Consider the following 72,089-nt stretch of genomic DNA (forward strand, 5'->3'; position numbering starts at 1 on the left):
ACACTTCTGAGTAAGCCTTGGACATGCTTATAAGACAACTCCTTGCTAAATGTGGCTTGGTTTTGAGCTGGAAGAGAGTACAAGGTGAATCTGGAAAACTTCAAGCCTTCAGATTCTGTGAGTATAAGGAGCCTGAATCTATCCCTATGGCATTCAGGTTATGGCATGATCTGCAGATTGGATTGTAGAAGCTACTTGTTAAAGTAGATGCAAAGACAAAGGCACAACTGGATGAGTGGAAAACAAAGAAGAAAGCTTCTGATGAAAATGCCAGGCCAGAAACTCACTAACGATAAGAAGCCTCAGATGAAGAAGCAAAGAGATCAAATGGGCCTTTGGGCCTTTGAACTTTTAATACTGAATACTCCAGTGAACTAAATGCCCCCCTCACAAGAATTTGACTCTCACCCCATGAAGAAGAAAAGAAGCACATTTTCCTCAGACTTCCAGCAGCTCCACTAATCCCTTACCCACTCACCACTAAGGAGGATATAAATGCTATAGAAATGTTAGAAGACAAGAGACCTGAGATCAGTAAATTCAGACACACACACAAGAAACTGGGAGAAAGGAAAAAAGGAAATGGAGAGACAGGAAATTGACAAAGGACAGAGAGAAGGAGAGAAGGAATGTGAAGGGGAGCAAGAAAGGTGAGAGTGGGCATGAAAAAGGGAGAGAATGTGAATGAGGAGAGGAGAAGGCATGGGCGAACAGGATAGGGACTGTGACTATGATTGGGAGAGGAGCTCACATAGGAATAAGCATTGGAGTTGATCAGGAGAAAAGAGCAGAGATTCTGAAAGGGAATGGGGAGAAAGAATGTAGAGAGAGAAAGGAAGTGGGAGTGCAGGGGGAGAAGACAAGAAGCAGGACTGTGAAGAGGGTGAAGATGCAGATGAATGAAGAAAACCTGAAAACTTTGAGAGAAAGAAGCTTCTTACCAAGAGTCCCTTAAGAAATGGGAATGCAGAGACTGGAAGAAAACCCAGGAGTATGAGAAAGAGGCTGAAAGAGAAGAGAGAAGAGAAATGGCAAAAGAAATTGAATGCCTAACGGAATTCTTGGAAGATTATGATGGTAAAGATGACCGAGTATTACAGAGGAGCTTCCTTCAGAAAAGGGTGCATGATAGGGAAAAGGAAATGGAAGCAGATGAACGGGATTGAGGAGAGAGAAGGAAGAACTAGAGGAAATCAGGCAGGGCCTTCTGGCTGAAGGGCGCCAGGATCCAGATGCAGAGCTCCAGAGGACGCAATGAGACGGTGAGAGGGCGCAGACAAGCACAAGAAAAGCAAGAACCAGAACCAGAGGAAGGAGAAAAGCAAGAAAAAGAAGAAAAATGAGAAGAACCCATGAAAGAGGAAGAGCCAGAGCAAAAGCCTGGTCTCAAACTCACTCTGAGGCCATCAGTTCTGCCCCATCTGTTCCCTCTGCCAGTGGCAATGCAACCCCCAAAAGTCTTGGGGATGAGTTTCCCTGTGATATTATTATTGCTCATGAAGACTCCCCAGATCAACAACAACCTGAAGAACATAGGCCAAACAATAGGGCTAAGTCTTTTTTTTTTTTAATATTAATGTTTACTTACTTTTTGGGGGGGGGAGGGGCAGAGAGAGAGGGAGACACAGAATCGAAAGCAGGTTCCAGGCTCTGAGCGGCCAGTACAGAGCCCCACACGGGGCTCAAACTCACAAACCATGAGATAATGAAATGAGCTGAAGTCGGATGCCTACCCAACTGAGCCAGACAGGTACCCATGAGTAGGGCTAAGTCTCAAATGGGGTACTTCCAACAGTCTGGTCAGTCTAATTCTGGTCAGTGAAGGGAGAGAAACTCCCTTCACTGACTCAGTCTGGTCAGTGAAGGGAGAGAAACTCCCCATAGATGGTGTCTCAAACAAATTTGAGGATGAAGTCAGTGATGATATACTATGAAAAAGGAAACTTGGATTACCGTGAGGATGACAAAATGCTGCCCAAAGGCACGGTAAACACTGAAGAAAAGCACAAACGTGTAAGAGTCTCACTGAGAAGATCCTTACAACCAAACCTGAGCTCTCTGCGTATCTCCCAGGTTGGTCTATTGTGGATTCTCTATTGACAGAAGGACAGATTAGACCATTGATTAATAAGAAAATCATAGAAGGGGCACCTGGGTGGTTCACTCAGTTGAGTGTCTGGCTCTTGGTTTCGCCCCAGGTCATGATCCCAGTGTTGTAAGATCGAGTCCCGTGTTGGGCTCCTTGCTGAGCATGGAGCCTGCTTAAGATTCTCTCTCTCCCTCTGCCTCTCTCCCCTGATCACTCTTTCTCTCTTAAAAATAAATAAATAAATAAATGAAAATCATAGAATACATAGGTGAAAAAGGAGCTACATGAGTTGTTTTTGTCTGTTCCAACGTTATGGCTCACAGTTTACCTCTAAGTATTTTCGATGATGTTGCCATGGCACTTGATAAAGAAACAGGAAGTTTTTATATCAAAACGTGGAGATTACTGATATATGAAACAAAAAAATTGGTCCCGTGAAGTGAGACTCTTTTTCACATTAGAAAAAAAAATACCACTGCTCTTTTATCATACATGTACACACACACACTTAAACTTATGGCATGTTTCTCTTCTCCAATGTAAATAAATAAATTCTCTGACCAACTGGATGGTTTGAAACTCTTGTTATCATTTTAAAAGAAATTACCGAAATTATTTCAAATTAATCCTCATATGAATATTTTACTATAAAATAAAACAACTAAATACAGAATAAAGCTATTTATTATTTATAGGCAGGATTTATTATTTACTTATTATTCTAGGCAGGATAAGGATCTGAGAGTATAATACAGCTCAAGGAAAGTAGCTACCTAGCTTGACAAAAAATAGGTAATTGCTAAAGTAGAAAATGAGAAATATTGAAAACAAATAGGCAAAACATCTTGAAAGTTTTATAGACTTTAAATTTTAAAATTATAACTTATCAGAAACTATACTTTTCTTATGCATTGTTACTAAAATAGTTGCATTTTGGCTTAAATTATTTATCCATCAGTATACAAACATAATATTCTTTCTACATTTTAGATTACAGATTGTACAACTGCCAACAACAATGTGAGCTCATATATATATTTCTGACATTGGGGAATTATGTTATGGAATGCCAAACATGAGCAATGTATCTAGGATATAGAATAGGTATGAAACAATAAAAAAGAAAAAAATTTTCAAATTAATGATTTAGTAAATTTGCACATTTGAATATAAAAAAAATGCCATCATTATGACCAATGGTTTCTCAATCAAATCCCCTTGTTTCTCATATAATTACACACAGATAAAATTTTAGGGAGTAAAAACTTTTTATTCAAAAATAAAGTAAGTAAGGTCTGTATACATTGTCAATACAAAAATGTAAGCATCTGCCACTATGAGTTCCGTTGCAATGCTAGACCTACTAGAGTAAGTTTTACAGGTAAGCAAATGTGTCACGGCTAGGAAAAGGATTTTAATGGCCGATCCTTCTTCTTACTTGAATCAGGTGACTGGAATGGATTCAGCTTAAGACTAAGCAATCACAACCTTGTGTCATACATTTGAATGATATCTTAGACACATGCAAAAAAGAGCTTATGGTAGATTGGAAAGCCCCCAAAATTTCTTGATGGTGCTGGGAACTGATAGTTTTTAGGTAACTGACTTCCTGAATGGGCTGCTATTGTAGGGTTTCTCAAGTCTCAGTGATGTAAAGGAGAAGCCTAACAGATCACCTGTTGGTTCAATTATGCTTTATTTCTCTTTCATGCACTCCTGTAGTAAATAATGTATTAACCTAATCCTACCAAAAAATCAACAGGCTGCCTGAGAAAATATCTTACTTGATGTTCACTTGATGGAATTTTAGGCACTGAAGGCTAGAAAGTACTTGGAAAAAATCTAACAATGATCTATCTGTATTAGGATTTTTCCTTGTGATTTTAGGTGCATCAAAAAAAATTTTTTTTATATATAAATGGATTATTTGTTAAAATAGCAAACTAAGTAACTTTTGATATCTAAATCAACAAAAGAAGAAATAAGTTAAAACTAGTAATACATATTTATCATTATTATGCATATCACTGTGAGTTGTTGAGGTAAGGTCAGATATAGGCAGTGTTTTCATTTACAGCATACCAGTACTCCTAAAAATCCTTCAGTGAGCCACTGATCACATGGTTTCTGCCATGTATAAATTATGATTTTTGGCAACAATAGATTTGACCGGAGGAGATGATGTATACACCCCTCAGTGACCTCTCTACACTGGCTGGCTTTATCCCCTTTAAATATTATACGTGAGGAATATTTAGCTAAATGTATTAGCAGTGACTAATACTGCAGTTGCTAATGAATGGCTATATGTTTGTATAAAACGTCATAATTAAACTTCCATTTAACAGGAGATAGGTTAGCAAAGAATTTGGATGAACTGCTATCTTATTTACTAAGTAAAATGCCCATATATCGAAAAGAAATAACTCCAAAATTATTGGACACATTATCTTCTCAAGTCCATTTGGTCTTTGAAAATCTGTGCTGTATAGCCATTAAATGAAATTTCCTGTCTTTTTCCAAAGGGCATGATACTGCTATGTACCTTTACCTAAATATGATGATGATTAGTGGAGATTGCTCTCACGGATACATTTGTTTAAACACAAAAAGTTTGCATTCTTAATGTTTACCACAAACCCAACGAAGCTGATGTTCAGTCTGAAGGTCAGTCAGTTCTTCAATAGTTCTCCAGCTGCACTGGCAGGCATATGCCCGTGTTCCTTTCTTCTTTACCAACTTTGTTCTTAATTTGTGGAATTCTGGCATGTTGTTCCTATTAATAAAAAATGAAGATTTTAGCATAGTGGCTTTGTCTTATCAGAGATGACATGATATGAGAAGAGAGTAGGAGGGATGGTGGTTCATCTCCTACCTCAAATACTCACCTATACCATATTTTTAAAAGCCTGCAATATGGTCAGTGGAAGGCACATAAGAGGCATAAAGACAATAGGCTTCTGATGGGTTAACTATAGCAATTTCTCATTAATAGAGAAAAAGTGCCTGCTTTTTCTATTTGTTGAACTAATACTGTATCTTTCATTTATCAGAAAGATATACTATTGGCAACAGAATAAATGTCTATGCTGCATTAATGTTTATTCATTTTTGAGAGAGGCAGAGAGATAGAGCATGAGCTGGGGGAGGAGCAGAGAGAGAGGGAGACACAGAACCTGAAGCAGGCTCCAGGCTCTGAGCTGTCAGCACAGAGCCTGACATGGGGCTCGAACTCACAAATTGTGAGATCATGACCTGAGCCAAAGTCGCATGCTTAACTGACTGAGCCATCCAGGAGCCCCTGTCAGTAATGTTAAAACAATTAAATCAATGGGCAGGACCATTATAAAAAGTGATAACTATCTGACTTGATGCTACTATAAAAAAAAAAAAGAAGTTAATTTAAGTTTAATTAACTGAAAATCAATTATGGTTTTCATGATAATCAATGTATCAAATTTATGTAACAGAAAAAAAGGAAAAATTCAAAATGAAGTGATGAAAAAGTACAAAGCAAAATTATGAAACACAGTATAAATATTAAAAAAAGAGACAAAAAGTGCTATTACCTTTGAGGTCACTGCAATGGAAGGCAGGCTACAAAGTGCCCTCTGGTGGCCAGTGGGCACCATACTCAGTACTGTATTGTACTAAACCCAGGCATAATTTAGGTTTGAACCTAACAAAATCTCAGAGATTTTCCTGGCCAACTTTGTTTTCAGGAAACTGACACTTTGACTAGGTAACTGTTACAGCAAACTAGGGGAAAAAATGAATAATCTAAGTTTTATCAGAAGGGAAAAAACTCCACAAAACTGTGTTTAATGAAAACTAAGTGGTTAAATGAAGAAAAAAAAGTTCTTTATTCAAGCTGTAATATATTGTGACAAATTTAACATTTGATACTTGACTGAATCCTTAACTGGAGATTTTATGAGCAGGAATCATGAATAGCCAGGAAACTAATTAATGTATTCCGAATTTTTTTTAAGGAAGCACATATCTTAAAAGCTTAGAGGGATCCCTGTTGGGGGGGCTCAGTCAGTTATAAGCATTCAACTTTGGCTCAGGTCATGATCTTATGGTTTGAGCCCTACGTTGGGCTCTCTGCTGTCAGCACAGAGCCTGCTTTGGATCCTCTGTCTCCTTCTCTCTCTGCTCCTCCTCCACTTGTTCTCTCTCTCTCTTTCTCAAAATAAAGAAATAAAAAAAAGCTTAGAAATATAATTTTCTGTAAAGAAAATGATTTAGTAGAAAAACACAAGCATTTTATTTAGCTATTATGGCAGGATGATCAAGTAGAGCTTATACTTCTCTTTGAAAATTCCAGAACTTGTCAAAGCTAGAATACACTATTTCTCTCATCTATAAAATAAGGACAATAAAACAAACCAAGGTACAGACTGACACCACTATAAATGGTTCCCTGTGTTGTCAGGCAATTAACGGCATCCTGCAAACGTTTTAACTTGCCTTCTTTGGTGACCACCTACTTGTGCTTTTCTTCAGCTGTGATTCCTTACCCTCCTCAAATGTTTCATCTTCCCTCCAGTCCTTTACTTTCTGTAGATCACATCCCCATTCAGACAGCTAGGCCATCAAATGTGAAAAATCTTCCATTTCCTAGCTTTCCCCCTGAATACATCACTATTTTACCTCCCTCTACTCAGTCACAGAGGGCTCATCCCAGCATTGATACTACATGCATTCTATTATTCTACACTAGTTTTATAAAAGTTTATGGTTTATACTGGTGACATATGGGGGTTACTGACCACTCATTACATTAACCGGAAATTAGTATAGAGCAGAGGATTGAGAAAAGTCAGAAATGGCAAAACGGATCTGAAATCACAAGCTAAGTTTTCCAACTCTAGAATTAACAAGTGGGCTAACCTGATCTGGGATTTGGGGACTTCACTAGGCTTTATTTGGGTTGGGAAATGTGAAACCTCTCAAACTGTAATTTTTCCATGTACTTGTATATTTGAAGTTTTGTGAAGCGGATTCAAAGTTTTCATAAGATTTTGAAAGCGGTTTGATGTGAGACAGTTTAAAAATAATTCAAGTAGAGAAGATTCCTATGGATTTACATGAGAATGGCTGCCAAAAGAGGTGCAGAAGAAACTCTCACCTTTTTCCTTCTCTTCACTACTGGAGACAGCTGCAATATATTCTGATTACTTGTATCAGAAAATACAATTCTTATTCAGGCCCAGGTTTGGGCGGGGGAGAGGGGGTGCAAAATGCATGCCTTATGCGCTTTTATTAGTTTTTAGCTCTTAATTTTTATTTGAAAATGTGAAGTACAATTCAGATACATTTTTATAACTTACATCATCTTAAAAATGTTAGGTATGGTGTAAGTATTCAAGAATTTACACACTGTGGGGCACCTGGGTGGCTCAGTCGGTTAAGGGTTTGACTTGATTTCAGCTCAGGTCATGATTTCACGGTTCATGAGTTTGAGCCCCGTATCGGGCTCTGTGCTGACAGCGAGGAGCCTGCTTGGGATTCTCTCTCTCTGCCCTTCTGCCACTCACACCAGTGCACTCTCTCTCTCTCTGAAAAGAGTTTGCCACTCGCACCAGTGCACTCTCTCTCTCAAAAGTAAATAAACATTAAAAAAAAAAAAAGAATGTGCAAACTGCAAAATATGAGTAAGACACTATCCTGAGCACAAGGAGGAAGGCAGACGTATACCAACTAAGATTTTCAATCTTCTATTCCAGTGAGTGCTATGATAGGTACAAAGTGCTGTGGAGACACAGGAAAAAACGAAATTACTTCCAAGTTGACAGGAGTGGTGAGGGAATCATGGAAGACACGCAATGAACTGTACCCTGAGGGGCAGTTCAGGTTTAAGTAGATAAATGGTGGGATGGTGGGAAGGTGTCCCAGGACGGGAAGAGCTTGCACTGTCCGAAGAAATAGCAGTACTGAGTACTCTGACGCAGCAAAAATCTTGTGAAGGTGAGAAGTAAACTGGGGAAGGACAAGGTGGATGACAGACAGATGGGGGCTGGCTTGTGAAGGGTCTTGCTCTGTACTAAGGAACCTGGACATGCTTCCATAAGCAGAAGACTTTTGGGCAAGAGAATGGCACCCTCAGAGTTATGCTTTAATTCTCAGCAAGGAAAGGGTGGTCAGAAAGAAGAGAAGGTAGGCAGAAAAATCAGTGAGGAGGCTCTTTCTACACTCCTGCCAGAAGTAACAAATCGTCACATAGCCTGACAGCAGATGGAGAGATGAAATGGTCAAGAGGTGGAGGCTACATGATCTTGCCAAGTCCACCAAGAGACATTAGAGCAAAATAAGAAATAAAAAGGTATACTGGTACGTTTTTTCACAGAGGGAAGTTCTCTGGAAACATACCTGAAAAACAGATAATCGCATGATTTGTCCCACATAAAGTCGTCGTAGCTTACTACCCAGAAATCACATGCTACACAACGCAGATGGTCACAAGCTCTGTTCAGAGAAAAAGAACAGTACGTTGAAGATTACTGGTAAAATTAAATAGGGAATTCTGGTGATTTATTAATAGGATACACCACATATTAGAGACGACTGAGTAAACAACAGAAAAGTAAAGATTAATGTGATTACATCTTATTTTTTAACTAAAGGACTGATTATTTTTCAGGTAAAAATTTTCAGGTTAAATTTCTGCACAAACTTGCAGGTTTGATTTATGTACAAACCTACATATTTTACTAAGATCTTACATACTGATACACACACACACATGCATACTGTACAGATATAAGACAGACAAAAGGGATGTGCAGATCTTTTAGTTCAGTGGTTTTCAAATTGTGTCTGAGGGAGATCTTCACTTAGGATTAACTTCTTTAAGTTGCTTCCCTTCCTATTGAAAATTCCAGGGGCGCCCCTATCACAGAATTTGCCACATCATATGGAAATGAATCTATCACCCCATAAGCTACTTAAATGCTGGGACAGTATCTTACTTGCTTCAGTTGCCCCACTATTTGGCATTAATGTATTCATTCAGTCACTTAAAAGATATTTACCCAAAGAACACTATGTGCTGGTAACACTCTGTCTTCATGGAGCTTAGATTCTAATGAGAGAAGAAATAAACAATACTCATAATAACTAAATAATATAGTATGTTAGAAGGTGAAAAGTGCTTCCAGTTTTTGAAATGATAAGTAGAGTAAATAAAATTGGGAGTATCAGGAGGGAGTGGATTGCAATTTTAAGTAGTCTGCACAGGCCTCACTGAGAAGTACATCTGAGCAGGTTCTTTAAAGGGAGTGAGAGGTGGTTAAGAAAACGGGTTAAGAGAAGGTTATATTTAAGAAGCCAGGAAAAAAAGCGTATTTTTATGTTGATGGTAAAGATGCAGAGAAAAGAGAAACACTGATGATACAGGAGAAAGAGGGTAGAATGACTGGAATGACACTTAACAGGTACTAGGTACTTACTGAAAATGTGAGGAATTGAAATGTCACATGTTTCTCAAAACTCATACTACACAGTAAGTTTAGGAGTAAAATGACAATATGTGGAAATACTTATGAACTGCTGCTGCAAACAATTTGATTTGTATAGTGACTGTGATTTACTTTAAAAAAGAAGACATTTCCTCCACTGTTTGAAGTATTTAAAAACTAGAATCAATGTACGGGGTGCCTGTGTGGCTCAGTTGGTTAAGCGCCATACTTCAGCTCAGGGCATGATCTCACGCCTTTGTGGGTTCGAGCCCCGAGTCGGGCTCTGTGCTGACAGCTTGGAGCCTGGAGCCTGCTTTGGATTCTGTGTCTCCCTCTCTCTCTGCCCCTCCCCCGCTCATTCATTCTCTCTCTCTCTCTCTTAAAAATAAATAAACATTAAAAAAAAATTAAACAAACTAGAATCAATGTAGATACACATTTGATCATCTAAAAATTAAAAGGAAATAAAAAGAGGCTTTAAGATACCAAAAACAAAGTGAAAAGACCAGTGGTGACAGAGTGGAAGAAAATATTTTCAACACATTGCTGAATACTTAACGCTATAAAAGAGTGCTTACAAGTGACAACAACGACAACAAAAAACCCTTAAAAAAAATTCAATCTCTCTAATTCAGGCATCATAGTATAGACGTGGAGATAGACTGCCTAGCTTCAAATGTGATTCTACTATTTACTAGCTGTAGTCAAAAAACTTCATTGTGACTCAGTTTCCCATCTATAAAATGGGGGTAATAAGAATACTTCTATACCTCCTAGAATTATTATTGGGACCTAATGAGTTAATACCGGTAAAGTGCTAGTAACAGTGCCTGGCATAGTGTTTGTTAAATAGTTAAAAAATAACATAATTAAAATTTAAAGCAACCACAAATAAATGTTTTAATCTAGCACTTTCAGACATTCCTGGTGGGTATGTAAATTGCTATAACCTTTTCGGAAAAATCTTAGCACTATCTTAAAATCAAAATTACCGCTAGCTGTTGCACTAGCAATCCCATTTTTGGGCACCTATTACATATAAACAAAAACATCAGTATATAAGCATTTATCGGGAATCTGTACTGAACTGCAGCACTGCTGAAGTGGCAAAAACAGGATAGCACCTGGATACTTATTAAAAAGGGAAAAGACTGAACAACATGAAATATATTTATACTATGGAATATTAGGTAGCTGGATGATAAAGAGAATTAGATTTATCTATTGACCTAGAGGGATGTCTAAAGTAAGGTGCACAGTTAACATATATGGCATGATCCTATTTTTGTAAAAACAACTGAAAAAATTTCCTGTATAGGTGTTTGCAGGTTTGGAAGAACATGGAGAAAAGTGTGGAAGGTTATATACTATGTGACTAACACTGGCTGCCTCAGGGGTAGTGGGAATGGAGGGGAGAGAAGATTATTACCTTTCTCTTCATACATTTTTAAATTTCGTTTTTATTTTTTAAAATAAGCATTCAAGACATCTGCAATTAAAAAATAATAAAAAAAAACCCATCATTATATATATTTTTCACTTCTCTCTAAAATTCAGATATGGTAACTTCAAAATTGCGAATATTTTTTGTGCTGACAATTTCTTTGAAAATAAATGCTTTTATTTTAAAAATGATTACTCATAAAAAAATAAACACTCAAAATCTATACAAGTTTCATAAACAATTCTGTATTTTCTTTCAAACTGTTAACAATTTATAGGGTTGTATTTGTACATATGGAAATTTAACACAATTACATTCGTACGTATTTGAACTTGGAGTTTGAACGTACAAGTCAGGAAATGCAAAATGATGATTCCCAAAGCTGCCGTAACTTGCTTTCTTATGCATATGTAGTTTATTACATGATTGCACAGAGTGTTAACTTTAATGCCTTAATACATATGTGCAATTTGGCTAAATTATTGCTGTTGCGGGAACTATAATTTAGAATCTCCTGACATTTTGTATGTGTAAAATCTCAACCATAATGTTAAATATAGCTTTTTAATTTAATTTAAAATTTAGTAGTTTATTCAAATCTACTCACACTACCACATTTTCCTACAAACACTGCCCTGTGAGAAAAATAAAACTAACTTGCAGCTAAGAAATCATTCTGCTGCTACGATTCACTCTATTAGATCATAATTAGTAGCAGCCTATGAAATAATCCAGTCTTACAAGTAGTGTAAAAAATAGGAGAGTAAAATTCGATCTGGCTTGAAAATAACACTTTGGTTTTATCTATACTTTACTAATGCCACCATGCTTCCTGCTACTACTCTTTCTCCTTTCCACCAACTGGGTAAAAGACTCAAATCTTTACACTCTAAATTCATTCAGCATTACTCCCAAACCAGAGCTCCAGCTAGAAATCAGACAAATAAAACATATGGAAAATTAGACTCAATTTCCTTTATGCCCTTGGCATGTAAATAAGTGCTTATTTTTAGGGCTTAAATACATTTCTCTCTCATAACTATGTACATATTAGAGCACCTCTAAAAAAAAAAAAAGGCATGATTCTAATGAAAGATAAATTGTCAGGATTCTTCCTCCAAAATGTGGAGGGAACTCAAATACCAAGTTGTCACCATCAGCTTTGTCCTTTTGTCCAGCTAGTAAGTACAATCTTTACAATTTTAAAGATGTTCATGATGGGAATACCCAAAATACAGTCCAATATAGTCTTCTGCTTAGACGCTGGTTCTCAGTTAAATCCTGTCAGATATGCACAGTGGACTAGGAAGCCTTGATGTTTGGCAGTTGGAAAATGACAGTAGCAGCAATAGAAAAAACATCTAAGATTCATCCCTTTTGCATATATTACATGGTCTGCTGCAAACTGGTATACTAGAAAGCATCATAGGCCAAGAACACGTTACATATTTGAGTCCTCGATTTGTAATAATTTTTGTGACCTTGGCAAGGCGCATTACTTGGGGTGTCATTCTTGACAATGTTCTCTCTTAATTCCCATAGCCATTTAAACACTGAGTTCTGTCAGTTCTAGATTCTAAATAGCATAGACATGACACCTTTCCCTACAGCTACTGTCACCACTCAGGTTACAGCTACCATCACTGTCTCTTTCCTGGAGCACCATAACTACTACCTGCTGACTGGTCTCCCTGTGTCCTCACCAGTCTTGTCCCTCCAACTTCTTATCTATGTTCCATTCAGTAGCCAAAATGACTTCCTTTATCAATACAAGTATGATTGTCACTCCATCTGCTAAAAACAAAATCCAGTCCCCCCTTCCCCAAACAAACAAAACAACTAATGGCTTCCACTGCATATATCAATACATTTTCTAAAATCCTCCAGAGGGCTACAGGACCCCAAACAAAAATGTCCCTCAACTACCTTGCCAGCCCCATCAAGAGCCATTCTCTCCCCCACTCACTATGCTCCAGCTCACCTGGCTGTCCTGTGCTACTCCAAAACTCCTTCCCAGCTCAGGGATCATCTAACACCATGTGCCCTCTGGCTCTAATGGTCCTCTCTTTGCTAATTCATTTTTCATGCTGTAGTCTGGTTAAATGTTATTTGCTTAGGGAAGCATTCTCTAACCCTTCCTATTAACTGGGTGCTAATTATCTACGCTTATAGTACCCTGCACTTTCCCTTCAAATTATGTATTATATGGAAATTAAATACTTATTTGTGGAATTACCTATTTAAAGTCTCTCTCCTTATCTAGACTGATAACTCACTGAGAGCAGAGAAGTGTGCATTTATTTATCATTGACAACCTAGGACCTAGTAAACAGGTGGCTAATATGTGTTCAATGAATTTGACACCAGTGTCTCAATTTCCTTATTTATAAAATGGGGTTAAAAAATCTTGCTCTATTTGGATCCTGTTTTTTTTCCTGTGGAGTTGAACCAATAAGCATATTTAAAACAGTGCTCTGGACAGCATAAAGTACTTCACACATAAAATGTTTTACATGCATATGAACAGGTCTATCCTTCCCCTCCTGTGGGTATAGATCTGTGTTATGAAGAGGATGGTCTATGAGGGTATCTTTGTAATGGTAAGGAAGAAAAGATCCATGAATATAAACATTTATCTATGCATATATATGATAACAGTATGTGTTTTTTCCTTTTGTAGCTGTGCAGAAAGTAGGAAGGGGTTTGATGGATATTGGCATGCTCATGGGTCAATATTATCTAATAGGATCCCCCAGGTATAAAAATAGGCTGTTCTTTTGTCTACTTAAATTCCATCTGGAGCAAGACTCTTCTGTGCTAGAACCAAAGTACATGTAAAAAACACCATATAAAAGAAAATCTTCATGAAATATTTACTTTTTGGAAGTGAACCAGAATGTATTATCTTAGAGACCATTTGTAAAATCAGAAGACACCTGTAAGTAAACACTGATACATATTTCCTGAGATAAAATGGAAAAGTAGTAGGAGAATATAGGACTAGCAGCACTGCCATTTGAGAAAGACCCACAAATAATTGCAAACTATTACTCAAAGTATCTTAGCTATGTTTTGCACCATCGGCATACTCTAATGTACCATTGCATTTAATCCTCACGATATCTCCATGGAGTATGTTCAGTTTTTACAGGTGAGGAAAATGAAGTTTTAGAAGATAGATCCCTTCTCTCAAGGCTTCCCATCTCGCAAGTGGCACAGTGAAGGATCTGAACTCAGGCATTCTACCATCAGGGCCCTTTCTCTTCATGCTCTGCAGGGGTCATCATTTGCTTCTTTACCAGTTCCTCTCCTGGATAGGGTTGTATGTATGTATGTATGTATGTATGTATGTATGTATGTATGTATTTATTTATTATTTTTGGCATCTAGTATTTAGCATAAGGGCTGGGACATGCTGGGCATTTTAAGAATATCATATAAAGAAAAGAAAAAAGAAGCTCAAATAGAATGAGAATGAGAAAAAAATTTGTAGATAAGCAAAGACAGCAAGGACATACATTAGAAAGGACAGTCATTCTAGAAAAAGGAATAAATGTGAAAAACATTCAGAGGCAGAAAAATGTAAGTGGAAAGTAGAGGATAACAAATGTTCTGGTGGAAGTGAAGTATCCTAACCCGGCTTTCACTGGAGGTGAAGCCAGGAAGAACACGATCTGGCAAAGCAAATAATGACTCTAGAGTTAATGTGAGATGAATGGTAGCTTTCATTTTCCCTCTGAACAGGGGAGATGTGCTCAAAAGAATATGTTAGGGATATTATCCTTCATGTTATATATGGGCGAAGCTAGAGAAGAAGGAGTGGGTGGTAACGGGGAAACTACTGCAGTTCCTAGGTGATCTGAGAGAAGCTGGGGTTGGAGGGGGTGTGGTCTGGAAACATGGAGACAAGTCCCAGTGGCTCCACATGGGTAAGTAAGGACTGCCAGCAAGCAGACTGTACTCTTCTGTGAGGGCCAGCTTGTGTTTCTAATTCTTTGAATAGATGGCCCTCAACGCACAATGATTCAAGTGCTATTGTTATTTACAGCCCTTACAGCAGACAGCACCCTGGGGGACTTCTAGTAGCCCATCTGAGCCATTCTGCTGCCTGTTGTTTCCAATACAGGGTTCCCCACACTCCCAACCTCCCTTCAGTCCCATGGCCTTTCTTTCTAGGCTTCCTAGGATCTAGGCCAGCACCACTACAAACCCTCCTACAATGACGTTTTAGATCCCACTTCTATTATTCAATATAACCATTATTCCTCCTAAAATGTGGTCAACATGCAATTATATATCTCATTCTTTTCTTTCTTAAAAAATTAACAGAAAGTAGAAAAGTGTTTTAGAAACGACTAGACAAAATATAATAACCTAGACAAACAGGCCTCTGCAAAAACAGAATCAACAGTCTCAGGACAACAGAAAGATATGCTTAAATCAATTTGTTTCCCTACATTATGACAATGATAATGGACTATTCTAGCAGTAATGGGGTGGGTGGTATCAGGACCATAAGACTGTCCTGAAAGAAGTAATGAATGAGACAGTGGGTGTAAGGGGTGGGGAAGAGACAAAGAAAGGAGGGTTTCTGCTTTTTAGGCATGTAAAATCAAGTGACTATGTTTGAGAACTTTCTGGGTACTGAAGACCCAGCTTTCTTATGCTGTTTGGCCAAGACAGTGGGTAACACATCATGTAGCTGCACGGCCACATTTGCCTGTCTCATCCACTGGCTTCTACTGCCCAGAAGGCAAAAATGGCAAGGCAGAAGCTCTCTCTTGGTGTCCTGTGGAAAGCAGACTTGGATGGGAATGAACCAGGCACTTCACGTGGGGCTTAGAAATGGGCATCAACACAATGAACAGCACACACCCAACATCACAGCTTTCATCAGCTATCGCCCAGAATAACAAACATTTCAGTATAGTGTTCTTAACCTGGCTAATAAAATACACCTCTCATTACAAAACAGATGGATGCCAAGATGATAAGAGCTACATTTTAAGGACAGGGTATCAACTGGGAAAAACCTAGTTAAGAAAGATAATCTATTTCTGACCTCCTACCTCTGTGAAGTATTTGTTCCAATTCCACATGGAGCAGTGCTTCCACCAAGGTACACTGGGCTGCAGCTAGACGTGTTCAATAGATGGGAGAAAAAATTACAATAAAAAAACATGAGAAGTGAGTTTGGCCTCATTGACTCTATATACTTGTAATCAAACAGTATATTTTCCTGATCAGGCTAACTTTCAAAGAAGAGGTATTTATTCCAGGATCATTGTGTTATTGGATATAACCTGTACATTCCGGAACACTCAAGGAGTTAAAATGAGTCACAGAAAAATGTGTTTGCCAAATAATATAAGGGACAAAGTAAACACTGAAGAATATAACAGAACATTAATTTTGAGGAACTGTTCACACTTATTTTTTTTTCATGTGGCAGAAAATTATTTACAATGCAATAATCTTCCATTCAAGTTCTTTTACACTGTGGGGTCACAGACCGTAAGAACACCGAAGATATTGCTATTGGTCTTTCTCTTGAAAACCAACCAGTGCTTTGTTGTTCAATGTCACTGTTGTTTAAATGGTTACAAAATCTACTAGACTATGCTCATAGTGTTTGCTCACTAGTGTGTATAATTCACTAAAGCAATCTCAACTTACCTTTTACCAAGGCCTTGAATGGGAGCTCTGACAGATGTGTTACCTGAAGATTTAGATTTTAATTTCTGTTAAAAAAACAAAACAATAAAGGCCAAGGGTAACTTGAAGAATTCTAACATAAAATCTAATATTCTTTATTTTATAACAAGAATATTTTTTAAATGACTTAAATACAAATTTTGTATAATTTTAAAGTTACTGAAATAAAAACAATGATCAAAACCTTTTAAAGGCAAAAGGGAAGTAGACCTCCCTAAGGAATTTGTAAATTACTCAGCTTTTAGTCTAGGAAACTGATATACTGCCATTATTAGCATGCTAAGATTTAGAGTCACTTTATAACTCTTCAGTTAATACTAAGTTCAATGATTTAATATGAAGGACCTGCTATTTAAAACTTCATCCTGGAAAAATTCAATTGAGGAGGAAAAAAAACCTCAGACTCATTTTTAAAGGCTGTAAATGGTACTCACCTGAACTGAAAATAAACTAACCAAACTCCTGGGTAACTTCAGAAATATTAATTTTGATCAAATGGAATGGTACCAACCAATAGACATTCAAGGAAATTGTAGAACTACCTAGTTACAACCATACAGTAGTTCCTATATGGTTACATAACATCATCATTATTAGCAAGCATTTATTAAGTGTTAACTGGTATATGGTACCAAACAACATAAACCAACCACATACCAGGACCACCGCCAAGGAAAGGAAGTAAGATGGAGAAAATGCAATTTAAACTATGCAGAGACATGCCTTTATTTTACCTAGTAGGTGAGGAAATTTAACGGAGGCAGAAGTATTTTGTTTCACTATTTTTTTTATTTGATGTTAAACAGAACTGGAAAAATTTTTGATGCATGCCTAAAAGATAAAAACGTGGATGAGTCTTTTTTTTTTTTTATTTGGGGGAACATGTTTCATGTACCATCCAGGCTTGCACGCACAGTATTTGTTGTTCTTGGGCTTTCTTGTGTGGGTCTGAGAACAGTTCAGAAATTCAACAGGAGTGAGCAATGGGGGAGGAAGCAGTGCTCTCTTCTCTGGAAGATGAGCTGCTAAGATAAGAATAAGGTGGGGACAGATACCTCTTCAAAGACACCTCTCTTCCTCACCCAATCCATGTTTTACATAGATCTGCTCTCCTCCAGAAGTTTATTTAGATTGTTTTTTCCCCTCACGATCTGGAGAACTGAATACAATAACTAAAAAAAGGGAGTATCAGAAAAAATGCAAAGAAGTTCACCTACCCACAATTGTAGAAATTATTTCAATTTAGTGTATTTTAAAGCCAAAGCAGAGAAGTATTTCCGTCTCCTTCTGAACTGTCTTGAAATAAAGAGATAGTACCTCACACACAGATACATGCCCTATGGTACTTAGTAACAAATTGTTCAGATCCTTGAGTAACAAGAACATCATGCAGTTTTATCCTACTATTGATTAAATTAGCATTGCTATTTGGCATTTATGATGCATTCTTGTTTGCAGAGTACTCATCATTCTTACTATGTTGATATGTTAATCAACTGGGTCATCAGCCTATTAATTTACCATCTGCTTATGAACAGAAAATGTTAAATTTAGAGAAATAAAGATCTTAAGCTCTATACTAGTCATTTGATTTTTAGTCTGGCTACCAAAAATAAAAGTGGCTCTTATCTCTATCCTTACCACCACCACTGCCTAGTAATTTTCCCCTTTAAAAAAAACCCTCTTTGAGGGGCGCTTGGGTGGCTCAGTTGGTTGAGCGTCTGACTTTGACTTTGGCCTGGGTCATGATCTCACAGTTTGTGAGTTCGAGCTCTGCACTGACAGCTCAGCGCCTGGAGCTGCTTCAGATTCTGTCTCCCTTTCTCTTCCTTCCTCAGCTTGTGCTCTCTCAAAAATAAATAAACATTAAAAAAGCCCTCTATGATAATATATTTTTCTTTCTTTTTTTTATGTTTATTTTTTGAGAGCAAGCAAGCGAGCGTGAGCACACAAGCAAGGGAATGGCAGAGAGAGGGACAGAAGATCTGAAGTGGACTCTGTGACTGATAGCAGAGGGCCTGATGTGGGGCTCCAACTTATGAACCATGAGATCATGACCTGAGCTGAAATCAGGAGTCAGATGCTTAACTGAGCCACCCAAGCGCCCTGGTATTATATTTATCTCTTAGATTTTTTTTCCCTTCGTGGTCCCCGTAATTTAGACTTCCATCTGGCCTCCTTCTCTTAAATTTCACAAATGTATTTTCACCAAACCAGTAAAAATTAATGTATACAGACTCTCATCCACTGCTGGCCACAATAGAAATGGTATAGTCACTTCAGAAAACGTTTGGCAATGGGTAGAAAAGTTGAAGATAAGCACACCTTATGACCTAGCAATTCCTCCTCTAGGTTTGTGCACCCTAGAGAAACTCTCGTACGTGGATAAAAGAAGCCATGCAAAGAATATTTGAAGAAGCAATGTTCCTAAATGCAACAACTGGTCACAATCTAAAGGTCTATTACCAGGGAAGTGGGTAAACAAACTGTGGCAGAATTACATAATGGACTATTGTACATCAGTTAAAATGGTTTAGGATTATATAAGTATGTAACTAAAATATAAAAGTATAGATGGAAAGGATAGGTTACCTGTGGGAAGGAAGGCAGTAGAGTAGGATTTGGAGTTCTTAAACTATAATTTTTATTTCTTTAAAAATAAATCCAGAGAAGCGAATATGACAAAACATTAAGATATGTTCACTATGGGTGGTAAATATATAGCTGGCAGTTATATTATTTTATAAGCTTTTTATAAAGTTGATAGATACAAAAGCACTCAAACATTAAAATACAAACAATGTACTCATTGGTTCATGGGATAACAGCAATGTCATTGCATCTGAAACATTAAGCATATTTCTATAATTAAAGCTGTTTTCAATCTTTTATTTATTTTTATTTTGTTTTTAGAGAGACAGAGCACGGGTAGGGGAGAGGGGCAGGGAGACAGGGGTAGAGGGAGAGAGACAGACAATCTTAAGCGGGCTCCACATGGGGCTCAATCCCACAACCCCGGATCATGACCTGAGCAGAAATCAAGGATCTGATGCCCAGGTACCCGCTTTCAGTCTTTTAGAAAAGCATTCTTAGAGTATACAAATAAATGTAAGAAACCTATTTCATCTGTGAGCTGACTTCTGCTCTAACAGCTTTTCTAGTTTCATTCTTGCTGAGAAATGAACAGCAAAACACATACTGAGAGTTTTTAATATTTTATTTTTTCTATAACTCTGAGTAGAATAATTCCTTTAAAATAATTGTATTTCTCAGAATTCAAAGGACTACAGATACTTGTGCATTCTATACATTTACAGACTATTCTAAACATGTCTTGAAATAATGAAAGAATTACTGCACATTTATAATACTTGACTTACAAAAGGTTTTTTGTCAAAGTTGGGCTCTTCAAATATTTCACTAATAAGACTGTCAAGATCATCTTCTTTTGCAAATGTTTCTGTTGATCTGAAAACAAAACAGCTGAAGCTTAAGTGCAGATAAAGTCAGTCAGTATCAGAAGACTTTTGTCTAATTGGTTTATTATTAGAGTTGATAACAGGAGGATAAATGTGATGTTAATTATTTTCCTTCTATAGACATAGTTGAAGACTGTTGACACAAAGATGCAGTTTATCAGGTACAAATTCATATATGTACTTTACTATTTCACACTTAAAATAAAACATTTAAAGCTATATTCAAGAGAAAGCTGGGCATTACCTTTCTAAATTACATCAACCACTTATTTAAAGAACACAAGATACGTACAATTATAAGTAGAACCTGAGAATTATAAACAAAGATAATTTTAATTAGTCTTTCTAATTGTTTCCCTAAGAGTTCCATTGTAAGTCAATAACCGTATCTCTTAACTACAGGAGCTGAATGTTATATAATCAAATGATCTATCTATCTATCTATCTATCTATCTATCTATCTATCTATCTATCTAACAAGAGCATTCACTTGACAGAATATCTCAACTACCTTTCTACTTTGTGCAGGGAAAGCCATCACAGGACTATTGATATGAACTGTTACTGCACAAAACTCTTTAATAGCTAACTAACATTTACTGAATACATACTATATAGATGAAGAAGCAGGGACTGAGAGATTCAGAAACTCACCCAATATCATACAACTAGTGGGAAGAGAGGTTTGGAATTCAATCTAGGGCAGTCCACACACCTAATGCTAAACAAGAGGAACTCTTTTTAGAGTTTGTTATAGATGCTTTATATCAACTCCATAACTTAATTAGACCATTAAAGTGTATATTTTAGGAGATAAGTTTAGTCAGACTGATTTCAGAAATGTATCTACTCTGAAAATTCTTTTATTTATTTATTTATTTATTTATTTATTTATTTATTTATTTATTTAAGAGAGAGAATCTTCAGCAGGTTTCACACTCAGCACAGAGCCTGATGTGGGGCTTGATCACATGACCTTGGGATCATGACCTGAGCTGAAATCAGGAGTTGGACGCTCAAGCAACTGAGCTACCCAAGTGCTCCTGAAAATTCTTAACTTCAGGATTATAATCCTTCTTTGTTATTGCCTGGAGTAATTAACCCAATGTAAGAAAATCCAGACACTGAATGTCTGATTCCATCTATCTCCAGGCTTTGCCTCTTCAGTTGTTCCCTCTATAACTTTTACCCTTAAATTCTTCCACTCTATACTGGCTCGTTCCCTTGACTTACAAGTATATACAGGACTCCAAAAATTCTCTTGAGCTGCCACCCTCTCACTCACTCCTGAAGTCTATATCCATTATTTCTACTCTCTCACAAATATATGGGATGGTGATCTGGGTGAGGGTTTCTCAAACATAGAACTACTGACATTTGGGACCACATCATTCTTTGGTGTGTGTGTGTGTGTGTGTGTGTGTGTGTGTGTGGTGGTGGTGGTGGTGGTGGTGGTGGTAGAAGCAGGGCTGTTGTGCACTGCAGGATGTTTTACAGCATCCCTAACTTCTACTCAATAGATGCCAGTAGCATACCCCTCCCCAGTTGTGACAAATATGCCAAGACATTGCCAAATGCCCTTGAGTGGTAAAATCATCACTGGTTGAGAGCTACTGACCTAGTTTAAACTCTCTGAACCTCAGATATTTTACCTGTAAAAATGAGATCTAGATAACTATTTAAGACTTTTTCCAGGTTTAATACACTATCTCTGGCCTCTACATCCCTCAACTGTAGTGAAACTTTTCTCTCAAATGTCAACACTGCCTACATCACTAAATTTAATGGCTGCTTTCAGTTCCACCCCCCTTTAATCTTTCGAAAATGCCCAAGGCTGTGAGGCACCAATTCCTTCAATTTCTTTTATGACAGCAGGTTGCTAAGTTGTTCTCCTGAAATTCTCTCCTCCTTTAGTTTTTAGGATATTCACAATTTCAAGAATCAGATGCACTCAAACTTTATGAACCCAATAGAACTATTAGGGATCCACACTTACATAAGATTCTGGTCTGTTATACCATTTCATGATGCATACAATTGCCTATGCTTTATTATAGAAATGAAAAAAAGAAGAAAAGAATGCCATTATTTCAGTGAGAACTCATACAAATTTTAATGGATCCTATGATACTTTTTTTTGGTCTTTTGATGCTATAATACAGTAATCTTTTTTTTAGTTCATTTACTTATTTTTTTAGTAATCTCTACATCCAACATGGGGCTCGAATTCATGACCCCAAGATCAAGAGTTGCATGCTTTTCCAACTGAGCCACGAGGCATTCCTATAATACAATAATCTTAATCAAAGGTTAATAAACACTTATTGGTCCCCCCCAACTTGGCTTCTTATATTCTAATCTTGATTAAAGATACAGTTTTTGTCAAAAGTAAAAGGCATACTCTAAAATATATATACATATATATTTATATATATACTATATATATATAGTATATATATAAAGTATATATATATATATATATATATATACACACACACACACACACATATAAACAGTTGAGACCCAAATGAAATGTAAACGGTATATATAAAAGCTTAAATCTAGATCTACAATATCCTGGTAGGCCTGGAAATATGACCTTGGGCAAGTAACTTTTACTTAGTTTGGTCAGTGAAATGGGGATAATATTATTTACCTCACAGGGTTGTGGATATTAAATGATATGACACACACAAAGCACTTAGCATATAGAAATGACTCAATAAATGTTGGCTATTATTATAGCTATCATCTAGGAGGTTATGATATTATCTGTAAATATTCCCATCTGTATCATCCTGAACCACTTTAGTCCTATTGCAGTTCAACCCAGTTTTTTTTTTTAAACTAACCAGTCCTTCTCTTTATCATTTTGAATACTTCAACAAATTGTATAGGTTTTGACCTCTTACATAAGCAGTTGTTCCTGGTATCCAGATGTAGCATGGTCATTTATTATTTGTGGAGCTATCATTTTAAGAGATAATTTCAGTATTTTAACTCTTATAAGGGGAAGAGATACTGGCTACATTGCTATACAATTGACAGGTAGTCTGTTAACAAATTCATAAAAAAATAGGTTCCTAATTTTTTTTAAACATTTTAAAAACAATTTTATTTATTTTTGAGAGAGTGAGAGACAGAGTGAGAGCAGGAGAGGAACAGAGAGAGAGGGAGACACAGAATCTGAAGCAGGCTCCAGGCTCTGAGCGGTCAGCACAGAGCCTGACATGGGGCTCAAACTCACGGACTGTGAGATCATGACCTGAGCTGAAGTCGGGCACTCAATGAGTGAGCCATCCAGGTACCCCGGTTCCTAATTTTTAGTATCAGTTTTGGCTCATGATAAAATTTTAATGTTTGACCTCATATACCAGGTAGGGACTGTATTTGGTTTTAGGTTTAGGGCCTTTGCTGCTGTTTTTTGCATAATTTACCTTTACAAGTACATGGCCAAATGAAAAGTTTTAACACACAAATAACAGCAGTACTGGTTTGCTACAACTTTTATAAAAGTATTACTTAAAAATCTGATGTAGTAAGATGGGATGGGATGCTAGAAACATTATGGATGGATTTTAGTAGTGCAAGAACAGGCCATGGAGAGGCATAAAGGACCCGTTTTTAAAGAGGATCCACCTCAGCAGCCCTTTCTATTTTGAGCAGCATGCTCCAAGACATCCTATCCATCCGCATGCTAGCTCTCCTAAGATGAAGGCTTTGGAAAGCTCTTTGATAAATTCTCTCCATCCCCCAAAGGAATGAATAAAAAGAACCAAAGAAATTGTAAAATAACATTGCTGTGGAATGTGGACGGTGGGATGTACTGGGAATGAATACATAAGACCTCCAGCATACAAGGCAAAAATATATAAATTAATGAGTGATATTTGCATAACTGTTCAGTCAAATAAGTATTAGCTCCTTCAAAGTAGTCATTTTAGTTGGCTCTACATTTGTTTTTTCAGAATACTGCCCAGTACTTAACTAATTTTTAGAATTTGTTTCTGAACTTTAGAATCTTTTCAATGTTTTTTATCTTCTGAGGGTCAATTTTTATAAACAAATGTCACTAGAGGTTAGGTCGGGTAATTTGGGTACCAATGTTGGGTAAATACTTCTGGGAAATCATGCACCTGTACATCAAGGCCAAACAAAACCAAACTACAGACTCAGTCATAAATTGACAAGAATGACTTTCTTGAGTTGTTCCAAAGCTGCCTCTGTGTAATTACACAAACATTTCCAACATAGTCACTACAGAGATTCCCAGGTCATCACTTTGAAGGGCAATATTCATTCTGACACAAAAATTTTGACTTTTTGGGATTGAGGAAAAAGAAGTCTTATTATTTCATGATTATACAGAATCAAAAAGATGGACAAATTTGAAAGGTAGTTTTTAGGATCAAAACCCAGAATACTTAAGAAATCTCCTGAAATTTCAATTTGGATGCCTGAGATTCCCTGAGACCCTTACCTGGGGGCCACAGGGAGAAGATAGGTGGCTGTACTAACATTGTATTCACAATAATTAACTATTTATCCAAAATTTAATATTACTCACTTCTCTGAGTTTAAAAAAAATTAGCTAATGATGACACAGTATAGAACGGAATCGTTTTCTCGAACAACCGGCCCAAGGATTATTCTGCCTGGGGAATTGGGTCAGAGGCGATAGGCTGAGGTTCTTTGTGCGAACGAATCTTACAGTGGGATGAGGACTCACGCTAAGGCAAAGACCCTGGTCAGAGTGGTCCTCTAGGGCGGGTCTCAGGAGAGGACCCCAAAGCTGCACCTCGCACTCCCCCGCCCCATTTGAGCCCCCGGGACCTGTCTAGGTGAAAGAGACTGGCTGAGGGCTCTCACGGGGGGATCGCTGGTCCTTGCTAAGAAATGCCCAAATCCTCCCGGACAGGGAGTTGACGTGTATGCTGCCCTAGGAGTGGGAGCTCAGGATCTCGGCCCGACTAGGGAGAGGAGCTGGAGATCGTGGGCAGCGGGCGGCTTTAGGGCGTGTAGCAGGCTTTACCCAGGACAGCTCACCCCTCCCGCCTGTTAACCTGAGATTTTCTTTCGCTTCGGCTTGGTTCCGGTCGTTGCTGAGGATGCCGCCGACGCAGCCTCTGGGCCGCTCGACCATGCCCAGTCTGAGTGGGTCTGGTCTGCAAAACTTGGATTCGACCTCATCCAAGAGCTCGTCCAGGTCCTTCGCCATCTTGAATCGTTACGTCTTTCTCCCGTTCCCGTCGCGACAGCGCCGGGTGGTTTCCAGGGGCAACGCGAGGATATTACAGATCGCGCTCTCGCTCGCGGCCACTCCCGCGCATGCGCTTGTCGTCCCAAGGCAGCCCAGGCGTCCGAGACGCCCGGACGCTGACGTGCTCGCGCAAAAGGGCGCAGGGGGTCCGCGAGTCCTGGCGGAGCTGGCCAGCCCGCGGGGCCGGAGGTCGGAGCTGTCCCTTTTTGCGCGACCTCGCGACGCTTTGCTTTTCTCCGCTCCATATTGGCGTGTTTTGTTCCGTCTCCCCCTCCTGGGCTCAGGTTGTAACCACAATCACGCGACACCCTAGCTCCCTCACGCGCTCCTTTTACGGTCCCATTGGGGTCCCCATTGTATTCCAACCGTTCAAAATTCCTTAAATAATCTGCGGGAAACACTGGGAAGAACTCTCCGAAACGAAAACAAGTATCGGCAGCAAAAGTTCACCTTCCCGTAGTCGGCAGGATTCGAACCTGCGCGGGGAGACCCCAATGGATTTCTAGTCCATCGCCTTAACCACTCGGCCACGACTACTGCTGCTGTTAATTTTGGCAGTGAGATCTATGTAGACTCTTCACACGAGTGTGTACAGTGTAACAGGTATGTTTGGATCGGGGAGAAAAACCATTCAAAGCTGTTCTGTCAGATAAAAGCGTATTTGAATGTTATGGTTCTAATTTATGAGGGATTCTTAGAGGATATCCCGTCCAACTCTTTTCTATCAGAAAAAACTGAGTTCTAGTCTGACTTCTTAAGTTAGAGTCAGAAAACAGGAGGGAGCTAGGAAAGCCTGGTACTAACGTACACCTGCTTTCTCAGTAATGGAGCCGTTTCCGGGACGGAATCTGGAACCTAGGGGCTCTGGCCAGCTCTAAGCTTCCTTGCCTGGCTCCCAGTTCCTTCCTTACACTTCTCTCTTGTACGGATAGCTCCCAGGAATTTCTTTTCATGCACCAGACACTAAAATGCTATTATTACTCACCGATTTAAATTCACTACGCAGGATCAGACTGTCCCATCGTGCCCTAAACTTGAAGAGTGTAATGCGTGATACAAATGTAAGGTGTTGTCATTTAATGGTATCCCTGTAAATACTACCCACAGTGTAACCCTTGGAATCCCTGAAAATAGTTTGATCCAGGTGATTTAGTAGCTTCATTTATTTGGTTTGTTGTTTGTTTAAAATGTCTTTAATGTCCCTGAAGAACAAAATGCAGTGGTGTGCTGGAGCCAATGGTACCTGCTCACTAGAGCCCACCTTTATATTTTTATGAATTTTGGGAGCCAATTGTTAAATGCAACCATTAATTAGAACTAAATTATATAAACTTACAATTAAAATAACGACACTAAAAACAACAGTAATGCTCAAAATTCACCATAGTCTAGTTATTTCCCCACATTTTATTATAATTTATGCTGTTGAGATTAGTTATGTCTTTGTGTCTGAAATATACAGAGGTTGTTACGGTGAATCTCATGCAGGGATATCACTTTGGGTAGTTTGAAATCAGCCTTCATGGGTGTAATAACACCAGGGAAATTGCAAATGCTATAAAACATGGCTTTTTCTCCATAAGAGCTGATTGTCAAGCATCTACCAGCAACTACTAATGTTACTATCAGACCAACTGAATATTCCCAGCAAGGCAACACTCCTCTTATCTGTAGGGCTGCCCTGCTTATTCTCCCTGCAGCTTTGTTTTAGCCATAAGAATCCTGACATACTGTCTGATTTCCTACTCAGTTCTTTAAAGTTCCCCTCCCTTGCCCCCCCTCCAAGTTGCCTTACTAGGTGATTGTACTCGGAAATGGCCTCCAGCAGAACGACAGGAGTAAGCCATTTGATACTGAAGTTGCCCTTGCAACGTGGGTTCCAGGGGGAGTAATGCACAGTTGCCATCCAGTTTAACAGGCTTAAATTAATGATTTGATTTTTCTCTAGAAATGATGACATCTGAGGTGGTATGGCCAATAGTTGAAAGATCTATTAGCATGTAGAAGATTTGCATGAAGGACCGTGAAAAGTTAAAAGTGGAAATGCTTGTAGTTGTGTGTTTTGTTTGTTATGAATATTAGAAAAAATTGGAGCTTGTTTCCATCTTCTTCCACTCACATCCTCATTTTAATAAAATACCACGTATGGATAGATCATCCAGAGGTTGGTGCTTTCAGAATTTTGCTTACAGCTCATTCAACTCTCCATTGGGTCTCTTGACTTTAGTCATGTTGTCTTTCTGGTTTGCCTTAGAGAAAAGTTCAGTGTTTACAAGGAGAAATGTCACATGTCACATATGTGTGTGGCTATGTGATAAACTGTAAATCATAGAGAGTAGACTATTAAAAATCTCTAGGTGTCAGGAGTGATACCAGGTGTGCTTCAGTGGACTGTAAACAATGGAAGTGGATGTACATGATGAATGTATACATAATTTTAGAAGATTCTACATTCATGCAAATCATATTAGATTAAAAAAAACTATTATATATGCATTTTTGGTATTTTCTTTTTGTTTTCCAAAGTGAGGAATCTTATTTATTATTTCTATAGTTGTTAATATGTGTAGACAGTTATGTAAATCCTTGTCCCCTAAGTCTTTCCCAGTTTTGGAAAGTGTAGTGTCCAGATGTGTCATAAGGGAGAATAGCCAAGTGTCTTCAGATGATACAATTATTAAACATGGTAAAAGGAGCATGCTGTGTATTATTACATTACTTAGTATTCCAAGGAAGTATTTTAGAAAAAAGTGTCCAAAATAAGAAAATAAAGCCCTGTTGGCTTTTCCAAGTAACTGAAGAAAGCTCTGAGCCTGCCTTCTTGCTAGCACTGTTCTAAATGAGTTAGGGGTGGTGATACAGCTGGTTCTGTTGTCCCACACAGCTCCAGGCCAACCTCTTCAGTTACAAGGTGTTTTATAATCCTCCTGGCCATTCACATAATGAATTGCAAGGCCTCTTTAAATTCCCATGTACTTGAGTTTAATTTCCCCAGCCCTGATTTTCACCCACACACCCCAGACCTTCTAAATGAACATCCACTGTTGCCCAATGACAGTGGTGCGAGGGGAGGCATCCTCCCAGAACATTTGCCAGCCCCCCAGCAGCTGATGCTGTGGAAGAAACAGAACAGCACTGAGGCAGCTCCGGTTCTTTTAAGTGGTCCCTGAGTTAGGCCTCGATGTCGTGTAGGTAAATTCAGTCCAGAACACGCAGGATCTTTATTGGAATTTGCCCATTCTACTCTCACAGCTGTGGAGAGTTTAGACTAATCACAACCCTCACTGGGATACTATCATCTTCATAATTTGAAAAAGGATCAGGAGCCTGCAGGCTTGGAACATCTTGAGAAAACTCTGGCCCCAAAATACATCATCACACGTGGGGGACACCACTCACAGCATCATCGCAGAGGGCTTAAGAATGCTGAAATCAAGTATTTCTCTGGCGTGATTTCAAATGGCCTGAGAAATCTGAGAACTGCTTTTTTTTTTATCTTTAAATCTTTTTTTACTGCAAAACAGATTCTTTCCTCTTCCATCAACCCTGTTGCTGTCAATGTGTCCGATGTTAGGTGCCAGAAATGAGCATAGACTCTTAATGATAACAATGCCAAGGTTAACATGGCCGCCAGGGGCTCTCTCAGAAATCTGTTAGGGTGTATTTTGATCCACAGACACGTTCGGAAGGCGTGCACCTCCTTAGTCTTTCCAGTCTCAGTACATTTCTCTTCAGCAGACTGGATAAAACCTGTCACTTTTTGCCAGACCTTCTCATGCTTGGGGGCCCTTGGACACTATTTTTCATTGACCCCATGTGTCCATATGGCAGAGCTAGGTTCAAAGTTGGTATTTGGGAAGCAGCCTCTGACAGCACAGAAGCCTGGTGAACTATGGTCATTTGTTCAAAAGGCCAGCATTCACAGATGTGCTCTAAGAGTGTAATACAATTTTTGACCCCACCCAAATAGATATTTTATCACCCTCCATATAGCAACCAACCAACAGATCAGTCTGAGGAGGCCAGTGCTAATGTATGTGGCTCAAACCACTTAGCCCTCTGAGGAGTCAGTAGTCCAGCCTTTCTTTTGAGGCTTAAACATTAAAATGTTCCTTTCAGTTCTACAGTTCTCTGAGTACAGCTCCCTTTCCCCCAATTCCTGTTTCATATTAGTTTTTTCTTTATGATTTTCAACCTTCAGAAAGTTAAACCTGACTCAAGAGAAAAAAAAAAAAGGATCGATTGGAGAACTATGTGGGAGGGGGAGTAGGAATTACAGCTGGGTGTTAGAATGAAAGCAAAGTGAGAACCAAACTGACGAGGCAATCAGAAATGTCTCAAGGCCAGGGCTTAAGTTTTGTGTCTATCAGTCTTCCATTCCCTGATTGGCCATATTGCCTTCTAGGGAGGAACCCAGAGTTTTAAGCAGACCTGTCTGCTCTGTTTTCTCAGTCACATTTCCACATGTCAGCCATTCTATGGCCTTAAAAAAAAGATGTCTATAGGTTTCTGAAAATCCAAAAGTTCTCCACATCCACAAAAAACTTGTGGAAGTCCCTAAGGATAAAGCCAACAGGGCTATCTCTCTTATGGTAAACTGCCCAAAGAATATTTGGAAGCTGGAAAAGACTTTGGTGATTATGTATAAAACTCCTCCATTTTATAGAAGGAGCAATCAAGGCCAGAGAATTGAAACAATCAAAAAAATTTTTTTTGATTAAAATTTTGATTAAAATTTTGATTTTTTTTTAATGTTTATTTATTTTTGAGACAGAGACAGAGCATGAATGGGGGGAGGGTCAGAGAGAGAGGGAGACACAGAGTCTGAAGCAGGCTCCAGGCTCTGAGCTGTCAGCCCAGAGCCCGACGTGGGGCTTGAACTCATGGACCAAGAGATCATGACCTGAGCTGAAGTCAGACACTTAACTGACTGAGCCACCCAGGCGCCCCTTAAAAAATTTTTTTTAACATTTATTTATTTTTTTGAGAGACAGATAGAGGCAGAGCATGAGCAGGGGAGGGGGAGAGAGATACAGAATCTGAAGCAGGCTCCAGGCTCTGAGCTGTTTGTTAGCACAGAGACTGACGTGGGGCTCGAATTCATGAACTGCAAGACCGTGACAGTTGGACACTCAACCGACTGAGCCACCCAGGCACCCCGAGAACTGAAATAATTTAGAAATTCTTTGATTATTAAGAGTTTTTCATTGCAGCCATTACATTGTCTTATTTCATTATCATGCTGGGTTATTCTGGATAAGACTCTTTCTGGTGGCCATGAATGATGATACAAGTTTAATATCAGATTGCCACATTTAGGAACCCTTTCATGCCTGCATTGATATATCAATAAAAACATCTCTTATCCCTTCAAGTTCTTTAATCTCTGATTGTCTGTGTCACTCTAATGTACCCACTGCTTTATAGTTTAGTGGTTATGTGTAGACCTCATATTACATATGAGAGCACAGGCTTCTTGAAGTACAGGGATGCATATCTGTTTGTATGCAGATGTAACTGATGCATATCTGTTTCTTTTGTAGTGCCTAGGAGGGAGAAGTATGGCTTTTGAGAAAATCTAAGCTGAAATCCTATTATAATGGTACTTTTAAGGGTCAGGGAATCCTGCTGTCTTCTAACAATAAGACAGATTCTGTGACTTGTGACTTGGAAGCCTATAGAGATGGTCAGTTCTTCCTTTCCCTGATTCTTCTTTCTTGCTAACATGGGCATAAAATGCCACAGAAACTTTTGGCTGACTGAAGGAGAATGAGTCTTGTCGCACATGCAGGGAGGTCTTGTTCTAAGAGAGACTGGGGGGGGGGGGTGCTACGGGGGGGCACTGACCGGAGGTGGAGCTCCAGGAGGGCAAAGCCTGGCCTCAGCTCTGTGCTTCTAGTGCTGGCATGTGCCTAGCATGTGACTTCTCCATTGTAGGAGAAGCATGTTTTGTGGCTTTTTTATCCCTCCGCCGAAACCAACTCATCTTAGACTGCATATGACCAGGTTCTACAAGATATTTATCATTTATTAGCAGAACATCACTGATTGCTCTGTCCGTTCCTGTTTGCCTGCTCTCCTGTGGGTACTGAAATATCTCACCTGAAGGATGAACTCCACCAGCCTCTGAGTCAGCTCAGCACTTGCTCACTCTTCTCCATCAGGGTTCAATCTGGAATTGGTCTGGATAGCCTAACTCTGGTATCTGGTAAGTGAAAGGCCATGCTGCTGTCTGCCCCATGAACTCCTGTGTGATGGACTTCTCTTCTACCATTAGATTGAACTCTGTTTCTATTCTTGGGCTTGAACTTCACCCAAACCTCAAACCACTGTCCAGGGCTGCAGTAGTTTGCTAGTGCTGCCAATAACAAATTGCCACAAACTTGGTGGTTTAAAAGAACAGAAATTATTCTCTCAGTTCTGGAGGCCAGATGTCTGAAATCAAGTTGTGGGCAAGACCACACTCCGTCTGAAGGTTCAAGGAACAATCTATTCCTTGCCTCTTCCAGCTTCCAATGGCTATTAGCATTCCTTGGCTTATAGGCTCATCACTCCAATCTCTGCCTCTGTCTTCACACTGCCTTCTCCTCTGTGTGTCTTCTCCTGTGTGTCAGTTTTAAAGGAGACATGTGATTGCCTTTAGGCACTCCCAGATAATCCAGGATGAGCTCCTTCTTTCAGGATCCTTAACTTAATTACATCTGCAGAGACCCCCCCCCCTTTTCTAAATAAGGTAACATTTATAGAGTCCAGGGGTTTAACATGGATAGGTTTTTGGGGGCCATTTCTTTTTTCTTTTTAATTTTTAAAAATGTTTTTATTTATTTTTGAGACAGATAGAGACAGAGCATGAGCAGGGGAGGGGCAGAAAGAGAGGGAGACACAGAGTCCGAAGCAGGCTCCAGGCTCTGAGCTGTCAGCACAGAGCCTGACTTGGGGCTTGAACTCACAGACTGTGAGATAATGACCTGAGCCGAAGTTGGACGCTCAACCGACTGAGCCACCCAGGCACCCCTTTGGGGGCCATTTCTTAGCTTACCACAAGGACCCTGACAAATTCCTGGCCCATGCTGACCTCTTGTCTCTTGTGGTTATGACATTCAACATGAATGAGTCTGTCTGGAATCAAATTCTGTCATACACTTAACTATGAATATCTCCACAGCTCACACATTCTTACTGCCTTTCCAGGCCTCCACTTCCATCCTCTTGGGTATCAGTGTCAGGCTGGATCAGATCCAAGCTTGCCTTTGAATACTATGATTTTTTTCCTGGTGGACTCCTTTTCTACAAATAAGTCCAGAGTCAGGTCAGTTCTTTTAGCCTCAGCCAAACTGCAATGGTTTTTATCCTCTTGTCAGCCTGGCAGTGAGGTGTCCACATGCCTCAGGGCAGTGATCATTTGGGTGTAGTAGTCTCATGTCTATAATATAATTTATTGTAAGTACACTTACCATTTTCTGATGTCTTTCTATAACTTATTTTATTTAATTGTCACAGCTGAAGAACTAGGGACAGAGAGGTAGAGTTACTTGCCCAAAGTCATATAGCTTGGGTTTTGAAATTGGGTCTAAGTCATGTTCATTTTACCATGTCATACTATAGTTTACATGTTTTCATTATTTATTTTAAGGTTATTTTTTATCCTCCCCATTAAAAAAAGAAACTGAGGCAAGGGTAGGTTTGCTTTCTTTTTTTGTTTTTAAAGTTTATTTATTTATTTTGAGAGTGAGAGAGAGAGAGAGACCACGCACGTGCCAGTGAGGGAAAGGGCAAAGAGAGAAAATCCCAGGCAGGCTCTGAACTGACAGTGGGGCTTGAACTCACAAACCACGAGATCATGACCTGAGCCAAAATCAAGAATCAGATGTGTAACCGACAAAGCCACCCAGGTGCTCCAGATAACTTAATTCTTAAAAAAAATTTTTTTTAACATTTATTTATTTTTGAGAGAGAGAGACAGAGCGCAAACAGGGAAGAGGCAGACAGAGAGGGAGACAGAGAATCCAAAGCAGGCTCCAGGCTCCGAACTGTCAGCACAGAGCCTGACGTGGAGCTCAAACTCATGAACTGAGAAATCATGACCTGAGCTGAAGTCAGACACTTACCTGACTGAGCCACCCAGGCGCCCCAGACAACTTAATTCTTAAATTTTGTCTGTGGGAGATCTTTTTAGTTCAGGGTCTTTGAGTGTATATAAGTTCATACGTCTCTTCCTAGTTGACATTATTCCACAGTTATTGCGATTCCCCACTGTGTGTAGAATCTGTCTGTACCCTCTTAACATTCTCCAGCAACCATCTGTGTACACGGAGAGGATGAGATGTAGTGTAAAGGAAAATGCTAACAAGTTCAATCAGCCAGAAAGAGTTTAAAAGTGTATTTCAGGGAAGAAGTTGTGCAATGAATTTATACACTGGCTTCTGACAAATTCAGACCAATGTCTATGCTCTGAGTACAGTTAGATTAAAATTCTTTGAAGCAACAGCTGTTTGTCACTTAGCCCTGCTAGCCTTGGTCTTGGATCTAGCTCTGTCACTGGCTTATGTCTTAGACGAGACATTGAAACTTCTTGTTTTTTAGTCTTCCGATTGAATACCTGATATGCTTCCATACCTTAGCTTTCTGTGGCACAGTACAGTAAAATCAATCTTAAAAAATTTAAGCTTTCCTAATATAAAGGAAACATAATCTAATGAAAGGCAGTGTGTCAATGGTAGTAAACACGTGACCTTAGAAGTCACATGGACCTGGGTTGCAATCTCATTTCTCCTCTTTACTAGCTGAGAGTGGTGGGTACTTGAAGACATTGCTTATCTTCTCTGTCAGTTTCTTCATCTGTTAAAAAATGGAGTTACTAATATAGTACTTATGTGACAAGGATGCTGTGAGGGCTGAATGGGAGCCCAGGGTGGAGGCAACAGAAGTGCAGAGCTACTGAGAGAGTCATGAAGGCCTCTAATGATGAGCCCAAGAGGAAAAGACCATCTTCAGGGCCATCCACCTCTCTGGACTTGTCTAATGTTTTGTCCCCAAATCCAGGATATATTTTGTAACAGACAGGTTACTGGACCAACGAGAGAGAAGTTACTTTCATTATTTTAAAACAACCCTACACGTCAGTGACTGCTTTGCTTGAGCTCTGGGGAGGGGTGCAACGTGGAAGTTAAGTCTTCTGCTAGGAAATAGGCAGGCAAGTCAGAAGGGGCCTTCAAAGGACCCCTGTAGAGGGCACAGAGAACAGGAGAATGAGGTCGAGTGTAGATGAAGTCAGAGAAAACATGCATGTATTACACAAAACCCTTTCTGTTGAATTCAGCTGCTATCACCCAATTCAGTCTTCTCCATGACTAAAATATCTACAAATATCCTCTCACTGGTTTCCCTGCCCTCAGACACTCTTCCTCTAATCAGATCAGTTTGCTTGCACTCCTGGCAATCTTCTTAGAGCTGATGGCTTCCCACTTTTGGACCCTGACCTACAGTAAGAAGGATGGATCTATCTATCCATCCATCCATCCATCCATCCATCCATCCATCCATCCAATCACTTACTTACTTACCTGTATGTTACCTATCTAAAGTGAGACAGAAGTTTTATAAAATTGTATTTTAGTCAACAAGAGATGCATTCTAATATTTTCTATTTCAATCTGTTCTTTTTATTAAAAAAAGGTGCTAGTTAAAACCCACTTAAATAGATCCCATGATGTACTAATAAATAGTAACCCACAGTTTGAAGTATTCTGTTCTTAGAGCATTGCTCTGATTATGTCCTTAGTTTCTTACTAAATCTTTGATGTCCTTACTTTGCCTGCCATATGAAGTCCAGGCATCTGGTACCCCCTCAGATCCATTTCCCATTACTCCTGGCAGGTGACATTAGAGTGTAGTGGGGCCTTTAGAGTCAGATGGGCCACAACTGAAGGCTGGTCAGTGACACCAGTGCTGTGGCCTTGAACAAGTTAACTTAATTTTTTATATCCCTGTACCCTTACCTGTAAGGGAATAATGGTGTCTACCTCGTCAGGCTGTTGTGAGGATCAGATGAGAATGTACACACTAAATACTGAGTAAATGTTAATGGTGTCGTTATTCTGCTCAGTATAGGCTCCAGTTTCTAACATACTCCATTATTGGCTATTTTCCAGAAGCATTTGGTGTTTTCCATGACTCCTTCCCTGACAATACTGTCTTTTTTGGGAAATCTTATCAATCTTTTATTATTCAGCTAAAAGAGACCACTACTTTAGTCTTCCCTGACCAGTCGATGAGAAGTATTTCACTCCTCTCTTGAGTATCTGTACCCCTATAACTACATTGTGGCACTTATTATTGTTGTCTGTCATCGTTATTTCTTTTTTTTTTTAATGTTTATTTTTGAGAGAGACAGAATGTGAATGGGGGAGAGGCAGAGAGAGAGGGAGACACAGACTCTGAAGCAGGCTCCAGCCCGATACAGGGCTCCAAACCTCGAACTGTGAAATCATGACCTGAGTCAAAGTCAGATGCTTAACCAACTGAGCCATCCAGGTACCCCTGTCATTGTTACTTCTGATGTCACAGGGATGTGAGATCCATGAGGATGGGGAATGTTTTCATCCCATGTGTGCTTCCCTAGTGTACACCCCCTCAAAACAGCTAGCACAGATAATATGGTGAACGATCGTATAGAATTGCCACTTGCTATAGGAGGCTGAGGTGAGTATGGCTCCAAGTTTTCCAGTTAAAATAGAATGTCTGATACTGTGTATCTGAGGATGTCTTGCTTACCCTGTATTTTTAATTCCACTAGAAATAAAGTAAAAATAATCTTTGGTTGTCTGAACTTTCCATATAGACACAAACTACCCAGGTAAATGACCAGCTTGTGGCTGGTTTTATATCAATGATATCAATACTGTCAATACTGATTGTCATTCCTAGAACTGTCTTGTGTGCATGTGTATATATGTGCTCTAACTCTTGTAACAATGCATGGTGGGGGAAATGAGTTAACAAAACAACAGAATGGCACAGTTCTGGAATGAATCCTGGCTTAAGAACACAGGGTGGTGGTTATGGGTTAGGCTCTGGGCCTAAACCTCCTGAATTTAAACCCTATTTTAAGGGACATCTGGGTGGCTCAGTCCCTTCAGCATCTGACTTTGGCTCAGGTCCTGATATCATGGTTTGTGGGTTTGAGCCTGTGTTGGGCTCTGCCTGGAGCCTGGAGCCTGCTTCGGATTCTCTGTCTCCTTCTCTCTCTGCCCTTCCCCCACTTGTGTGTGTGCGCTCCCCCTCTCTCTCAAATAGGTAAACATTTAAAAAAATAAACCATATTTAAATAGAATTCATCTATTTACTGGCTGTGTTATTTAACGTATTTAATTTTCAGTGCTTCTATTTCCGCTTCTGTAAAAATGGGGACCAATGATATCACTCTCACTGTTAGGACTGTTACGAGGATTCAGTGAATTAATACATGTGAAGCACTTAAACCGTATTTGGTTAGTGTCTGCTAGTGGAACAATGCATATCGTATGTGCTGGCAATTCCACTTCTAGGTGTATATATAATATATATGAATACATGTATTTACCAAAAGACATGTTCTAGAATGTTCACAGTTGCAGGATTTATAATAGCCTCAAACTGGAAGCTACCAAATGTCCATCAACAGTGGAATGGATAAATAAACGGCAGTGTATTTATGTAATAGAATATTATATGGCAACAATAATGAATAAACTGTATGTACTTGCAAAAAAATAAATGAATCTTGGGGTACCTGGGTGGCTCAGTCGGTTAAGCATCTGACTCTGGATTTCGGCTCAGGTCATGGTCTCATGTTTAATGAGTTTGAAGCCTGAGTCAGGCTCTGTGCTGACAGTGCAGATCCTGCTTGGGATTTTCTCTCTCTCTCCCTCTTTCTCTGCCCCTCCCTGGCTTGTGCTTTCTCTCTCAAAATAAATAAATAAACTTAAAAAAAAATTAAAAAACATGGATGAATCTCACAATGTATTGTAGAATAAAAGAACCAGATACAAAAGGTAAATGCAGTGTGATTTTATTTATATAAAGATCAGAAACAGGCAAAACTAGAAAATAGGATAGTGACTGCCCTAGTTGGGGAGAATGACTAGCTAGTGGCATGAGGAGGGTTTTTGGGGGTGCTAGAAATGTTGTGTTCCCTGTTGTGGTACTGACTACGTGGGTGTGCTCAGTTTTTGAAAATTCACCAAGCCGCATATTTGTGATTTGTGTACTTTTCTGTATGTACATTAATTAAAAAAATTTTTTGGGGCGCCTGGGTGGCGCAGTCGGTTAAGCGTCCGACTTCAGCCAGGTCACGATCTCGCAGTCCATGAGTTCGAGCCCCGCGTCAGGCTCTGGGCTGATGGCTCAGAGCCTGGAGCCTGCTTCCGATTCTGTGTCTCCCTCTCTCTCTGCCCCTCACCCGTTCATGCTCTGTCTCTCTCTGTCCCAAAAATAAAATAAACGTTGAAAAAAAAAAATTAAAATAAAAAAAATTTTTTTTTAAAGTACATAGTGATATAAAGTGCTTAATGCACATTAGATATTATTATTATCAGCCAAAAAGCCCAAGTTTCGAGTGCTGACTTTGTGGTTATTGAGATGGCCCAATTTTTTATTTAAATTTAAATTAAATTAAATTTAATTTTTAAATATAATTTATTGTCAAGTTAGCTAACATACAGTGTATACAGTGTGTTCTTGGTTTCGGGAGTAGATTTCCATGATTCATCGCTTACATATAATACCCAGGGCTATCCCAACAAGTGCCCTCCTCAATGCCCATCATCCATTTTCTCTCCCCAACCCCCCCACCCCCCGCCTTGTTATACGAATCTCTTATGGTTTGATTCCCTCTCTGTTTGAAACTATTTTCTTCCCTTCCCTTCCCCCATGGTCTTCTGTTAAGTTTCTCAACTTCCACATATGAATGAAAACATTTGATATCTGTCTTTCTCTGACTGACTTATTTCACCTAGCATAATACCCTCCAGTTCCATCCACATTGCTGCAAATGGCAAGATTTCATTCTTTCTCATTGCCAAGTAGTATTTCATTGTATCTATAAACCACATTTTTATCTATTCATCAGTTGATGGAGACAGCCCCATTTTTTAATTCTTCCTTTTTAAAACTCCTCCTTTAAAATTCTTTTAAATTCTTCCCTTCTAAAACAATAAACAGAAATCATGATGCCTGTCTTGAGGAGATTTAGGTGCTATTGAGAACTAGTGAGATGAGATTTTTACACACTTTTAAAAAAAGTTTTATTTATTTTGAGAGAGAGAGCAAGAGAGAGAGGGAAAGAGAGAGATATTAAGCACACATGCAAGCAGGGGAGGGGTAGAGAGAGAGAGAGAGGGAGAGAGAGAATCCTAAGCAGGCTCTGCACTATCAGTGCAGAATCCAACAGGTAGGGCTCAAGCTCATGAACCGAGAGATCATGAGCTGAAATCAAGAGTCAGACCCGTAATTGACTGAACCACCAAGGTGCCCTGGTGAGATGAAATTTTTAAAATGGAACCAGCCTGTAATGTCCACCAGCAGCCGTAGAGCCAATTTTTATTATAATAGGAAAAGTCATGTGAGTGCCTCCCTTGGTTGTGAAAAAGTAAGGCCAGTAACCTCTTACCCCTGAGGTAATATTATTAAGGTATTTTTGTTTATGGCTTGACAAAGGTAGCCCCCTCACCATAGAACTTGGTAAATAGAACTTGGTGATTTTGCCAATGTTTAGTATACCCATGATATAGCCACGAAAGCAATGGTACCTGGTGAGCTAGTAGAACATTCTAGTTATTTCTCTCATCTGGCATTTGGAAGTATGATTGACCTTTTATTTTACTTATTTTATTTATTTTAAATGCTTATTATTTATTTATTTATTTAACGTTTATTTAAAAAATTTTTTTTTTTCAATGTTTATTTATTTTTGGGACAGAGAGAGACAGAGCATGAACGGGGGAGGGGCAGAGAGAGAGGGAGACACAGAATCCGAAACAGGCTCCAGGCTCTGAGCTGTCAGCACAGAGCCCGACACGGGGCTCGAACTCACGGACAGTGAGATCATGACCTGAGCTGAAGTCGGACGCTTAACCAACTGAGCCACCCAGGCGCCCCTAAATGTTTATTTTTGAGAGAGACAGAGACAGAGTGGGGGAGGGGCAGAAGGAGGGGGAGGGGCAGAGAGAGAGGGAGACACAGAATCCCAAGCAGCCTCCAGGCTGTCAGCACAGAGCCCGAAGCAGGGCTTGAATTCATGAATGGTGAGATCATGACCTGAGCTGAAGTCAGACACTCAACCAACTGAACCAACCAGATGCCGCTGATTGACCTTTTAGAACTGAAAAAGGCCCTAGGATGTTGAGCCGTGTAAGGATGGAGGAATGGGGAAGGCCCTAAGGAAGGAGTTCCAGACTTCCTGCTGATCTCAAGCAGTTCTTTGGGTCTCCAGCAGTTCACTAGAAGGGTAAAATGTATTCTGAGTTAGTAAAGCATACATACTGGTTAAGAATAATAGCTCTGGGGCACCTGGATGGCTCAGTGGGTTAAGCATCTGACTTTGGCTCAGGTCATGATCTTGTGGTCCATGAGTTCAAGCCCTGTATTGGGTTCTGTGCTGACACCTCAGAGCCTGGAACCTGTTTTGAGTTCTGTGTCTCCCCATCTCTGCCCTTTCCTGCTCGCTCTCTGTCTGTCTCAAAAATAAGTGAACATTAAAAAAAATAATTATAGCTCTACTAAAAGCTATCATTTATTGGACACTTACTGTGTGTCCAGCATGGAGACTGATTTTTGTTCACCACAATTTGTCCTCTCCTCCTTCCTAGACATGTGACTAGACTAACTTTCTCAACATCCTTTGAGTTACCTGTCATTCTGTGACTAATTTCAGAGGAGCAACATTGTATAGTACTTCTGGTGTTAGACCTCAGGGCAATTGAAGGTTCTCCTCTGGTGCTCTCTTCTCCTGCTGCTGTTTGGACTCCATAGTTATCCAGGCAGTAGTTAGCAATGTCCTAGGGATAACAGAGCAACATAAAGGAAAGAAGCTGGGTCCCTGAATGACTGTGTGGAGTTAGGCTTCCCTGCTACTCTGCACAGGAACTGTTATGATAGGAAAAGTAAATTTCTTTGATTTCTGAGCTTGCATTTCCCAGCTTTAAGGGGCACAAAAATTACTTGGGGATCTTGTTAAAGTGCAAATCCTGATTCAGTAGGTCTTGACTGGGGGTTTGAGAGTCTGCATTTCTAATGAGTTCCTAAGTGATACTAGTGATATTAATGATGTTGGTAGTCCATGTGTACTTTAAATCCTTCCCCTGGGAATTCGGATTTAATTCGATAGGGTGGGGTTCAGGGACATATGGTACTAATCGCCTTCCACCCCCACCGCTCCCCAGGTGATTCTAATTTACAGACAGGATTAAAACCCACTGGATAGGAGGAATATTTTCTGAGGGTTCAGGAATCCTTTTCCGTTCCTGGTGTCCTTCAGAGGAGGAGATTATTCCTTATAGCTCTTCTAAGCAACCTTGTCATCCTATCTTTTTATTAACCACTTATGGGTAATGCTTCTGGTTACTTGTCTGCACTGTTGGGAGTACTTGTCTTCCTAAACTTCATTTCAGCCAGAAACTTCTTTTTTTTGACATCTTCTTGTTTGACATCTTGTTTTGGATGCTCAGCCTTGTCTTTGAACAAAATAATTCAAGATGGTGATGTACAGAGAAGCTGATTGTTGGCTGTTCCCAAAACCTGCCTTTAGGGACCACATATTGAGCACTGAGTCTTAAACCCTGCAGCAACAGTCTAACCTGGGATCTCAGTGCTGAGACAGACACTCTCCATTACGGAGATGGATGATGTAATAATTAAACTACTATTTTGTGCAATCAGTTTCACCTGAAGGTTCTAAAGCCTTAAGAACATCTGGTGGCAATTTGTAGTTAACACAACATTATTTTGCATTTATTAAGTGTTGATAATGCCCTAGGTGTTGTTACAGAATACAATCCCTGTTCAGAGGTCAAGACAGAGGGCAACTATGTCCCATAAGAAAGGAGGTGAGGCTCATAATAGTTAAGGACTTTTCCTAAAAACCCCTCTATCTAGGTTAGTTGAAACTTTATAATTTTGGAAAAGGCTGCCATTTGTATAAATTTTCTGCAGTTTATAAAATGTTTTTACATAGATTATCTAATTTTAGGTAATGTCTATTTCATAGGGGAGTGGGAGGGTGGAGGGGTGACCTACAGTGACAGGCTTGGGTGCCTGAACCAATTACTGGCAAGGAAGGATGGGATTATTATGATTGGCATAGACTATTCAGGATCCACTCTTGGAGCTGAGCATGGAGTTCATTACCCTTGGGTCACATGGAGCAGGGGAGATGAATGAATAAAGTCAGGGTACTGATAGGAAATAAGCAGGGGGGAATGGTTGCTGGTAACTCTCAATGGGGTGTAGTCCAAGTATTTGGTGTCACTTTATAGAGGAAAAACACCTGGGGTTATGGAAGTTGAGTGACTGCCCAAGTTAGGTGGGTGGCAGAACAGAGACTTCTTATAAACTGTTGTCCACCTTAATGGTAGAACCAACACAAGGTGCTCCTCAAAGCGGAGGTTTGTCTGAAGTGCCTCCTTTTCTCCTACTCTCTCAACCTGTTTCCCTTACAGTTTAGGGGGAAAAAGCATTTACTGGCATTGTTGTGTCCTCCCAGCCTATACAGTGATGCTCTCAGCTAAAAATGCCTGAGGCATTTGCCAAGCCCAGCTGGTATTATTTGTAGGAAGCCCCTGCAGACATTTCCCTAGCCTGGGCCAATGTTGTGGCTGTACTGGCCCTTGTGGTTTTTATTATGATTATGGCATGCACTCAGCAAAACCATCAGGGAATTTTGAGGATCAGGGTTTATTACTCATGAGTCCTGAAGGGTACACGGCACACCCAAAGGCCACAGTGAAGTGAAAAGCAAGAGGGTGAGGTGGAGAGAGAGAGAAAGAGGGTGGCGGGGGTGCAGGGAGGGGAGAGGAAATGAACCTGGGATTTTGTTTTGGTTAGGGTCTGAGGGTAGGATGTCCAAGGTTTGCAAGTTCACTTTTTATTGGCTAATTTAGAGCACAAGAGCAGGTATTAGGGTGTGGGAAGGATGAAGCAAGGTCACTCGGGTGGTCAGTTATTTGGGTTACCCAGGGCTTTCTGAAAGATCAAACTTCATGGTGGGGGCAGCCTAATTCCTTATCTGGTTGTTTTGCTGGTACCTGTTTCACACAGCTGATAATATATTTATTTAAGATGGATGTCTTTTAAAATGGATGCCTTGGCAATCAAAAACTTAATGTTAGGCACTCACAGTATAGGCATGAAGATACCAGTATCTGCACTGTCATGAACCCTAGACCTTTGGGCACATTATTTTGATTCTTTGGGTTTCCATTCTTCAAGGAGAGCATTAGAACTATTGTAGCATTTGCTGAGAATTCCAATTTTCATGCATTTTATAATTCTTTCCTCCCTCATCCCCCATTTCCCCTGAAGCCTCTATTTATGAGTGGTTTCAGACTTTTTTGGTAAATACACATGGTCAGGTGTGTATTTTATAGGAAGACTTAGTGCATGTGTGGACACACACATATACACAAACGCCCCTGAATTAAAAACTTCATTGAACAATATTTATTCTTAGTATAGAATGTAATTCACTCTTCTAGTATAGTCTATTTTAGTTTACTTTATATCTTACCCTGTCTTAACCTATTCTATTCCATCTTATCTTATTGCTGTTTTTTTTTTAATTCTGGAGAAAAATGGACTACATTGATTTCATGACCCTTCCATGGATTTCAAGCTGTAGTAAATCTTTCAGGGTCAACCTTTGACTCTTTGGGCCTTAGACTTGGCAAGTCTGTACTCTCTCAGTCTCCCTATCCAGTACCTGACACTTGACACCAAATTTCTCAATCTTGCATTTTATTTCCTTGCCATTATGGCTCCTGCTTTGCCCTGTGACAATTTGTTAGATACACTGGCTCACCATTGTGCTCTAACAATCTTTATTCTGCCCAACCCTCTCTGGCCCAAAGTATTATGGAAGCCACTGGTTAGATCTGGTTGAGTTCTCACAGGGCATTTAGTTACAGTTGGGTCTCTCTTGACTTCTGATAACTATAAGTCATAAATGAGACAGAAAGAAACTTCTTTTTTAGAAGAGATAAAAGAATAGATTAAAGCATTAAGAAAAGTGAACCACTTCTTTCCTCAGAATTCTGTAAAATCAGCTCCTCTCTTTCTTCTTTTTCTACTTCACTCCATGCCCTTCATCTTTTCCTCTCCTCAGAGTGAGGTGGTCAAGTCTAAGACTTAGTAATGGTTTATCCCACCTAAATATTGAACCTCATCGCCATGAAACTTTGATGTTTGGTTTGCCTGTAGAACTGTAGCTCTGCCTAGAATTCCTGCAGAAATGCTGGATTCGTGCAGGTTCACCAGCAACTTTCACCCCCAGAAATCAAGTCCAGTCTAGCTATTCGTAAGTACATAAATCATTTTAGGGAAGGTGAAAGTTCATCTGGCCCAATATTTCTCCTCTGTTTTTGGTTTATCTTAATCCCGTTTCACTATTTTTTCACCACGCCCTCAATCTTCTCTGTCTCCAAAAGAAGCATAACTGCCCCTCCTCAACTTTTACAAACTCTGTTAGAGCCGCTTTCTTCAGTAACTTATTCCATATGTTGCATCCGCGAGCTCCATCAGGATCCTCCCTCCCCTGCTCTGCTTCCCTATTTTGGTATGGCATCCCTCAGTGTTTGAATCATTACAAGTAAGGGTAGAAAATACTCTCCAATCCCACAGCAATGGGACCTTTCTGTTTGGTGTGTTCAGTCATTTAAAAGGCTTTGTGGAAATTTTTCCTTTTTTATTTAAATGTTTATTATTTATTTTGAGATAGAGACAGTGTGAGGGAGAGTGGGAGTGCACACGGGGGAGGGGCAGAGAGAGGCTCCACCCTCAGTGAGGAGCTGTATGTAGGGCTCTATGCGGGGCTTGATCTCATGACCAGGAAATCACTACCCGAGTAGTGATATCAAGAGTCGGAAGCTTAACCGACTGAGCCACCCAGGTGCCTTCACTGTCCTCCTTCTTCCCTTAAAAGGCACATGTGGCTTGGGTGGTGCTGCTCCCTGCTCAGGACACTGTGCTTCCTAGGATAAAGGACAGAATAGGCCTCCCTCTTCCTTACAGGGGTCCAATAAGAACTCTGAGCAGACACAGGACACCTCTCTGGTATTCCAGTCAATTCCTTTTGTAAACATACTTCCAGATTTTAGCTGTTTTTCAGTGCAACTGGGTATGGGACTGATGATTTTTTAAAACAGATTTTTTTTTCTTTTTCTAAATAGCTACACTTCTTTCCTTTTGGTTCTTTTTCTGATCTGTGCCCAGGAGAGACATGCTGTGTTGTCTCTCTGCTCCCAGAGTATTCCATTGTCTTCTAGTAATAATTATTTTCCCTTTCAGGTAGATATAGTTTCTGCTTGTGATGAGATCTTTTCTGTGCACAGCAGGCTTTATCACCCTTTATCTCCTTCCAAATCTCTCTGAAACGGGGCTTTGCCCACCCTGCCCTGAGGCCAGGGCCCCACAGGTGCCAGGAGCTGCCAACAGTTCACAGGGCCTGGCAGGGCTGCAGGCAGGGAGTTGCACTTCATTATTGTTGATTTGTAAGTCTGACCTTTCTTCTATACTGCCAGGAAGCTACTTTAGAGTATTTGCCATGCCTCAGAGGCATGGTACCCTGTGGATGTGGTCAGCCTATAGAGGCTGTACCAAGGTTTATGAAAGGGAGAGTGATGAGTGGTATTTTTTCACAGTACCAAAGTCTTCCTTCCTTTCCCCCTCAGTCTTCTATTTTTTAATTTTTAAATGTTTATTTATTTTGGGAGAGAGAACTCGTGAGCAGGGGAGGGGCAGAGAGAGGAGAGAGAGTATCTGAAGCAGGATCTACACTTTTAGCACAGAGCCTGACACAGGTCTCAATCCCATGAACTGAGAGATCATGACTTGAGCCTGAGCTGAAATCAAGAGTTGAATGCTCAACCCACTAGCCACCCATGTGCCCCGCCCCTTTCCAGTTTTGGTTTGCTCCACAGGTCCAAATGACTAACCTCTTTACAAACACTGCGCTTATATGTGCTGATGCTCATTGTTGGAGGCACTTTAAAGGCAAAGGGGATTTGATAGATTGCTTTCTCATTTGACCCCTTAGTGCATTTATTTAAGTGGATTCTTTTGTTTAGCCCCCTAATATAGTAGTTAAATAAATAAACTCTGACACCATACTGCCTAGATAAAATATCCCAGCTCTGCTACTTACTGTGGATCTTGGGGAAGTTACTTAATTTTTCTGTATCTCAGTTTCCTCACCTGTAAGATGAGGCTGATTACACTACTCTCCTGAGAAATAAAGGGGTTAATCTATGAGAGTGCTTAGAAGAGGGCCTGGCACACAGTAGGCATCCAGCACATCTTGGCTATTGTTATTTGGCATTTCTGAGTTCTAGCTCCATTCTCCAGCCCATCCCTCCAACCCCCCGACACATTCATGAATGGACAGTTAGGAGAGCTCTGTTAGGTCACAGTGGTCCCTGGAAATGTATTATTTTTTCCTATCTCTGGTTTTATTTTGCTAACTTCTGAGGTTCTAGACTTATGCATAGTTTGGACACAGGATTTTTGCATTTGTGACTCCCTGTAGGGAAAACAAAAGAAGTGTTCAGCCAGTCTCTGTCTCTCCAGGGAGGCAGTTATATCATTTCCCCAGTTGACTCAAGGGAATCAGTTCCATCCAGGTGTCTCTGCCTAATTACCCTTATTACCTGCTCTGATTCAGCTGTAACTTTGGTATTTATTAATTATGCTGTGACCGGTATGTCTTTTGTTTATGCAACTTAGCCAGGATCATGTTTTGGGGTGGTAATGATAAACAGCTGCTATAGCTTGACTCTCTAAGCTCTTTCCATACCTAACTTTTAGTTTATGTTGGTAATTTATGAAATAATGTAATCACTTTCTAACCCTTGTGTATTTCCCTGGGTGAACTGCCATTTTACAACGTTTTTTTATTTTTTATTTTTTTTATTTTTGGGACAGAGAGAGACAGAGCATGAATGGGGGAGGGGCAGAGAGAGAGGGAGACACAGAATTGGAAACAGGCTCCAGGCTCTGAGCCATCAGCCCAGAGCCTGACGCGGGGCTCGAACTCACGGACCGCGAGATCGTGACCTGGCTGAAGTCAGACGCTTAACCGACTGCGCCACCCAGGCGCCCCTGAACTGCCATTTTAATTGGCAAGTGAGCCATAGGTAAAATCTGTGGTTATCACAAAGCGTGTCGAATACCTTTGACTGAATTGAACACAAAATTAACTGAATCTTTTACTAAATTGGCAAGTTAATTGAATGAATTAATTGATTTATTAGTTTCTGCAGTCAACTTTCTTGAGTAGTTGGTTTGTTATCATATACATAGAACCTGCAATAGTTTTACTTCCCCTAGCTTCTTGTAAACACAAGTATTGATTCGCTGTAGTTTCTCAAGCAGCACTTCTCAAAACCCTGCTTCAGGGGATATTTTCAGATACCATTACATGGATTGTCTTTGGAACTCTTCTTACTCCATGTGTGAATCAGTTCATCAGAATAACAGATTTGTCTGAACCACCAGGCAGTTTCTCTGACTTGAATCATTTGTCAAGTCGTTTTGACCTTGAAGGGCAAAACTTAGCATTGGCATGTGTCCTTTCTTTATCACCAAGCAGACCAATTCTATAGGCACTTGGGGGCAAGAGAAGTCTCTGAAGATGGCTTATTTCTTAGCTTGGGTATGCTATTGTGTCAGTGTTTGTGGGTAACTCAGTTCTTATCGTTATAGAGTCTGCCTTCTAGCTTTATAGGCCTCAATATTTGTTAATTTCCAGGCAGTGATAATAACTACAACATAACCCTTACTATGTAGGCACAGCTCTAAGTACTTTAGATGTGTTTCTCCTTTTTCAACAGCCCTATGTTTTCAACAGCCCTATGAGGTAAGTTCTATTATTATATCCACTTCACAGATGAGGAAACAAAAAGTGCCTCAGAGAGATGAGGTTCTGCCTGAGGTCCTATAGCAAGTGAATGGTAAAATCCAAGGTTTCAGAGCTAGTGAGGGTACTGCTAGGATTTAAACTCAAGCAGACTGGTTCTGAGTCATATATACTATACTGAGGGGCTGATTTAACTCCTGCTGAAACCAGAATGGAAGTTGATTTATTTGCAACAGAAGATGTAATAAGTGGTTATTTTCTCTGGTCACTTCCTTCCATTGAGAAAATCCACTTGAAAGTCCAAGTCATGATCAACTGTTGCAAGATGAGCATAAAATCAGAACAAAGACATTAAAAAAATGAATTGGATTGGATGGATATGGAACCAGGGACCTTCGTTGGTCCCTCTGGACTCCAGGTCACAGGGCCTCAGCCTTCTTTTTTAGAGACATCAGTGTTTGGAGCTGAGAGGTGATGTCTGGGTCTTACTTCACAAAGTCTTAGGTCAGTGCCAAGAGTTTGGGGCACTGTTACCAGCTCCACCCTGGGAAATAAGCAGAGGGGGAGCCAAGGTGAGAAGCCAAGAGAACTGAGAACCATGTGTGATGTGTGAGAAGGCTCCAGGCAGGCTATGTGGAGGCATTCTGGAAGAATTTCCTGAGGCCGAGTCCAGTGTTTGCCATGGCTTTTTATGTGTGCCTCTGGTGTGGGTATCCTGGGAAGAGCTAAAGGAGCTGCCAAGGAGGAGGCTTGATTTCTAGGACTCTGAGGAAACTGCGTGGATCAACCTTCTTCCTTCTAGGGATGTGCTTAGAACTCTGATGATGGTCCCAGAATCAGACCGTCTTCTATCTTGGGTAGATCAAACTCACGAAAACACTCTTATGCTCAAATCCCTTTCCAAAAATCTTTTCATTTTGAAATAATTATAGATTCATAGGAAGTTGTAAAAATAGTACAGTGAGGTCCTTCACTCCACTTTCCCAATGGTAACATCTTACCTAATTAGAGTACAGTATCAACCAGGGAGTTGACACTGGTACAATCCACAGAACTTTTTCAGACTTTACCTGTTTTACATGCACTTATTTGTGTGTGTGAATTGCTCTTTTCAGTTTTACCACATTTGTAGCTTTATGTAAACACCATAATCAAGATACAGAACTCTTTCATTACTGCAAAGACTCCCAGATTCCCTTTAAAGAGGAAGAATCCACTCCTGAAATCAGTAGCTCATGTGGCTGTAATACAATTGAAAGGTTGGAGTTTCCTTATATCCTTTACATTTCATTAATGTTTTTGTGTAGATATATCCTGTTCACCTCTAAGGACCTAAAAACCCTTGGATCTTTTTGACTGGATTGGGAAATTGAGTCCCATTATCATCATAACCTTAGGCAAGCCACCTAAGGAGGCAGGCATTTGGTCTGTCTTTACCACTCTTTCCAGAAGCACTTAGGACAGGGCAGAACACACAGGGGGCACCCAATAAACATTTCTGAGATGAATTAACTCATTCTGTCTTGATTCTTACTAACTAATGCTCTTAGTGAGGGGACCTCCTTCAAACCCGTATAGTTCTGTCCCAGAACCTTGGTTGACCTTGATTTTGGGTCTGATTCCATCCTACAACTTTTACTACATGCTATTGTAATGGATTCTTGTCTCTAATGGACTACTATGCACTTTTAACAAAATTTTAATAAAATTTTTATAAAATTAAAGGATTTTTATTTAAAAATTTTTAAAAAGTATATATATTTTTGAGAGAGAGAGAGAGAGAGAGAGAGAGAGAGAGACAGAGTGTAAGTTGGTGAGGAGTAGAGAGAGAGGGAGACACAGAATTTGAAGCAGGCTCCATCCAGGCTCTGAGCTGTCAGGACAGAGCCCGACACGGGGCTCAAACTCACAGAACACGAGATCATGACTGAGCCGAAGTCAAATGCTTAACCGACTGAGCCACCCAGGCGCCCCCAAAATTAAAGAAATTTTAAACAAAATTGCTGTTAAAAATTGTTAAGCTGAGAGTAAATGTGTTTGACAAATATAAATGGGCACTGCTTGTATGCCTGTCCATCTCCCTTCTCATCTGCCCGCTAGCCTGTTTCTTCTTACAGCTCTTTATTTTTTTATTTAAAAAAATTTTTTTAATGCTTATTTATTTTTGAGACAGAGAGAGACAGAGCATGAACGGGGGAGGGTCAGAGAGAGGGAGACACAGAATCTGAAACAGGCTCCAGGCTCTGAGCGGTCAGCACAGAGCCCGACGTGGGGCTCGAACTCACGGGCCGCGAGATCATGACCTGAGCCAAAGTCAGCCGCTTAACCGACTGAGCCACCCAGGCACCCCTACAGCTCTTGATTTCATTGAGCTAAAACATCTAACAATTCAATGACATCCATGCTCCCCTCTCCCCCAATATAAGTTCTAATGAAAAATCTCATTAGCAGAGAGGGTGGAGCAAATTACATTTTTTTTTTTTTTTTTTAAGTTCCAATGGTTTGAGTTTCACGATACCTGCTCTTGCTAAGGTGATGCACATCCAGTCACTGGACAAATGGATCAGAACTTGTTTTCATGACTGGACTAGAGTTATTTCATAGTTATTGAATGTCCCAGGCTGAGTGACTGCTGGTTGCGAAGGGAAACCTGTAGGTGGAATGAGGAGAGGTGGAAGGCCAGAATGGAAAATCACTAATAGAAGGGCAAAGATACTCTTTAACCATGGAGATATATACCTGACTTCTCTCACTGATACTGAAAATACAGGCAATTTGTTCATGGTTCAACAAAGTGCAGGCCTCAGATATTCAAATATACATTGGTTAAACCTGCCATTTAAGCTAGCTTTTCTTTCCAGTATTCTCAGTTTGGACAGAGGCTTTTTTTCCTGCTCTGATTTTGATATCTGATTGAAATTCTCATGCTTAGTATATTAGTTTCCATTGGTTCTTCCTCTGACACTGCCTTCACCTAATGTCCAGACTCTTGAAACTGTTTGTCTAAATGGTATCCTGACTTCAGAAACCACCCCTCCCTGCTTTCATATCCATAGGTACTGCCCATTATTTCCAGCTTAACCTTTAAAAAACCCAGCTTTAATCAAGAGCCTTGGACCATTGGACTTCCCATTGGACCAAGTCAAAATTCCTGTCATTCACAGCTCTCCTCTTTAACCTGACCCCCTACCCTATGTCCCTGAAGTCTGTATGCTCCTTTGATGGTCCTCTTCACACAGCATCTCACTCCTGTTAATATACACACCAAAGTGATGCACAATAGGTAGTAAATTTATAGTATTAATTTCCTAGGACTGCTATAACAAATTACCCAAACTTGGTGGCTTCAAACAATACAGATTTATTCTTTTCACAGTTTTGGAGCCCACAGGTCAAAAATCAAGGTATCTGAAGGGCTGTGTTCCCTCTGAAGGCTCTAGGGGAGATTCCTTCCTTCCCTCTTTCAGTTTCTGATGGCTGCATATGTTCCTTGACTTGTGACTATTTTGCTCCATGGCCTTCTCTTTTCTCTGTCTCCCCTGAGTGTCTCTGATAAGGACATTTATTATTAAATTTAGAGCCCACCCAAGTAATCCATGATGATCTCAAGATCTTTATAAATTAAATATATCTGCAAAGAGCCTTTTTTTTCACATAAGGTCACATGCACATGTTTTGGGGACTAGGATGGGGATATCTCTTTTTTGGCATTGCTATTCAACTGGCTGTAATAAATAAACTCAAAGAGCATTGATTCTGAGGTATCAACCAATGCAATTAAAATATTAGTAGCAATTTGGACAAAAATATAAAACATGCTTGTTAAATTTGTGGTTAAGATAAAGCTGGGTTGGGTAGTTATACACTTGGAAACAGAAGGAAGAGATTTTTATAGGTTATAAGAATGAATTAAAATTAACAAAACGGACTTTTACTTTGTACTTATCTCTGTTATATTCTTATGTGGTTCTGCTCACCCATCTGACTGGAAGTTACTTGATGGTGTGTCTCATGCCTAGCGTATCTGTTAAAAAAATTAATAAAGGAAGAAATGTGAAGTCTCAAATTGGGTTCAAATAATGAACCATAGAGGTATGGGCTATGGGGAAATCCAGCTTTTTAGGAATTTACATGGAGAATTATTCAGTAGACTTCAAGCTCAAAATAACAAAATAATGTGACATGGCTGCTAAAAAATGTTGCACAATCTTAGGGTGTATTATTTGAAGTCCAGAGTCCAGCTCATAGAGGTAATAATTATTTATAATTTACGGAGGCTAGAAGACATGTGAAAAGTCTTCTGAACCACACATGGTAAGGACCCTTTAAGTTTTTTATAAGTTGATAGCCCCTTTTAGAGAAAGTGAAGATTTGTGTTGCCTTCTTATTGGGATTTCTGAGCACCTAGGGAAAGGGAAGTCAATGATGAAAGTTGAAGGAGGCAGAGCTAATCACTTGTCACACAACTCCTATTTTCATCAGTGCTCAGGTAAAGATGTATTGATCTGCTGTCTGCTCCAGTTGAACATAAAAGGGAAGGTGCTAGCTGTGGGCTCTATTACTAAGTCAAACATTCTCCGTGGTTGCAGTGGTTGGTTTTATGTGTTTTATGTGTCAATCTTGTACCTTGGTGTTGCTATGGAGGTGTTTTGTGGATGTGATTAAGGCCCATGTCAGTTGACTTTAAGGGAGATTATCCCAGATAATCTGAGTGGGCCTGATTTAATCCACTGAAATGTCTTAAAAACGCAAGGCCAAAGTTTCCCTGAGAGAGGAAATTTTTTCTAGGATAGTGTCTTTAGCTATGTAGCCTTCTCTTCCTGATGGCCTGTCCTATGGATTTAGGACTTGCCTAAGCAGCCCCACAATCTTGGAAGCCAGTTCCTTACAATAAATCTCTTAATAATATATTTTTACCAGTTTTGTTTCTCTGGTTGAAACTGATACAGTGATTTCCAGGATCCCTGGTAATGGGCTGAGTGGCTGGAGAGGAACTGGGAGGCAGTAGAGTGTTTATCAGTGTTCCTTAAACTTTAAAGCAGTATGACTCATCTGGGGGATCTTGTGAGTCAACAGGCCTGAGTGGACCCAGGTGATGTTGTTGCTGCCTGTGGATTGTGCCTTGAGTGGTAAGGATGTACCTGTAGTTCTCAACTCAGGCTACATGTTAGAATCATCTGAAGGGCTTTTGAAAAATACTGATGCCTAGGCTGACCCTCTAATGATTGATTTAATTGACCTGTTTTAAATGCAGACAACAGTATAGAAGCAAGAGTTCTCGAAGTGCAGTTCCCAGACAACAACATCACTTGGGAACTGTTAGAAATGCAAATGATCAGACCTCATGCTAAGCCTTCTGAATCTGAAACTCTGGGATTTGGTTCTGGTGAGCTCGTGATTCTCTACAGGTGATTCTGATGCCCACTTAATGTTTGAGAACCACTGGCGCAGATGATAAGAATCTAGGTTATATAATCAGGCTTTCTTCTTGGGGCAGGCAGTTCAAGCTCACTGTACCTGTTTCTCATGTCTGTAAAACAGGCCCTTCTGCCCTGCTGGAGCTGGATCAGGGAATTGACCCGGAGATCATGGTCAGGGAGGCCAAGGTTCAAATGCCAGAAGAGTATAGGTAAGTGTTAAACCTGGAGGAGGTTTAGGGATAGGGATAGAGGCAAGGTTTGTGGTAAGTGAGACAAGAGTGAGAGAAAGTAGTTCATGCCTCCTACTGGGGTACAGAACCAAGGTTCAGAACACTGAAGCTGAGGGAAAGAAACCAGGCTCTAACAGGACAGAGATGGGGGGACTAGAAAGTGAGCTAGTTTGGGGTTTGCTTTTTAGAGCCAATGGGAGGGAAATGCCTAAACCCCAAGGTTTAGGGACCGTTGATGTGGCAGACAAGCCCACCAGTCCAAACTCTAGCCCTTCTGAGGCTTATATGGTGCCAGAGCTGTTCTGAGGTCCCAGGCCAAGCCAGAATAGGAACTCTTGTCTACTTTCCTAAGGTCAGTGGTGGGAATGTAGGGGTGGAGGCAACGTCAGTGAATCCTGCCTCTCCATTTGTCCTACCGCATGGCCTTTTTAAAGTTGCAAATTGATTTCTTGGCTCCCCTCTTGGACAATAAAGTACCTTGGCTGTAAGCACATTGTGAGTCTAGTTTACTGCTAAGAAGTTAGAAGTTGGTGTAACTAAGAATGAAACAACTGTATCTGGAGTGGTTGCCATGATAAAGGAAAAGGCAGGAGAGAGGCTTCTGGCTGTGAAGCAAGGGGCTGGCAGAAAGTGAAGACTAGTTTCTCTTGTGATGTGTGAGGGGCAAGGAGAGAAGAGTTGCTGTTCTCCCCACCTGAGTTTGGTACCCCAGGAGAATGGATGAATGTTAAACTTCCTTCCTGCCTTGAATTTATTTTTCTGTACTATTGCTTTGGGCTGTTTCTGTATTATTGCATTGGGCTTTTCTTCCTCTTTATCCTTTCCTTCTCTTCCATCTTTTTGATAAAAGAGAAGGGGGGGGCGGGTGCTGGCCAATAATCTGAATTAATAAAACCTGCCATGCTGTTTGAGAAAATGTGAATGCTGTATCCCAGACCTAAATAATTAAAAATCATTTACAACGTTAAACTAGTTGTTATGGAAACAACACGTGTTGGGATTTGTTAGTGTGGAAAAAAACCCCTATTTCAGCTTTGAGGAACAAGCAAAGCTTATTGTGGGTTCTAGAGAAACACAGCTCACCGGAAAGCCTATATGCCTGGGCAATGAGATGGTCTGGAGACTGGGGCAGGCTGTGAGAAACCATGAAATGATCCAGCGGTCCAGAGCTTGACAGTGTAAAAAGGACCTCCTAACTATCTTTCAGTAACTGAAGATGATCAATTTTCAGGAGTATTTTAAGGAGTTTAAGAAGGCACAGGAAAATGAGTGATGGTTGTCTTGAAGGGACATTTATTGGCTGGTAGGCTTGGCTTCTGGTATTTAGCCAGTGGATCACATTAATGGATTAGTAGCTAGGAAGTAAAGCACCAAATCCTTTGTATCCATTGAAGCTTTCAGAATTTTTCCAGAGAAGCTGAAAGTTGAGTTTTACAAATGGTGCTCTCAGTACCCTGGAGTCAGGCTAGGTTCAAATTCAGTTACAGGTGCACTTGCTCCCAGGGTGAGTTATTTCTCGGAACCTTGTTTTTTTTTTTTTTTTTTTTTTTTTTTCATCTTTGAAATGGGGATGATAATGGGAATGAAATAGAGTAATAACATGTGACTGTGGTTTGGAAAGTGCTATTCAGTACTACTTGTTATCCTTCCCAAGTCTTGTTTCTTAGACTAGAAGATTAAAAGAGACACCTTGAGAGGTCTCAGGTGTTTGTGTTTTCCTTGCACTTAGAGGCATACACAGAATGTATTCCAGCATCATCACCCCAACTGCAGTGGACCTCCTTGTCTTTCTTCCTTATCTATTAATGAATAAAGGAATAATTGCCGTCATTGCAAAGTTTTGTTAAAGCCAAGTTTTCCTCTCCTCCACATCAGGCTCTTTGAGTTGTGAGCCTGTGTGGAGAGAAGGGAAGGGCTTGGCTGGCTCCTCTGTTCCTCTCCTTGTTCTTCTACCTCAGCATCACTCCTTGGACTGCACTGGGTGGCAGTGGGAGGACATGAGCAAGAGCTGGAAGGTCTTATTTGACAGAACAGTTGTTATCTGGCATTGGGGTGCCTGGGTGGGTTGGATGCTACAGTGCTAGTATTTACTCCTGGGGAGAGGGAGGCTTTCAGTGAGTTTTCAGGGCTTCCAGTCATAGCATTTTGTCACCCACAGCTCCCCTGATATGGGCAGTGGACATTTGTGCTTTTCAGTTCCTGACTCCTTGTGATGTCCCTATGTTGGGATCACTTTGACCTTCTAGGGGATCTATTTAAGATAAACCAAGTCTTTATTTATTTTTCTTCTATGCAGGTTTATGGTTGCCCAACAGGAAAGTCCTGAACATCTTTACCACACCAAACTCTGGAAAGGTTGGCTGTTCCTTTGTTGTCCTTGTCAGCAGGCAGGATACTTCAGCTAGTTTCTTACCTTTTAACACTTGAGGGACAAGTCAGGTGTCAGTCCTGCAGTCTCCAGGGAACAAAGGACAAACTCTAAGTTCTTTTGAAGAATCCCTCACTTCACAGAAAGTAGGGGTTGGGGGGGGGGAGGCACCGCTTCCTCCTTGTCCATGATGAGGAGGACTCTTGGAGCACCAACTCTCTTAAAGTATCTTCTACCTCCTAGCTCTGTTCTCTTCCAGTGAATACATTGCTTTTTATATTGTCAGGACGTGGGTGATGAGCTCTCTTTGGAAAAAGAATTTCTTTGGTGACCCCCTTGCAAATCCTGTGGGGATGGCCTTGGCATCTATTTTCTAAGCTTTGGGACATGGCCCACATTTGGAGATGGGAGTGGTACCATCTGAACACCTTGCTACACTAGGGAACATTTAAGTGTTCATAAATTCCTTCAGGGTCCTTCTATAATTCCTTCAGGGTCCTTCTGCTGCCCTTGGGTACCTAAAGGCCCCTGGAACCCAGGCCTCTGGGCCTCCCTTCTTGAACCTGCTCTAGATTCCTTAATGCAAGTCTTAAAACTTTCAGTCCCAGTTAACCCCAAACCAAGTTGTTAGTCAAAGCCAGTCTGTTTCAAGGAAATTCCACTAAAGCAAATGTAAAACCAATGCATTTAACTTTCCCAGAGTTATTTGCATGTTGAAAGAGAAAGAAAATTCATGAGGGGAAAAAAAATCGGAGAATTTCAGCATAGGGTTTTTGGCAGATGAAATCAATGTTCTGTCCTATTATGACCACCCTTTCTGGGTTGGGGGCCAGGATGGGGCAGCCCTTAAGATTTGAGGCACTTTGTTCCCGCCACTTGTGGGGTTCTCTTTTTTTGTCTGTAGTTTGGAGTTCTTTCCCTTCTACTGACACTGGATCCTCACCAATGTGACTTAGAGGTATTTTCTGTAAGCTTGTAACTAGGGGAGTGTAGGTACCAAAATAATCCAACTCGAAGGGCATAGAGGGGGGAAAATCCCAGGCCCACAGAATGAATCTCTTAGCACCCTTTAGAAAGTCCCTACCATTCCCTCCATTCCTTCAACCTCTTCTTAAAATGACCAGTAGGGGGCACTGCAGGGTGAGATTCCCAGCACTTCCTCCCACCTCTTACCCATGAAAAGTTATTGGAGCACCAAGTATCAAATATAATACACCTATTTTAGTGAGAATAGTACAGTTTTGGCTGCAGTGCTTGCTGAGAGATTATAACTTTAAGGTCTCAGTTGCTCTTGGGATGTGATTAACTGAAGAAGGAAGTTTTAGCTTGACATGGGATACACTTCGGACATCAGAAGGATGTGAAGCACTGGGCCCTAATTGTCCCTGGAAGAACGGTTCTGACACCACCACGGTGGGACCATGATGCATTTGGCTAGAGCACTGAAAGAAGGATCTGGCAGCCTTAGGTTGGAGGATGTGAAGGAGCCAGAGATGTGAAAGCTGAGTGTTTTAAAACTTCAGGAAGCAGCTATCTTCTCTGCCCGACTTTATTGGATGCTGTGAGCTCGGGCAATTGAACTTAAAGCCAGCAGCAAGTTTATCATAAAATCAAATGGAGGGACAAATAGTTCTTTTTCTCAGGGAAGGGAAATTGAGGTACCCATGGAGAGTAAAGAGAAAATAAATCATAGATTTTAAGAGTCCTATACTAAAACAAAATTGAAGGCAGATTTTGAAACTGGGTTTTTTTTTTTTTTAAACAAAACTTTTTCAATCAGAATACATTTGAACTGTTACTCAAATCAAAAGGTACAAAGAGGTTGATGAAAAAGTCTCCCACCCCTTTCTACTGGGCATAAATTTCCCCTCCCCATGGCTCTCTAGATATATTTCATGTATATATATATATAAATTATTCTCCTGGTTTTATGTTTTTAGTAGGACTATCACTTGGAGAGAATATTTTTAGTACTGAAGGTGTTTCCTCATTCATTTTAAGTAATAAAAACGTTTAATGTCTAATACAATGTTTCCAGCAACAACTGAAATTAAAAAACTTAAAACACAGCTATAGAACCTATAATCTAGTTCTTGAGTATGCTGAAATAAAGTTGAACAATAAATAAAAATGAATAAGCATTTGTAGCTAAGCTGTCATGGATGCTTCATATACTCTGGTGATAAGGAGCACATGTGTCAAATTGTGTGTAAGTTCACATGTTCATGGTTTTAGAGCAAGGGAACTTTTTTTGGTAAGACTCAATTGGGAAATATCAAAATGCAATTTCAATAAAACACTTATGACAATGTTCAGGTTCTTTGCCAGATTTTACACCTTGAACTACAGGTAAACTGAAATTTATTTCAGCAATACATAGGTCTGCACAGATCTACTTGCACACAGCCCTCTGTGTCCTGGGAAGTATTAAATATGCAATCAGCATTCCACAAATACTGATGCCATGGCATAGAAGAATATGTATTTTCTTTTCTAGGAATCTTCATGCTTTCCTGTGCTGGATTGCCGGCTTGGATAAGCTGGGAATTAAATATCTTAGACTCTCCTTCCCTATATAGTTCTGGGTTAAAATCATCCCAAAGCAGGGTTTAATTTATCCAGTAAAACGTCAAAACTGGCTACATAATTTTCAGGGACTAGTGCAAAATGAAGATATGGGGCTCTACATTAATTTGCAAGGGCTAACATAACAAAATCCCTCAGACTGGGTGGCTTGAATGACAAATTGTTTTCCCACAATTCGGGAGAGACTGGAAGTGCCAAGATTAAGGCGTCAGCAGGGTTGGTCTTTACAGAAGCTTTTCTCCTTGGCTTGCAAAGGCTCACTTTCTCCATGTCCTCACACGGTCAGTCTTCCGTGTGATGTCTCTTTGTCCAATGTCTTCTCATAAAGCTATCAGTCCTATTGGGTTAGTACTCATCCTAAGGACCTGATTTTAACATAATTGCCTGTGTAAAGACCTTTTCTCTAAATACAGCCCTAGTCTGAAGGTACTGGTGATTAGGGCGTTAGCATATAAAATCATGCAGGACATAGTTCAGCTCATAACAGATACTTTGTTCAGATAACAGGAAAATAGTGCTGTTAAAGGCACTAAAATTAGAAAATGTTTCGCTTCTGCTGTCTTTCTCTTGACTTATAATGTTTACTTTGCTATTTAAGATCTCACTTTCAGGAATGTAGTGATAGTCTCTGGCCTCAGTCAGAGATTCTGCCCCGTGACTCAGTTTGCACACACACATGTACCTGCCAGCTGCTGGACCAACACACTAAATCCTGGCTGGGTGCAGAGAAGTCAGTTGACCCAGAGATCCCCTCCAGGTCCCTGTGCACAGGTCACTGCTGGGGGTGGAGAGCATGGAGGTCACTTGGTAGGGTGCGGGTAGGAAGGCCAGTCAAAGCCCAGAGCCATAGTACTTACCTTCTGAAGGTCTTTTGTCCTCATTCTTTATTACTATAAAATATTCCATTGTCCATGGATAGACCCCTGGGTTATTTTCAGACATTTCCTATTAGGACTTGTGGGACATCTTAAAGAAGCTGGAGCTCTGGAGGGCATACTAAAGGTCTCCACAGTAGCCAACTCTGTCTGGCTGCTTTGAGGGGGCTGTCCTGGGGGGAATATGTTCACAGGGGGAGACCAGGACTCCAAAAAATGTTTATAAGCCCACCAACTTAAGGTTGTAAAGGTCTATAGACGTCAGCTCTGATCCCAGACTAAATCTTCATAAAGTTTTACGTATACCATCGTGTTGCTCTATGGATCCCAAGGAACTTTCTGCTTTAATTCTCTTCCTTTGTTTGCTCTGGCCTCAGTATATCCATCTGTAAGACCCGAAAATTGGAGTATAAGATGTTCTCAATCTTTTTCTTAAGGCATAGTACTTTTTTTTTCTTCATCAGATGAAGTATAGGAGGAACTCTAATAAGTGCTCTAGATGGAAGCAAGGAACAGTATGCTTTCATAGTTGCCTTATTTTTTTGGTGAACGGTTTTCTGTGCCAAAATACCTCTGAGAAGCTATGGGAATCTATGGAGGATTGGATGGAAAAATAAAAAGACACCAGGTTGAAGTCTTTCTGTTCATGTCTGTGACTACATTATAATGATGTCTGCCTAACTTTATTCATAGTGGCACAGGGGTCTGTTGAGTTTGTACCTTCCACCAGCTTCTATATAAATCATAATTATTAGATTGTCCAGTATGGAAAAGGCCAGAGACTTGGAATGTGAGAAGTATATCTGGGTGGTTATGGTGGGGAGGTGGGTGGGAAGGAAAGAAAGAAAAGGTAAGAACTAGAGAAATAAGAGACATTCATGTGACCTTTAGATTCTTCAGGTGTTGAGCAGTAAGTACAGTTTTCCCCACTTATCTGGGGTTTCGCTTTCTGCAGTTTCAGTTCCCCTGTGGTCAACTGCAGTCTGGAAGCACATAGTCTTCCTCCTGATGAATCATCTGAAGGTCAGTAGTAGCCTAACTCAATGTCACAGTGCCTATGTCCCTCAGCCTCCTTTCATCTCCTCACATAGGCATTTTATCTCCCATCATCACAAGAAGAGTGAGTACTATAAAATAAGATACTTTGAGAGGGCCCACATTCATATAACTTTTATTACAGTATATCATAACTGTTAGTCTCTTACCCTGCCTAACTCATAAATTAAACTTTATCCTAGGTACGTATGTAAAGGAAAACCATATATATGGTTTAGTACAATCTGTGGTTTCAGGCATCCACTGGGGAGGGTCTTGGAACATATCCCCCATGGGTAAGTGGGGTTTACTGTATCTTTGTGTGCTGATTCCTGCATATGGGAAGCTCGAGATGGAAAGGATGCTACACAGGTTGCACAAAGATTGAGATGCTTATAGTTGAGATTTTAAAAACCTAATGTTTATTTTTCAGCAACATAAATGACTTCCATCTATGGGCTTTTAGTTGGACACATTGTAAACATGATATGGTTATATAGCCTGGTGGAAGCCTATTTCAACCATGTTCCATCTTGAGGAATCATAATGGGGGTGTGTTTTTGTTATATTGTAGGCAGATTGAACCATCCGTACTTGCCTGGGGGCTTGGCACCATTCACCCCTTACAAGTGTCCTCTGTGGGTCTGTGGTACCTGGGGAAATTGGGCTGAGTCAGGCAGAGTTCAGTGGAGATTTAGCCTTAAAACACCCCAGAATGCATACGTGGGGCCTTGGCGCTTTGAACGATCGCCCAGGAATTGGAAAAGGGATTTGACTTGTGAGTCCTGTCTAAAAGTCCCTGAGCAGCTTCATTTCACTCCTCAATCATAACAAATTATCCCCCACATCCAAGTTAAGAAAGACTGCCAGCATTGAAAAGCTAAATATCCACATTTCTAAAAAAAAAAAAAAAAAAAAACTTAGGAAATGTGAATATAGTAACTAAGAATAAGATCGGTGTTCTGAGCTCTTTTAATATGATGCTACCATTGCCACCACCTCCCCCTTCCTATAAGGTTTGCTGTCTGAGTTCTCTATCTGAATTTAACTTCAATCAGAAGAGGGAATGGGAAGTGCAAGGTGTGTGTGGGTCGGGAGGGGGCGTGTGTGTAGGAGGGAGGTGCGTGGTACAGTAGGCAAAAGAGTTAGGGCTTCAAACTTTATTCAGAGTTTCCTGAGTGTATCAGGATAGCAGCAACGAAGTTTGGTCCAAATAATGTCTTTCTTGACCTTTTAGTACTGTGTGGGATTATGAGAGATAATGGGATTTTTTCCCCCTGCAGCTATCTGGGAGGTTGTATGGATCTTCAAGGTAGGATTTAAAACTTTCTATGCAGCCTGTCATCTGTAAGCCATCCTGTCCAAGAAATGCTTTGTCACAGTACAGGGGAATTGTGAAGTCTTCTGATTAAAATGCATTTGCATAGACAAATAGCAAATAGCAGGAGAGTGCAGGAGATGAACCTGCCCTGAAAGGTCCTAGATTGGCTGATCAGCCTCTAAACTTGGGAGTAGAGAACTGACCAGGACAAGAATAGGGGTCTGATCTCCTCAGAGGCTGTTGAGGGATTTGCCAACCCCAGAACGAGCTTGCTGCTACTGTTCACAGAAGGGTAGGTTCAGAGAGTATCTTCCCACAGCCATTGAAAATCTAGTTCAAAATTGTTACTAATGTTCGGTTGATGATATCTCTGTACAACAAGGAGAAAATGTTGTTGTTGAAGAGACATAGCTAATCAAATGGCTTATTGACTATCTCCTTGGAGAAGTCTCTTAGAATGGTTATAATAATTGTGAATGAGCTAATCAAGCATTTTTTGACCTGATCCCTGTTGCATCCCTGATGATCCCAGGATCCCTGATGCATCCCTGAACTATGCATCCTGACCATTGGCAAAGGCAGGATTGCTATCCACCTATGGCTAATAAAGGATACTAATCCACACATGAATTCCTTATGAGCAAAGAAGAGAGTAACTTTTTTTCCCCTTGAGGATAGTGAAAAATCTATTTTATTTTTTTTAAGTTTATTCATTTTGAGAGAGCAAGGGCATGAGCTGGGGTGGGGCAGAGAGAGAATCCCAAGCAGGCTCTGCACTGTCTGTGCAGAGCCTGACTTGGGTCTCAAACCTATGAACTGTGAGATCATGACCTGGGCCAAAATCAAGAGTGTGATGTTTAACTGATTGAGCCACCAAGGCACCCCCAAGATCTTTATTTTTAAAAGGAGTTCTTTGAAGAGATTGAAGCATCTAAAAGAGTAGGGACATTACATATAATTTTTATCATGTCTCCTCTTCCCATGCCTTCTGGTGTGGTTTTGGGCAGAGTGCACACTTTTATTTTTTTAAATTTTTGTATGTTTGAAAGAGAGGGAGAAAGTACATGTGTGCTAGCAGGGGAGAGGCAGAGAGAGAGGGGACAGAGGATCTGAGGCAGGCGCTGCTGACAGCAGAGAGCCTGATATGGATTCTAGGCTGAGAGAGCTCAGACTCCCAAACTGTGAGATTATGACGTGAGTGTTACAGACAGAATAACGTTCTAGCTTTCACTATTTGAAGCCATTCCTTCTCAAAGATCTGGAGAGAGGTTGTGATGATGGAGGGCAGTCTTATGAAGATGATATGGAATTTGGAAGGAGATAGAAAAACTGGAGAGTTTATAGGAAGAGGCAAAATCTTCTTAGAAATGCTGGAAAAAAGATCCTAGACCAATCTGACCTCACTGAGCTGTCTTCATCCCCCCAGCTGTGTGACTGTGGGAAGGTTGCTAAAACTCCCAATGCTTGCATTTCCTCATTTATAAAACTGGAAGAATATTTTATGTACAACATAGGGCTGTTTCAGGAGTTAAATGAGCTAACATATTAGAACTTGGAGCAATGATTGGCAATAGTAATTTCTCAATAAATGTTAACTATTATCACATTCATTAAAGATCTTAGGGAAAGGATTAGTTTCTTTCCTCTCCCCTAAATGTAAAAGGTTTGGCTATTCTACTTTAAAAATAACATTTTAATTATAGGAAGAGATTTTTGTGAACCTTCTAGCATAGTAATTCACAAGTGTGGAGTCTGTCATGCTTTTCCCTCATTTGGAGCTTTTTGGTGTCTCTGAAACGTCTTGGGAAATGGGTCTTTCTTTGGTGCTCTCTGGAGGGAAGACCCGTGAGGCTGTTCAGCCTGGTGGAAGGGGCCTCGCAGGTGGAGCAGACACCTGTTTCCACTTCTGCCTCTATTTACTGGCCCTGGGAGCTGTGGGAGTCACTTAACTTCTTATATATCGGTGGTATTTAGTGAGGCGGATGTGAGAAACCTCTGTAGGGTTTTAAGAAAAAAAACATAGGGGATTGTAAGAAGATTGGTAATATAACAAGTGTTACTTTTTACACATGTAAAGGAGTTTTTTTGTTGTTGTTTGTTTGTAAAATGTATTCACCTTGAGAGGCAAATGACACCCATAATACGGTACTCCTTTCAGAGTCTTCAGACTCAGGGGTGAAAACCAGTCCTTCAACTTTATATCGAACCTTAAAACTTCTTTAATTAAAAAAAGTTAACTTAAAATTTCAGATTCAAAGTGGTAAAAATTGGTTCCACATATCCTTCATCTGAATTCCCCAAATATCAACATCTGATATAACTATAGTATAATCACCAAAAGCAAGAAAATACCAGTAATAAAATACTATGTAATTACATACTTTATTCAGATTTCACAAACTGTCCCACTGATGTCTGTTTTCTGGTCCCGAATCCAGTTAAGGAACACTGCATCTTGTTGTATCCCCTTTGTTTCCTTTAACCTGGAACATTTCCTTGGTCTCTTCGATGATCTTGGCACTTTTGATGAGGATCAGCCGGTTATTTTGTTCTTAAAATTTTTTTTAAACATTTATTTATTTTTGAGACAGAGACAGAGCATGAGCAGGGGAGGGTCAGAGAGAGAGGGAGACACAGAATGGGAAACAGGCTCCAGGCTCTGAGCTGTCAGCCCAGAGCCCGATGCGGGGCTCGAACTCCTGGACCGCGAGATCATGACCTGAGCCGAAGTCGGACGCCCAACCGACTGAGCCACCCAGGCGCCCCTCAGCCAGTTATTTTGTAGATTCTCAGTTTAGTTGGTCTGATGTTTTCTCATAAAGTTGTGCATTTTTGGCAAGGATACCGTAGACATGGTAGCCTTCTCAGTACACATTATATTAAGATGCACATGATATTAATCTGTCTTATTATGGAGATATTAATTTTGCTTACTAGGTTAAGGTAGTGTCTGCTAGGCTTCTCCACTAAAGTTAGTACTTTCCCCTCTGTAAGTAAGTTCCTTGGCGGGGAGATAGTTTGAGACTATGGAAATGTCCTCTTTCATCATATTCTTTTTTTTTTTAAAATTTTTTAAATGTTTGTTTATTTTTGAGAGAGACAGAGTTTGAGTGGGAGAGGGACAGAGAGAGAGGGAGACACAGAATGGGAAACAGGCTCCAGGCTCTGAGCTGTCATCACAGAGCCCGACACGGGACTGGAACTCATGGACTGTGAGATCATGACCTGAGCCGAAGTCGGACGCCCAACAACTGAGCCACCCAGGTGCGCCCCCCCCCTTTTTTTTTTTAAAGTTTATTTATCTTGAGAGAGAGAGAGAGAGAGAGGAGGAAGGGGAGATGCAGAATCCCAGGCAGGCTCTGAACTGGCAGTGCAGAACCTGATGCAGGGCTCAAACTCTGAAACTGTGAGATCATGACCTGAGCTGAAACCAAGAGTCAGACACTTAACCGACTGAGCCACCCAGGCACCCCTCTCATATTCTAATTCTTGCATTAGAGTTCTCCACAAAACCAGAAAAAATTGTATGTGTATTTATATTATGAGGAATTGGCCAACATTATGAAGGCAGAGGAGTTCCATGATCTGCCATCTTTAAGTTGAAGATCCAAGAAGGCAGGTGGTATAATTTGAGTCTGAGTTCAAAGGCCTAAGAAACAGAGGAGCTAGTGATGTAAATCCCAGTCTAAGAGCAGGAGAAGATCAATGTTTCAGCTCTGGTAGGTAGGCAGGCAGGAAGAAAAAGGGGTGAATCTCTCCTTTTCTCTACCTTTCTTGTTCTATTCAGGCCCTCAAGGGATTGGATGATGCCCACCCACACTGTGTGTGTGTGTGGGGGGGGGCAGTCTGCTTCAGTGAGTCCACTGGTCCAAATGCTAATCTCATCTGGAAACCTATAGATACAGCCAAAAATACTGTTTAATTTGGGCACCTCCTGTTATGGTCAAATTGACATATAAAATTAACCTTCATAATCATCTAAAATTCTTTCCCAGAACCATTATTACCTAGGCATTTGGCAAATGATCATGTTTGTTTTTAAAACTCCAAACCTGTATGTCCAAATGGATGGTTCAGTTGACACATTGGACTCAGGATGACTATGGGTTATTCCTCACATTGGAATCCAGTGCCAGTTAGAGCTATTTTTCTTTCTTATTCCCTTCCTCTCGGTCTTGTCCTATTTTACACTGCCTAAAGGGGGATTATCAGACCGAGGAAATCACATGTTCTTTGGAAGCAAACAGCTCTGGATTTCAGTCCTATACTCACCACATATTAGGTGGGTGACCCATTCAAGTAACTTAATCTCTTTGCATTTCAGGTGCCTCATAAAGAAAAAGAGGATTCTACTTCATGGATTGATTTTTTTTTTTTTTTAACAGTATATAAGCTACCATGTATAAAAAGCTATCCATCAAGCATGATGTGAATCTGTTTGAATGTTGGCTCTTTTTATCTTTTTTCTTTCCAATGAAAACAGCTACAGTAAATACAAAGGCTGAATTTGTATTTCATTGGTCTGGATTGGAGTCAGGTTTAAAAACACTTCAGGTGATTCTAAAGTGTATCCACAGTTGAGAACCACTGATTTGAGCTCACTTAAGGTCTTACTGATTTAAACTGTAAGGTATCAATCAGAAGGACAACATGTGATTTCACTCATGCAGAATTTAAGAAATAAAACATAGGGGAAGGGAAGGAGAAATAAAACAAAAAATAATAAAATAAAATAAAACTGGGGCAGCAAACCATGAGAGACTCTTAACTATAGAGAACAAACTAAGGGTTGTTGGAGGAGAGGTGGGTGGAGGCATGAGCTAAAATGGGTGGTGGGTATTAAGAGGCACTTGTTGGGATAAACACTGGTTAATACGTAAGTGATGAATCACTAAATTCTACTCTTGAAACCAATACTACATGTATGGTTTCAACTAACCATTCAACTAACATGAATTTCAATAAAAGACAAACATCTAAGATTAAAAATGAATATCTGGTTATTTTAGAATGGTTACAATAAAAATAATGTAATACTGCATGTAGGGGGAAATTTTGTGAGAGGGGAATTTGAGATATCGGTTCATTCATCCATTGAGGTAATCATTGTGGTTGGTTTCTTTTTTTGAGCCCTGCATTAGGCATTGTTAAGCACTGGCCATGTAAAGGTGAAATTGGCACAGTCGGGCAGCTACAACACAGTACAATGTGATGCAAGCTGAAAGCAGTTACAATAGTCTAGTACCATGGTTACTAGGTGTTTGCCATGCAAATGCACTCATTTTATTTTATCGGGTATTTGACAATGTATGAAGAATATTGAGTGGATGGGAATCATTAAATATTATGTTAGAAATATAGCTCTGGTGTGCTTGGAATGGGTGAGGTAGGATAGGCAGGGGAGTAGAAGAAAGACTGAGGGCTTAATGCTGGGTTATGGCAGTGGGGATGAAAACGAGGGGCTGGACCTGAGATAGGTTGGAGATGGAATGGCAGGACTTGAAGACCAATTATGTGAGAGGGAGGTTTTGATGACTTCCAGATGCCTGAGTAGGTTGTAGCATCATTCACTGAACTAGTGGAAGGGCAAGGTTGTGGGTGGGGATCTTAGTTCAGTTTTGAGCCTGTTACAGTTGGGGCTTTTAGGAACATAGAATATGATAAATGATTGCTATCTGGATCTGGAACTTGGGAGTGGAACCTCCATTAGAGATAAAGATGAGGGACTCTGCAGTTGGTATTTGTAGCCACAGGTATGGATAAAATTGTCCAGACATGACGTGCAGGAGAATAAGTGAAAAGCCAAGGACAGAGCTAAGGAGTTGTTAGCATTGAGCAGGGGAGGAAAAGGAACAGCTGGAGAGGAGAGTCTGAGAAGGAGAGGCAGAGGGCCTGAAGAGAACCAGGAGAGGGGAGTCTCAGGGGCATCAAGGAAGGACAGATTTGAAGAAAGGCAAACTGGTAAGCAGTGCAAAAGCAACAGAAGAGTTAAAGTAAGTTCTGAACTGCAAGAACTGGATTTGGCCTGTAGGTGGGCATAAGAGAGTCTGTTGAATGTGTGTAACAAAATTTGTGGAGTCCAAGAAGCATAGGTTGAGAATTTCCCCTCTTGCGAGAAACCTTCCCTAAATCCACACCACTTGTTGACTCAATGCATTAAAAACTTTGAATGACCTCCTCTCTGGGATGGAAGTCACCTTGTTGGTCATTTAACTCAGGTCTCATTGAACAGGTGAGGAAATTAAGGCCCAGAAAAGTCCTTACTTGTGTGAGGATAAGTGGCACACTTAAGCCCTTAATCCAGACTATTCTCACACATGCATTGGTGCAGCTAGTTTACTCTCCTTTCCTATGTGTTCACATGTTGTTTATTTACACTCTGGTTGTCTTGTATTTCTGTAGTTTGTAGGTTTTGATGTTTTGAAGGAATTCAGAGGATGGTAACTCCATCTCTATTTTATTACTTATTATTGATTTTTTGACTTCACAGGCTATTTTAAAGAATAAGCTGTGATCTTGGACAGAAAGACCCTACAAAGCAACTCCCATAATTTAGGAGAAATGTCATGGAACAAACTGTTTCTTAGGAGCTCACTCAGCAGAGTGTCAGAACCTGACACTCCAGGCTGGTTTGTCTGTTCATATCCTTTTATTGCAGAAAATCAAGCTCTGGCCATCAAATACTTTTTTTCCTTCTATTTTTAATTTAAATTTTAAATTAAAAAAAATCTTTTTTTCAACGTTTATTTTATTTTTGGGACAGAGAGAGACAGAGCATGAACGGGGGTGGGGCAGAGAGAGAGGGAGACACAGAATCGGAAACAGGCTCCGGGCTCCGAGCCATCAGCCCAGAGCCCGACTCGGGGCTCGAACTCACGGAGCGCGAGATCGTGACCTGGCTGAAGTCGGACGCTTAACCGACTGCGCCACCCAGGCGCTCCTAATTTAAATTTTAGTTAACATACAGTGCAATATTGGTTTCAGGAGTAGAATTCAGTGACTCATCCGTTCTATACAACACCCAGTGCTCCTCACAACAAGTGCCCTTCTTAGTACCCATCACCCATCTCCCTCCATCAACCCTCAGTTAACCCTCAGTTCTCTATCATAAAGAATCTCTTGGGTTTATTTCCCTCTATTCTTTCCCCCGCCTTCTATGTCCATCTGTTTTTTTTTTTTTAAATCCAACTGAAATCATATAGTACTTGTCTTCCTCTGATTGACTTCACTTTGCAAGTCCATTCTAGCTCCATGCATGTCATTGCAAAGGGCAAGATTTCATTCTTTTTGATTGCTGAGCAACATTCCACTGTATATATGTACACCACATCTTTATCCATTCATCAGTCGATGGACATTTGGGCTCTCTCCATAGTTTGGCTATTACTGATAATGCTGCTATAACATTGGGGTGCATGTACCTCTTTGAATATGTATTTTTGTATCCTTTGGGTAAGCACCTAATACTGTAATTGCTGGGTGGTAGAGCAGTTCTATTTTTAGTTTCTTAAGGTACCTTGATACTGTTCTCCAGAGTGGCTGCACCAGTTTGTGTTCCCACCAACAGTGCAAGAGTGTTCCCCTTTCTCTGAATCCTCAGCAACACCTGTTGTTTCCTGAGTTGTTAATTTTAGCCATTCTGTCAGGTGTGAGGTGGTGTTGTCATTGTGGTTTTGATTTTTATTTCCTTGATTATGAGTGATAATCTATTAGCTATCTGGATGTCTTTGGAAAAGTGTCTATTCATGTCTTATGCCAATGTCTTAACTGGGTTTTTTGTTTTTTGGGTGTTGAGTTTGAGAAGATCTTTATAGATTTTGGATACTAACCCTTTATCAGATACGGTGTTTGCATATATCTTCTCCCATTCTGTTGGTTGCTTTTAGTTTTTTTGATGGTTTCCTTCTCTGTGCAGAAGCTTTTTATCTTGAAGTCCCAGTAGTTCATGTTTGCTTTTGTTTCACCTGCCTTTAGTAACGTGTCTAGTAAGAAGTTGCTGTGGCCGAGGGGCGCCTGGGTGGCTGAGTCAGTTAGGCATCCGACTTCAGCTCAGGTCATGATCTCACGGTCCGTGGGTTCGAGCCCTGCGTCAGACTCTGTACTGACAGCGCAGAGCCTGGAGTCTGCTTCGGATGCTGTGTCTCCCTCTTTCTCTGCCCCTCCCATGCTCCTGCTGTGTTTCTCTCTCAAAAATAAACATTAAAAAAGTTGCTGGGCCAAGGTCAAAGAGGTTGCTGCCTGTGTTCTTCTCTAGAGTTTTGATGGTTTTTTATCTCACATTTGGGTCTTCCATCCATTTTGAATTTATTTTTGTGTATGGTGTAAGATAGTGGTCCAGGTTCATTCTGCATGTCGCTGTCCAGTTTTCCCAACACCATTTGTTGAGGGGACCATATTTTTTTCAGTGGGTATTCTTTCCTGCTTTGTCAAAAATGAGTTGACCATATAGTTATGGGTCCATTTCTGGGTTTTCTATTCTGTTCTATAAATCTACGTGCCTGTTTTTGTGCTAGTACCATACTATCCTAATGACTAGAACTTTGTAATATAGCTTGAAATCCGGGATCATGATGCCTCCAGTTTTTTTTTTTCTTTGTCAGGATTGCTTTGACCATTTCAGGTCTTTTGTGGTTCTATACAAATTTGAGGATTGTTTGTTCGAGCTCTGAAAGAAATAGTGTTGGTGTTTTGATAGGGATTGCATTAAATTTATAGATGGCTTTGGGTAGTATAGACATTTATGACAAAGTTTGCTCTTCTAATCCATGAGCATGGAATGCTTTTCCATTTCCTGTGTCCTCTTCAATTTCTTTCATAAGTATTCTGTAGTTTTCAGAGTATAGATCTTTTACCACTTTAGTTAGGTTTATTTGTAGGTATTTTAAGGTTTTTGGTGCAGTTGCAAATGGGATCAATTCCTTGACTTTTCTGCTGCTTCTTCACTATTGGTGTATAGAAATGCAACAGATTCTGTATGTTGATTTTTATATCCTGCGACTTTGATGAATTCATGTATTCTAGCAATGGCCATCAAATGTTTTGATGTTTGATACAGGGGATCGTTTAGCAAAGCTTTGAGATTCTGTCTCCTCCCCAATACCATTATCTTGGCTGAATGGCATTGGGGACTGTGGGGAGGTTAGGAGAGGAGTGCCCAAATCACTTGGACTTTTGAGACTCAGAGCCTAGTGTATGAGAGAGCCTGGTGTCTGAGAAAGTTCATCTAGAGACCTCCTGGTCTTCTAGAAGCATTTATTCATTCATAACATTGTAGATGAGTTTTTATGACCCCTATCTCAACCATTTTTATTTTCTTACACTTATTTCTATCTTTTCAGGCTCTCTTTTCTCTGTGTCTCATTCAGGTTTTTTTTTTCCTGCTTTTTAAAAACTTTAAGTTCAAGTTAGTTAACATACAGTGTAGTATTGGTTTCAAGAGTAGAACCCAGTGATTTGTCACTTAATGCAACCAACACCGAGTGCTCATCCCAACAGGTGCCTTCCTTAATGCCCATCCCCCATTTAACCCATCCCCTTACCCACCTCCCCTCTAGCAACCCTCAGTTTCTTTTCTGTATTTAAGAGTCTATAGGGGCGCCTGAGTGGCTCAGTCACTTGAACCACTGACTTTGGCTCAGGTCATGATCTCACGGTTTGTGAGTTGGAGCCCTGCATCGGGCTCTGTGCTGACAGCTCAGAGTCTAGAGCCTGCTTTGGATTCTGTGTCTCCCTCTCTCTCTGCCCTTCCCCCACTCATGCTCTGTCTTTCTCTGTCTCAGACATAAATAAACATAAAAAAAATTAAAAAAAAGAGTATCTTTGTGTCTTTGTCTAGCTATAGATCTGTTTATATTGCTCATCTCTATACATCTTTTTCTGTCTGTTGTGGGGAAAATGTCCCCTGGATAAAACTCTTTGCAAAAACAGTGATACATTGCTGTTCAATAAATATTGTAATTGGGTGATCATGGAACTAATGTGATGGGACCATGGAACTGATGAGTGAATAAAGTATATAGTAATCAATAACTTACCTTTTTAGCATCAACATTTTGATCAAGGACCTCCAAGTACCATGTGGTGCTGACTCAAAATTAGCTAGGGAGACAGCTTCCCTGGAGCTCAGAGAAGTTTGACCCTGTAGGCCTACCAGTGGGCAGGTACCCCTCTAGAAGTTACTGTTTCTGAATCTGCGCCATAGAAATCCCACTCACAGACTTGTGATGTGCATACTGGGAGAATGGTGAGCCCATCAGGAATTTGTGAAGTTATTTAGTGTAATGGACATTAAAAATTCTTAGCCTACCCAGCATCTAATCTCCCTCCATAGAAACATCTTGATTTCCTTTTGAGTCAAGACCTGGCCCCACTGTGATGCTTGGGGATAATACACATGTCAGCAAGCCACTACGGAAATGGGAAGGACCAGATACTTTGTCCCTCCTGGTATGACCAGGAGCCACACACATGGCCCAGGCTTAAGTAATTGGACACATCCTCCTGGGAGTTAGAAACAGTTGGAATTTCCTTATTCCAACAGCAGCTTCCTGACCAGTGCTCAGTTCCTGATTCTTCATTCTCTGGAGCTGACTTGGATCCTGCCAGTTTCTGGGCTCGTTCTCCATCTTCTGATCAGTTCTGCAAGTCCTTTGTTTCCTTTGGCTGGAGTTAGTCTGCTTGGATTGCCATAACAAAATGCTAC

At 40.3% G+C, this 72,089-nt stretch overlaps 1 protein-coding gene and 1 non-coding gene across 3 annotated transcripts; both read right to left on the reverse strand.

Moving 5' to 3' along the window:
- Nucleotides 1–2,755: 2,755 nt before the first annotated feature.
- On the reverse strand, nucleotides 2,756–25,485 carry CFAP418 (cilia and flagella associated protein 418). 2 transcript variants are annotated; one of them, XM_047842440.1, is made up of 6 exons: nucleotides 25,254–25,458; nucleotides 20,092–20,179; nucleotides 16,673–16,737; nucleotides 16,066–16,131; nucleotides 8,465–8,560; nucleotides 2,756–4,865 (listed from the first exon to the last, which is right to left on the reverse strand). In XM_047842440.1, the coding sequence occupies exons 1-6, from the start codon at nucleotides 25,406–25,408 to the stop codon at nucleotides 4,712–4,714; spliced, it is 624 nt and encodes a 207-aa protein (XP_047698396.1). In that variant the 5' UTR covers nucleotides 25,409–25,458; the 3' UTR covers nucleotides 2,756–4,711. The 2 variants fall into 2 exon arrangements, with proteins under 2 accessions (XP_047698396.1, XP_047698397.1); XM_047842441.1 differs by lacking the exon at nucleotides 8,465–8,560 and having other exon boundaries at nucleotides 25,254–25,485.
- A 420-nt stretch (nucleotides 25,486–25,905) lies between these two features.
- On the reverse strand, nucleotides 25,906–25,987 carry TRNAS-AGA (transfer RNA serine (anticodon AGA)). Its single transcript has one exon. It is a non-coding gene; the product is annotated as a tRNA-Ser (tRNA).
- Nucleotides 25,988–72,089: the final 46,102 nt, after the last annotated feature.

Source organism: Prionailurus viverrinus, chromosome F2, assembly GCF_022837055.1.
Source record: "Prionailurus viverrinus isolate Anna chromosome F2, UM_Priviv_1.0, whole genome shotgun sequence".
NCBI classification, from domain to species: domain Eukaryota; kingdom Metazoa; phylum Chordata; class Mammalia; order Carnivora; family Felidae; genus Prionailurus; species Prionailurus viverrinus.

Excerpts from the sequence above, each read along its gene's own strand:
- CFAP418 (XM_047842440.1), bottom strand. The coding sequence starts at position 25,408 with ATGGCGAAGGACCTGGACGAGCTCTTGGATGAGGTCGAATCCAAGTTT. Across the intron at positions 20,180-25,253 it reads GAAGCGAAAGAAAATCTCAG|ATCAACAGAAACATTTGCAA; the intron begins GTTAACAGGCGG and ends TTTTGTTTTCAG. Across the intron at positions 16,738-20,091 it reads ACTTTGACAAAAAACCTTTT|AAATTAAAATCTAAATCTTC; the intron begins GTAAGTCAAGTA and ends TTTTTTTAACAG.